This window comes from Tachysurus vachellii, chromosome 10, assembly GCF_030014155.1.
Source record: "Tachysurus vachellii isolate PV-2020 chromosome 10, HZAU_Pvac_v1, whole genome shotgun sequence".
In the NCBI taxonomy this organism is placed as follows: domain Eukaryota; kingdom Metazoa; phylum Chordata; class Actinopteri; order Siluriformes; family Bagridae; genus Tachysurus; species Tachysurus vachellii.
The window spans coordinates 16,756,191-16,826,094 of record NC_083469.1 but is presented as its reverse complement, the minus strand read 5'-3'; the positions used below and the strand labels follow the sequence as shown (position 1 = coordinate 16,826,094).

Here is a 69,904-nt window from a genome sequence, read left to right as displayed (position 1 = left end):
AGATCAGGTGTCTGCTCTTTTCATTAAAAAAAAATCCCAACTTTGATCCAACTAACCAGGACCCAGGTGACTGAGCAAATCTGTAAAAGCCTTATACAGCTGACTGAGAAAGCAGTCACACATATCATTTAATGGCATCCAGCAACATTATCGTTTGAATGGGTATAACCACACCTTCTTGGCATATCTTATATATACAACATGTTTATAATCCTTTAACCCACCTATCTGATCTCACCACTTGCATCATTCTAATTTCTTTATGAACAGCTGAAATAAAATTCAGCACCCAGCAATTCCTTATATACTCTGTGGATAATGCTAGGGATTCCCACAATTCAATACAAACTAAGACATAAGTTGATACATATTAATAATGACTCTTATTCTGAATTATTCTGTAATGTAATATGTATGACAGGCCCAGTGGGACATAACTGAGTGACTGAATAAATTACCTATATTTTATAACAAATATTTAAAAGAGTGTTCAATATATTTCAAAATGTAAACACAGCAATGCTGTTGCTTTTCTTTTCGACTGTTAAGAGGAGTTGAGAGAATCTAGTTTTATTGTAAATGGCCTATTGCTCAATTACTCAGTGACAATCTGTAAACAATGCTACATTAATGCTGCATTGTGTTGAGCTGATTTGTAAGTATGTGACTTGTGTGTTTGTGTGTGTCAATGTGTGTGTGTGTGGTTGGGTGTCACAGCAGTGAAGATGAAGATGTGAAGTGAAGTGAAGTGAAGATGATTGTGGTTTTCTTGGAATGTTAGATCGACAGGATTTGGGGAACTGAAAGCCAGTCGGCTTGAAACGGTCTGTGAATGTGTGGTCGCTTTTTAAAAAACATTTAATCTGCTGAGATGGTTTGATTTTTGGGTGTGTGTAAATGAGTGTGTAAAGGAGTATGTGCATGTGCAGGCATGGATGTGTGTGTGTGTGTGTGTGTGTGTGTGTGTGTGTGTGTGTGTGTGGGTGGGTGGGTGGGTGAGTGGATGGGTGGGTGGGTTATATAAATGAATATGGTAGCTGATCGTTCCAGAGGGGAGCAGCAATCATTCCCCTGATATGGTGAAAAAGTGCAGCACTGCAAAAATGCATTCCAACCCAGAACGAGAGAGCAGCTCCACTTCCACGACTATCAGGTTCTCCTGCACGCCTGTGGCTTTGGCCCATCACAGTTCTGATGGTGGAGAAAGAGAGAGCTGAAATATATGGATGTTTAGTTCTGATGTGGGCAAAGCAATATGTCCTGTTTATAGATGAATGCCTTTCTTAAGACAGAGATAAAAGAAAGTTGATGAGGTAAAAATCCAGCTCTGGAGAAGAACATGCAGTTCTTTTATGGCAGCCTTTTTCTCTTGGTCTTTGTACATGCCTGGAAACTAGCAGCAAATTAAACCAGTATTTACTCTCCGGTATAGGACATTTATTAATTAAACCAGTCAATTCTGTTGACTGTGAATCTAAATGATCTCAGTTGAGTCTAGATTAGGCTATGTACATGAAGTGAGCAATTTCTAGTGTGGGGAAAAGTGCAAACATTGCAGAATACAGTATGCATGTAAATATGGTTCTGCTCTTCTTACATCCATTGTCTGTAGACAGTCCAGATCAAATCTGTCTTTGCGCTGTTTGTGTGTGTGTGTGTGTGTGTGTGGTGGGGGGGAACAGAGAATGTGTAGAAAGCAGTGCAGCAGCCAAAGGGGATTTTGTGACTACTAATGAGCTGAGGAAATGAATGTGTTCAATAGACCCTTTAAAGCATCTAACTCTGCATTAGAATTAGTCGCTAAAGAGGAGACATATATTGCTTTAATATGTAGTACTTCATATAGTCATATTAAATCATGCACCCCAATTTCACAACCAGTGGAATCTATTTAATGGACAGTGGTGTCCATGGGTAACGGATTGTCTGGTGGAGGTTCGGCCTCCTCCTGGCCTTGTCTTTGGCTGAAAGATGAAATTCTTTGTGTGAGGCCTTCAGTTGCCAAGCGAGAGTGAGAGACTGGGCAAAGCAGTGGGAGATGTGTATGGGTTAGAGGGAACCAGAAGGGGGCTTTCTTTGCCTCTCTTTTCTCCTCTCAATCTTTTTTCTCTCTTTTTGTGGCCTCTCTTTGGCCCTTTTATTCTGCCCTGTGAATGAAAAGATAATATTGATTTGTGTCACTCTGGCTTATTATTCTCCGAAAGGCTGGGCGCACTGATGCCAAAGCCGATATGAAGCGTAGCCTATTTACTTATTAACTTAACTTTCGATGTGTGTGCATTTTTATGAGAGGGAGATAGATAGAAAGAGAGAGAGATAGATAGAGATAGAGAGAGGGAGAGAGAGAGAGAGAGAGAGAGAGAGAGCATATGTGTGTGTGTGTGTGTGTGTGTGTGTGTGTGTGTGTGTGTGTGTGTCTGTTGTGTCTTTTGGCCTTCTTGCTGACCCAGAGACAAACAGAGTGGTTTGTCAGGGAACGGCTTTGCAGGAGCTGTAGCAGCTGTTGTGCTGGACTTCTCTCACTTCCCTTTACCAGACAAACTGCCTCCACACTTCTTCTTTCCCTTCTTCTTTTTACACACTGTCAGAGGGATGAAGACTTGTTTTGAACAGTGTCTGCTACAGTTTCACATCACATTATCTTATTAATCATGTCTTAGTCAGATGGGGGGGTTGTGTAATAATTATTTCACTGTTCATTTTTGGGTTTTGTGTACAGCTGAACAATGTATTTAGTGGCACACACACAGAAAGAGAGAGAGAGAGAGAGAGAGAGAGAGAGAGAGAGAGAGAGAGAGAGAGAGAGCTAAGGCACAGTTGTAGGGCAAAGTGAACAGTAATCATGTCAAGGCTGGGGGAATTTTTGCTGCTCCACTTCAACTTGTAAAACCACCTGCAATACTCCTACACACGGAGGCCTATTTTGGTCTGTGTGGGTGGTTAATGGAGGAGGAAATGACTATTTATGTGTGTACAGATAGAAGTGCTTTCATGTGCTCACATGTATGTATATTTTTTTCAAGAGAACTGTGTTAAACTGTGCTCTTGTTAGATTGCACTAAACCTGAAATTTCTATATATACTGCTGCAAGCACAGTGGTCTTATGTGCATTTTGGGACTCATCAGTAATTTCCCGAAGTTCTCTGTGCAATGAGTGTGTTTGTGTCTATGTGTGTATGTGTGCTTGTGTGTGTGTGTGTGTGTGTGTGTGTGTGTGTGTGTGTGTGTGTGTGTGTACAAACTCACATAATCTCTGTACAGTATTATGTACCACACCTGTTAGTATGTGTGTACCATGTAATCTAAACCTATGGTTCTGTCATGTAAAAACAGTATTTTCTCTCAGCCCATCTGTCTTGAGATAGGAGGGATGGTAGCTTGAGGTTGACACTATGCTGTATTCAATATAGCACTCTCTTTTTAGTGAAATCAGATAATGTTATTAATAACTTCTCCTACATTATTCTGCTCTTTTTTCAGTACTACTGGCTTTGTGAGCCTTTTCTTCTCCTGGGTCTCTCTTTTCAGTAAAGGTGATACACTATCCACTTCTCCTGGTAAAAATGTCAGACATTGTCTGCTTACCATTACTGCCATTGTCTGTGCTACCTTAGCCTCTGCAAGGGATCTGGGACAACTAACCTATTGTGATAGACAAGCATGAGATGTTTTCAGTCTGTTGCTGAGCTCTTCACAACACCTTTAGTCTGTTAGGAGATTGTGTTATGGGATGTTGCTCATTATTGACTGATTTTGGAAACTTTTCAGAGGCAGCCAAAGTAAAATGAAGTGTTAAGTAAACCTCACTCAGAGAAACACACATGTTCTGTGTTGGAGTATGATGAAAATGATTTTACAGATAGATCACACCTTTTTCTGGCCCTTTCATTTTTTTGCTTTTGGACATGTGGTCAGCATATGCATCATGGCCTGACTCTCAGATTGTGTGTCTCAGGAACATCTGACTAAGCTATTTACTTTTTGAAAAGGTTCCCCTATTGTTTCAGCCTTCAGACATATAAAACATTCCTTCATCTATTCGTTTGTTTGTTCATTTTTTTGCTCGTTCAATTATTCATGTGCTTAATACTGGCCATAGTCACAACAGATCTATATTCCAATTCACCTAAGGCCATAACCATGTTCAGACATTCCTTCACACCTACGGTAATTTAGTATTTGAAGAAACCAGTGGGAGGAAACTGGAAAACCCAGAGGAACCATGCAGACACAGGAATAATATGTGAAATTCCACACTGACAGTAAATCAAATGTTTTGTCGCACAAGTCTCCACCTCTCCTCTAACCCTAAGAAATGTTTTGTTTCTTTGTCATCCTAAAATGTGTTTATTTGATACATTTTGCAAATACTGAATATCATGGCATATGACTTTGCAAGCTACAAATATAACTACCTCTAATATCCATGTATATTCAAAGAATGTACTTCTCTACGTCTTCAAACTGAAATCTATTCGTGTATGTAAGTAGAAGTTCACGGCCAGTGCTTGTGATAATCACATGCATACTTACCTGGTTCCATGCACACAAATGCAAAGACCTTCTAACCCAAAACCCACAAAAGCACATATGATGCAGTGTTTGCCATAAATAATGTTGTCAAAGAGCTATCATACCATTTCCCCTTCCCCATTTCCCCAAATTCTTGCAAACTCATCTCTTATTCTGAATGACAAAGAATCTTGTGGTCCATGGAACCATGGCTATGTACTCTAAGTGTTCTCTTATACTCCACCACTACTGGCAGGAGTAGTACAAATGACATAGATTATGTATATCAAAATGTCATAAGGAACTGACCCACTTCCCAGACTCATGGGCCAGGTATTCAATGAGGACCATCACTCTCATGCTACTGGGAACTGATGTTAACCATGTAAAACTTGGAGGAAATGCAAACATGTAGCATGCCTGTAAGATAATCTTATTAAGAGGAGACACTCCTTGTATATTGGCATGTCACAGTAGGGGCAGGATTTTCTGACCTGCATATGAGCTTGGTAATGACATCGCCAACCTGCTCTCTGCTTAGCTTTTCCACTTTGACAGATGAGCAACTGGTTTGAGAAACAGATGGCCACCCTTTTGTGCAAGGACATATTTTGGGCACACACTGGGTACAACAAAACAAAACAATCTGCAGATCACGTCCATCGACCACAGCAAGGGCTATCCATTTGTTCACAAAATTAAATAATAAAACCCCAGATTAAGCCACAAATTCAACTATCTATCTTGCCTCCAATTTGTGGAAGGCAGACTTATGGTGAAGGCATGCAGTTCTCCCAGATTTTTTATTTTTATTTTTTTTTCATGTCACTGTCTAACAGGGAATGAGTTTAGTCAGTTGATGGGAACCAAGGCCCTGCTGGTCAACTCAGTGGCCTTGATGCTAAATTCTCTGTGGCCTCCTTACTTAATTCTGTGCAACGTTGAAAGCATTAGCAGAAGAAACGGCAAGTCATGGACTAGCTGAAAAGGACATTCATGGGATTGTCCACTTCTGACTGGAGAACCAGAATAAGCAATTAGTTGATTGTCATCAGTGCTCAGGCTCACCTGCAACCTACCAAACTTGTGTTAGGGACATCACCTCTGGGTGTATTGTCCTAGGTGTAAGCATTGTCTAGACAGTGTAACTGTTGAACCTTTGTACAGTTCCAGTCATGACTCGGTAATTCACCTGAGGAGCTTATGTGCAAGGCAAAAAGAGAAGCCTGACATTAAGCTTTCTTGATCATTAATGTATCTGACTGCCACACCTTTGTCTGAGTTGATAAGAATGTAAAGATGTCTCAGAAATTGAAAAAGTATTTTTGGAGCAGGTGAGTTATCTTCAATTCTAACTACTCACATAGTGCAACATATTCTTTGGGGCTATGTGAATGTCATTGAGAAAGAATAATAATTAACTCATTTGAACATTGCAATGATTGAAGCTAAAGATTAAGGAAAACTTCAATTTTGGTGATTACTACAGATTTCCTCAGTATTCTCTAGGGTAATGAAATGTAGAGGAAAAAAATACACTCACCACAGCAGGATAGAAGCAGGATTTAGATATTCATTGTCAATTTTGGAGAAATCAATGCCTGTAACTATGTCTGCAGTCACAAGCATATAGCTCTGTTGGGTGTACTTGTGTTCCAATATGTATAGCATGAGATAAAGAAAGAAGAAGATGGCTGTGTGGTAACTGTATTTAATGTAAATACTGTGTCCCACATCATTTCTTGACTGATCAATGTGAATCTCACCACCTCTAGTGTTTATGGAGGTGAAATAGAATCAATGAGCACTTCATTACAAACGTGTCAAACTATAGTCATGTCTTCTTTAAGACCCTTCATGGTTCTTGACACTGAGCTACTACAAGTCTGATTTGAGAGAGACAACGACTCTGTAGTATTATTATCTAAAGATTATATCAGTCATCAGAAACAAATTAAGAACACAGTGTGATGCACTGTCTAAGGATGAGGGATACACTGATTTTATAATGATTACAGGAAGATGCTAGTATCTTCTCTCCATACAGGGTGCCAAACAATCTATTTCTTCATTCATCTGATGATTTTTATTTCTACACATGTCACTATAGTGTACAGGTATGAGGTCTGTATTTGTGATATGAATTTAGTATATAGTATATTATGAAACAATACGGTTTTAATATGGTTCTATTGTTAGCATTAATTAAACCATAATACTATCATTGTATTACTGTGGTAAAGATAATCATAAATATTTTTTGGTTTTAATTGTGTTCGTTAAATGAGCTGACACAGTGACCATATTTGTAGTAAAACTGTGATACTATGTGACAAAACACTTGATTTCCCATACAAGTGCTTCCATCATCTCCCTACTCAGTCCTATAGCCGTTACATGGAGGTTGATGACACCGGTGAGGTAAACCTTTATCATAGTCAGACTACATGATGTGCAGAGCTCATAAAGCTCACCCCTCCTCCCCTTAAGCCACTTTTCCTTCTGTCTCTCTACCTAACTATAACCTGGCCTTCTAGCTTCCAACATCCCTTTGAATGGAAAATGTGCATCATCTTATCATACTTTCTCTCTCTCTCTCTCTCTCTCTCTCTCTCTCTCTCTCTCTCTCTCTTGCTCTCTCTCTCTCACCGTGATGCACTCCATTGTTATATCAAACCCCCAGCAAATCACACACATATGCACACATATAATGACAAAGAACTGTATGAATATGTCAGAACATGACATGATGATGAGAGGTGGCAGCATGGAATAGTCACAGTATTTTCATGGGTCATGCTAATGAGTAGCTCTTCCACTGAACCAAGTTTATAGGGCTGCTGCCAGCATCATTAAGAGTCGCACATAATTAGCCATTCCAGCCAAATCCTAAAGCTAAAACATCTGTGTTTGGTCCCCTTCCTCTCCTTTCCTCCAGTCCTACCATGCTCTCCAACATTACATTCACATCTTCTTACAGCCAGACTGTCATCATCAAACCCTAAACTCTTTAAAAGTTGGCTTGGCATCGGCACAAAGGAGCACAGAGAAGAGAGCTGACAGTGTAGTCATTCATACTGATTACACTAATCACACTTTACAAATAAGATAATATGAAGAAAATATAGTGTACTGTCATGTACACACGCAGATTAGATAAGGCTTTTCTGTCAACATGCCTCTCAACGTCTTTATTCTCTTACATTCTCTTCGCCTCTCAGTTGAGATTTGCTGGTGGGGGTGGTTTTGAGGACAATTATAAACCTTCAGAGACAATTCCTCATTGTCCTTCTCAAGGTCCCTAATTCACAGCATGTGACAGAGGGGAGGGTAATATGGGCATCCAGTTAACAGCCTGATAACACAACCACTCACAGCCTGGAGTTCAGTGTGAGGTTTCCATATTTTCCAACAACTTGGTTAATCTCTTAAAACTCTAGGATTAAATTTAAATTAAATTTAAATTAAATGTAAACTGTACATTCAGATGTTTCTTTCTTTCTTTCTTTCTTTCTTTCTTTCTTTCTTTCTTTCTTTCTTTCTTACTTTTTATTTAAACCTCCTCCTTGTTCTATCCTATGACACAGTATTTTGCTTGCTCACTCCTGACATTTGAGTAAACCATACAATTTGTGTCTTGAGACTGTAATAACATCTGTGTGACTAGTGACATCAGACATGAGTTAGTTTGTACCAATTTTTTAACTAACTCAAAACCACATGCAGTTTTTGCAAGCTCGTGTGTTATCTGATTCTGCACATCACATGCAACTGCCTTTGTTGATATACCCATTATGTGTCACTCTGAGTAGCTGTGTCATTCTCACATATACAGTATGTTCTGTCTCCTCAAATTGACTTATTTGCTACATGCATGGTTGCTATTAAGGTTTATTGTACTGTCTAATTCCAGTGTTGCTTCCTGAAGAAATCAACCTGAGTATTTCATTCCATGCTGAGAGTTGTTTGATGGATGCAGCTTGTCACAACTGTGCATTCAGGATGATTTAGGTCCCTGTTACTTGGGGGAAATATGAGGACCTGTGCAAACCGGTCAACAGCCAGGGCTGTGTTTTGTATGGGTGTGTCTTTCAATCGATCACCTGCCTTAATGAGTGAGCATGGAGAGAATGGATGGATAGATGGATAGAATGAACAAGAGAGCAGAATGCTTGGGCTCTCTGGGACAGCAATGTGCAGACAGCTGGACCAAGGGTTCGAGTTTCCCCACACTATGAGGCTGAAATTTCAGCCTTTCACATATCAAGGCCAATAAACAATTTGGCTATTCGTTTCCCGCCTTTTCATGTTTTTCTATTTTCATTTTCATGGTTTTGCCTTAATGACACATAATGTGCTTATGTAAATATATAAGGGTCAGAATAATGCACAACTGTGTAAACTGTCTTGTGAATTTAGTTTGATTTTTAGACATGAAAAAGCTGGTCTCAGAACTGTTCATTAAAGCTGTGAATGACATTCTTGACTGATTCCTCTGTTTTCTTTCTGATCTGGGATCAACCACCATATTTTCAGAAGGAAATGTTTTGGAAAGAGAGTGCTGCTGACAAAACACTTATGCACTCCTTGCTTAAAGGATAGAAAACAACAGGATGGAGAAAGGTCTTCAGGGTGACTAAGGAAAAGGTTCAGAGTTTTGAAGAATATAATATCCAGCACACAATGGGTACATTGACTCATATTCTGCCTTGCACAGTGGAAACAGACTCATTGTAAGGCATGTGCAAAATGTGCAACTGTTAACTTTGCTAGAAAAAAGCAGTGCACAGTTCTTACTCCTTCATCAGCCAGTGGTGCCACACTTCAATTTTAAAAATGGCTCTTTTAAATAACCAGATTTGACTTGCAACACTATACTGTATGTATGTGTGACCTTTGTAGCAATGCTGTCAACTCCTAACTGATACGATTCCCTTATTTCATATTAAATGTTTTTCTGAAAAAAAAAAACTACAAGAATTTGCCCTTAAATGCTGTTTTGTTAAAATGGCAGCATTTGTTAATGTTTAAACACTAACAAATACATGCTATAAAGCTATAAATAATAGAAAGCCTTGTATAATAGAAGAAATACTGTATATCTATTATTATCTATAATCTGTATAGATATATATCTGTATAATCTGTATATCTATTATCAAATCTATCTTATTTGATTTCTTTTTTCATGGGGGTGGTTTCATCCACCTTTGCATTAAACCTTTGTCATCTCATTCTCTTTGCCATATGTCTTGTTCTTCCCTTTCCCTGCATTTTCTTCTTTCTTTCATGTGATGAGTAGGGTTTATGAATTCTGTCCGGCCTCCCAGGGCTTCTGTGGCAGGCCTGAAACAGCTGAACAAACATAGAGCATTCTGGAGTGCTGTTAAGCACAGCATCACATAACTGATGGGTTTGTGGAGGGGGGTCAGCAGTGGGGGAGGTGAACAGCCAAGGAACCGTTCTACTGTGCTCCTTACATATAAGATATGGTTTATAGATTCCTTTGTTTTGTTTATCACTATGTTTGTTTGGAGAAGATGAATTTACTGTCTCTGTACTTTGCACTTCCGGTGTAAGGTGCAAACAATAGAAATAAACCTTCTGGGCCATGGCTGTGTTTGTGGAATTTTGAACTTCTGCTTGACTATTTCCTCATGGAACTTTCAGAATACATGTATACATAACTGCAACATAGTTTAACATGCTCAGTGTCAGTGCTCTGCTTTCTTTGTTAGCTAGATATCAAGCTAACACTGTTGAAAAAGCCTGTAGTTTAGATTTGGATTAAGCAACCTTACAAATAGCATTTCGTTCCAAATTGTATTATGGCTGCAGAGCTGGTGGCCATCAGTATGATAGTATAAAATGCACAGTAGACCGCTGGAGGCTTGACAGCTCTTTAACGATTTGCAGGCGGTGTGATTCTGCTATTCTTTAAACCCCTCCCAAACCCAACTCACAAATGGCCAGAACATTCCTCACACATCTGGCCCTCTAATACACACTCTCTCTCTCTCTCTCTCTCTCTCTCTCTCTCTCTCTCTCTCTCTCTCTCTCTCTGTGTCTCTTAAATGTTCTGATTCTCCTCTGCAATAATTACCCACAAGCCCAAGTGTTCTCATATTCCCTTTACTCTTTACAAGCAACAGAGCACTTTCCAAAAAGTACAATGCTTATAAGCACAGACATGATGAAAACCCTGAAAGGTAGACACAGAATGCTGTCAAATACATGGCTGATTCATTTGTCCCTCTTATTATTGCCCATTTATAACACTGCAGTAATGCCCTTGAAATTCAAATAGAAGGTGTAGCAACAAAAAGCAAAAGAATCGTGAGTTCTGCATAACCGTGTAAGTGCCAGGGAACTTCATTTTCATGTGAAAGTCTGTTTAAGGAAGTCTGGGTCTCATGGGTCTTTTCAGTTTTCAGGTGGTGGAAGGTTAAATGAGGGTCGGACACATGGTGTGTGAGCCTACATGTGTACGTATGTTTGTGTAGAGAGGTAGTTGTAGGGTGAAGTACGTAAGGCACATGTCTGAACGTCGGCAATAGTCTTAAACAGGAAGTGAGAGCGCAGGGGCAGGCAGGAAGTACCTTTGTTGGTGTTCTCTGTCAGGAAGCAGCATTGTTGAAAGTGCTGTGCTGTGTATTTTTTTCTTTAATGCAACCTCCAGTTTGGTCTGTAATCTAACACCTCTTTCCTCCCTGACTCCCCAGGCACCCCGCCAGCTATTTGTCTTAAATCTCTAGTGTCATAGCCGATAAAGCTTGTTTCTCACACTCCACTAACAATTGGCAGGACATCTGAGTGTCTTCTTTGTAAAAGTTTGTTTGAAGTTGTATGGACCAGTACACTGCTTTCATGCAGTCACTGATAAAGGCTGTATCCCAGTCTGTATCCTCTTTTCCCTTCCCACTGTGTCCCAGGATGTTTTGAAAAGAGGGAGATTGACTCTAATGGATTCCAAACACCACAAAGGTTTATTAGGATGCAGTGTTGTAAATTAATAGGGATGTGTGTGTGTGTGTGTGTGTGTGTGTGTGTGTGTGTGTGTGTGTGTGTGTGTGTGTGTGTGTGTGTGTGTGTCTGGAAAGAGGAACAAGGTATGTAGGGTGTGGGGATGGTGTTGTAAGATGTGTTTTTTTTTTATAGATGAACAATCATATTAACCTTTTTTACCTGCTGTATGAAGATGGTTGAAATAAGGTGACAGGAATAAAGGCTGTTCTAATGAAAATTAATGTATCTATATTGTTCACTGTTTAAATCGTTTAAATCATAAACCGAAAATATATATTATATAAAAAATTGAGGTGATCAGCAGAATTTAGGAATCATTGTAGATGAACAGTACCAGCTAGTGTTATTAAAGACCAGCTACAATAGTTGGTAGATGTACCAGGACGAATTGTACTCTTCTATTGTTACAGAGTAGTAGATCGATTTAATTGACTTAATTGACAAATGTTACCTTGACATCAATATAGCTATAGACCACCTGGACTGAAAACACCATGTGTAGAGTTATGAGGTGAAGAAAGCTACCCCTTACCTGAGGCAATCTAAGATAATCTAACATAGGGGACAGATGATGAGAACCAATGTAAGACAGAGTTCTTGTTGCCTAAATCAGAAATAATGGAAATAAACATCTGCTACATCTGGACATGTGATAATCTTCACCGAGTGCCACTGGAGTGGTTTCATTGAAAAATATACTAGCTGATATACAAGAGATTCTTTTCGTGTTTATATTTTCCAAAATTGCCACATTTAGGGTTCAGGATAGAAATGAGACCAAAGAGACTTTGCTGGGCTTCAGGGAAGGATAATTTGAAGATGTGAAGTTTACTTTTCAATGAAATCTATCAGGAATTTCTTTATGAATTTGCATATTGAATCTAAAACCTGATTGTTTCTGTAGACAAATTGTTGGAGGGTTTAATATTCAGTTTAATATTCAGTTTGACACAGGGCCCTAAGAATAATGTTTTTTATTTTTTTTGGTTCTGCAGGGTTAAAAAGAGGATCAAACTAAATTGGTAGTAAACATGTAAAGGGTCTTTTTGTCCTCTAGATCAGTGATCTCTCCCCCAAGAACATAACACAAATAATACTAGATTCTTATCTAAAACTGTACAAAGTTAACCATCAGTTAACACTATCAGTATTTAGTAGTGATGAATTATCTCTAAATTTTTTCACTGACAAAATATTGTGAAACTGAAAATATTAGACTATTAATTTAAACCACATACCATGTAGATGATACATAACCACATCAGATCAGTGACTGGAATACTTTATACACTTTAAGAGACCAAAATTATTTACTTAATTTCCTCATCAGAATCATTAACCTGTGATCCCTAACCTACATGTTTAGATTTACAGCATTTGGCATTTGCCCTTATCCAGAGCAACTTTTTTTTTATCTCATACAACTGAGCAAGGTTTAGGGCCTTTCTCAGGGGCCCAGCAGTGGCAAATTGGTGGTTCTGGGATTCAAACTCACTTTCCAATCAATAGTCCAAATCTTTAGTCACAGAGCTACCACTTCCATGTTCTTAAAATCAATATTATATGATGCAATCAAACTCTATTACAAGTAATCAGTTCTTCCCTGAGCACCGGGATATGGATCTAAATCCTTTGAACTAGCAGTTATCAAACCCCTCATTTAAAAATCCTCAATCCATGTTAGATGTCCAATTACAGACCAATATCAAATGTCCCAATTATCACCAAAATCAAAGAAAAGTATAAATACCTACATAAAAATAATTCATTAAAGCAGTCATTATTATCAGTCACAAAATAGCCCTGTCACAGCACAGAGGCAGCACTGGTTAAAGTGGTAAATTTCCTATTACTGGCCTCTGATCAGGGTTGTGTCTCTTTACTTGACCTTGGTGCAGCTTTTATACCATTGACCATATTATTCTCATTGATAGACTAGACAGTGCTTGAATTTAGGGAATGCCCCTCTTCAGACTCAGGTCTAGTTTGACTGATCATTATCTGTATACAATTATTTGTAAACATGATTCTGCAAAGCCAGATGAGAGACACCAACTTAGTAAAGTTGATGAATGTATAAAGGAAGTTAGACGCTGGATGCTGAGTGACATCAGAATAACTGATAAGATATACTTCTACTAGGACCACTAGGCAGCTAAAAGTAAGCTTTCTAGTTACATATTATCTATAGACGGCCTTTGTGTTACATCATGTGCAGCAATGAAAGACCTTGGTGTGATCATTGACTCAATATATCACTACATGATGAAAAAAAACAGCTCATACTTTTGTCTCTCCCTTTAGGTTATGCTTTCATATCTATTTTTGCCAGAGTCCCTACTTGCACTCCTTTAAAGGGCAAGAGCACACCTAATAAACTGTTTCTCTCTCTCTCTCTCTCTCTCTCTCTCTCTCTCTCTCTCTCTCTCTCTCTCTCTCTGTTGAGTTACACATGCTTCTCTCAAGTTACCAGTAATCCTGACTCCTTCTGCTCACCAGACCTGCCTGCTCCATTGATCCATGAAGATGCCCCACTTTTGCTTTGAGAATTTGGCATCTGAACATCATTTGCTTACTTCACATGTATAGCCTAAGATACCCATGAGTTTTCTGTGGATGGTACCACACAGACACCCTAAAATGACTGTGTGCTCTTTCTTAGATAGCCTATAGACTTTGATTTCAAACCATATAACAGTTTACGGTCTCAACCATTGAACAGTTGTAATAGCTTTAGTTTGATATGATATACGTAAAGTTCTTATCAACACAATTCTGAGGGAGCTTCACCTTGCCACCATTGGCTCTGGCTTGCTTAATATAAGAATATGTAAAGTTTTAAGTGAAATCTTATATCAGGATTTATGTAAAGTTGCTTTATAACAATGTCTATTGGTAAAAATGCTATATACAGAATATATAGAATTGAAGATCTTGAACATTGAAATAAAATGGAAGGCAATTTATGATAGCTATTGGAAGAGAACAAGTCAAAAATGCATTGTTAATGGTTAAAAAAAATAATGTGTAACCTTCTTGGAGGTCAAGACATGAGGTCCAGGAATAGACAAGCAGGTTGGTTCTAAAAAGTGTCTAATGCTGGTATATGAGAATAAGGATTTTAATAAAGATGCGAAAAGGTAAGTGTTTTACTGAGTCATCTTGTAGTGCAGAGAGAAGAAAAATACAAGAAAAGCATTTATGTTTATGATGATGATACTATAAGGTTGTGATTTTAATATTTTCAAGGATTTTATTATCTGGAAAAAGAGAAAGACATGGGAGATGATGAACAATAATGTAAAATGTAAAAGATTTTAGATGCACTAACAGGATGGAAAAATAACAAATAATAAGTGACTCAGTAAGCCACCATAATCCACCAGAACAGCTTTAATGCTTCTTGTCACATGTTATAAAAGTGTCTCTAGACCTGTTCTGAAGTGAGCAACATTCTTCAAGTTATATCCCTTCTACTAGTGTTTTGAAGTTGTTGGAGAATGCGGTTTAGCATGTTAGGCCAAAATGTCTACTTGGATTCACATTTGGTGACTTTAAAAGCTGTATCATATGCCTTACATATTTTTTTACTCACTAATCCATTCAGTAAGCTTTTGTACCATGAGGAGGTGAACACTGTCATCCTGGAAGAGACCACTCCAATCATGATTAAAAATATTCCTTCATAGGTTTGATATGCAGTGCCTCTTTTCTCTTAAAGGGACAAATCAACCCAAAACTACGCCAGGAAAATGTCAGAGCCAACAATTTTCTATTTTCTATTTTCTATTTGTCACCCATCTGCATGTTCCCCTAACACTGGCCTGAGACTGTATGTGTGCGAGAATAAGTAGATTTCAGAGGCTTCTGTATAGTGTGTGATAAGGCCAGGAAGTGGAAAAACAGCCTGGTAGCAGTAACGAAGTTTTAACCAGCTGAATGGCAATCCCCCACTTGAAATGACAACAAAAACTATCAAATGTTGAAAGTGAAAGATACTTCCTGTTTTATTTTTGGTGATGCTATTTTTGGTGTACTCATCTAAGTAGACGGTAATACTGCCGGAGTCTTGAAGTCGATTTGGAGAGGCAAATAACAGTACACTGAGTATCCTGCAAGCAAACGCCTAAGAAGGTAATTGATTAATGGATGCCATCTAAGAGATTTAACATGCAGTTTGCTATTGATTGGAGTGGCTCTGATCTCCCTGTACTGGTTGTCCAGAAATGTAATTGGTTACCTAGTTACTTAAGTAAATTGTACTTAAATATGTACTCAAATGCTTAATAACTATGTAATACCTACTGGCATGAGTTGGGAGGTGGGAAGAAACTGGAAAACCCAGAGGAAACCTATGCAGAAGGAAAACTTTTCACACAGAAAATTCCACTCAAACAGGATCTGACCACAGGATCGAATCAGGACCATGGTGCTGTGAGAAATCAACCAGTGCCCACTTTCTATTTCAAAACAAAATATGAATCAACACAATATAGTCTTACGTTGTAAAAAATGCACATATATACATGAACATAGAGAGGGGCATAGTGGTTAGTAGCTTAGTGGTTAGGACAATTATGATTGTTCTTACAATTAGGATACATAAATAATAATATGAAAAACAAAATTTGAGATTGTTGGTTTGTCCAAATTTCCATTCTTAACTGAAAATAAAAATCTCATAATAAAGGAAACATTTAGGAAATCAAAAGGAAATCAAACTGTGATTGAATTTATCAGTTTTATGTGTGAGTGTGTGTGGTGAATGGCCCTTCATTCGCTAGGCATGAGTGGCTCTATTTGGATATTCTCTTCACAAAGCCTTCCTTTGATGTGCTGCTGCTTCCTGCCTCTTAACAGGGCCGCTGTATTAAATTGAGTTTGCCTCCTGCTGAATGAATTAGGCTTTAATAGTGTTATTGATCAGGGAGCCTACAGCTCACACAATGCTGCCACCCAGCACCAGACCGGCAACTCAACTTAAGAAAAAGCATAATTTTACCGACACATTATGCAGACCTGGAGCTTTATAAAGGTATGCTGTTAAAAAACTTCTAATGCAGGGAATTTCAGGAGATACGAGAGAAAACATATAGAATGCCTGCTCATATAGCCCACTCTGTGCATGTGCATGAGTGTGCCGATACATGGGTTTGAATCAGTGAATTTCTGTTTCTGATTGTGTGTCATGTTGGTCAGGGTAACAACTGGGTCAGGAGGCAGAGTGCTACAGTAATCATTAGATAATTGGCTGCAGAATTTAGGCACTGAAACTTAGCAGACTGGCAAAGAAATAAAGGCATACAGGCCAAAATCTGTGTTAACAATCTGCTAACTCATGGGTAAGATATGGTTGTGGGTCATGGGGTCAGAAGAGGGTCCTGGATGGAAGAAATAAATCTAAATCTGAGTATCTCAGCTCTACATTTCTTCATTCCTATTATTTACTCAATTAAACACCCTCACTTGGTCCCATCTATAGACCACCCTCTATAGACCAATCTGAAATTATTTCCAGGTGAAATGGCTATCCCTCTCAAATGTGTAGACACACACATATGGCTTTACATAGTGCTTGTGTTCTTGGACATATACATACAAGGATGGTATGATTACACATTACTTACCATATTACAAAAAAAGGAGTGATGAAGAGAAGGCCACACTGGTTGGGGGTAGAGTAAAAGGATTCTATTCCTTTCCTTTCATTACACATCAATATTCCAAAACACTTGTGGTTTTTGCTTTCCTTCTCTTTTTCTATGACTCCCACTGAAACTGTCATGGGTTTGGCTTGAGAGTCACCACTGTTTAAAGCTCCAGCCTCATGGTGCCACAGAGGAATGTTTATTTATCCAACATCCTGTCTCTTATCCGGTCATATTATACAGCCAACTGTATGAATTAAACATTGGACTCCAACGCCATTGTTAGTGAACCATTCCAAAGCAGACTCTTTGATTTCATAGTATTCAATATTGACACATTGCTTTGTGTCTTTCCTTGAGTGACTGTGTGCAATGTCATTTAAGTAAATAGTAACTGCTAAAAGACAAGAGCGTTAAACAGGAAAAGTGGATGTTGGGGAACTCTAGCATTTGTGCTGCCTTGTTTTTTTTTGATGTCAGTTATTTGTTTTACTCTTGTTACTTACTTGTAAATTAGAGGTGAACTAATCCTCCACCCTCTTTCCTCCTTAAGCTCTTTCCTCTTAGACTGTTACAAAGATTTTAGTAAATAAGGTCACTGAGACATGGTTTATTGTAATGCATGTGTTTCTGATAATGTTTTAGAAGACCTAGACTAATATATAATGGAAAACCTGTTTTAAAGTTTTAGTCATTAATTTCAACAAACAGAGACACAGCTCATGATCTTTGGCGATGTCAGAAGATTTTAGGCAAGCACTGTATAGTCTGGCTGTGGATTAGCTGGATCTGTGTCATACCAGTTTATCACTTGCTCTACACCAGAATATATTATTTTGTCTATAGAGATATAAATAGCTTAGTTTAGGCCTTGAGGCATGATATCTTCTTGGAAAAATCAGGCCAGGTAATCTTTAAATCTACAATTTGACTCTTCATACAAAACACAGCCCATGTACAATTGAAATTAGGCAATGATCTGACCACTTCCAGTGTGTTGGGAATGTCCCATAAATGTTTAACTGAAATCTGTTCAGACATTAGAGAAAACAGACCCAGGTCAAGACAAACATACTTTGAATGCCATGTTGGATTCTAATCATACATGAAAATGAAGATTATGCTAGAAGAGTGATAAGCGATGGAACATGTTTAATCACTCAGATTTATCTTACTTTCTTTCCTTTTTTCTTTCATTGCAGTCTAATGGTCTATTTAGAGAAGAAAAACAGAACGGAAAAAAAATGAAGAAAAAGATTGAGGACATTTAGTTGAGAATGTAAATGTCAGCAAGCCAATATACACACTTGTGAGGAGTTTTGGCTGCCATGACAAAGAGGAACTATAGCAACCTAAAACATGTGGCTCTGCTCTTCACACATCAGCTTTGTCACAAGAGGGGAGAAGGAAAGAGGAACACACAACCAACAGATCTGATCACACGTTTGATCACTGGGTGTGTTGATTAAACACAGTGTTCGCAGTGGTGAAAACTAATGTCCTCTTTGGGTAAGGAAGCGTGAAATCCAGGCAAGTGCACCCTGATCCCCAAATCCCTATTGTCACAATAAACAAAAAACTAGAGGAACTTTGTGTGAATGTATTTGCAGTGCAGCGTGGGTTAATGCACAATGTTATGCCTGACTTTAAAGGGATTTTCCTAGATATGAGAGCCTTTGTCTAGGGAAGCTTCTGAACTTTTTTAATTCAATATTTTCAGGTTAGTATTTTTGAGTACAGTTCTGATCCGGTAAAAAAAAAAAATTGTGTAGTCCAGTTTACCCAAGCTTACAACACACTCAACACCTCTGGAGTTCACCATGGGCCTGGTTTTTATTAATGTTACATAGCAACCAGGAAACCTTAAAGTATAATTTTGGACTCTATTGCATACCGTTTAGTTTGACATTTAAAATGCTGAGGTCAGCTTAAATCAGATTTTACTTTTAATGCAGATTTTGGTCTGATTTATTGCATTGGCATAGGGTGTAGATTTGTATGTAGATGATTTTTTTACCTTACATTATTCATGAACAACAAAATACATCAAAACTTTTTATACAACACCCTGTATACTGACACTAACTTTACTGGATCCTTTCAGTTTTAAACCTTCCTTTATCTGCCTTTTCTAACATTGACTGAGAAGAGGCTTCTGCTTACTGTAACCCCTTAATCTCTTGATCTCCTGCTCCTACAGCTCTTACATCTCTCACATTCACCACACAGAGACAGAGAGAAGTGAGAGGAATGCAGAGTCAAACCTCAGAGTACCACACTTAGCCATTCAGTGAGCAACGGTTACTGCTGATTGTTGTGCTCTGTGCTGGGGGCTGGGACAAGGGTGTGAGAGCTAGGACATGGAGTTCAGTGAAGAGCTGGGTGGGGTGGGGTGGGGTGGTGAAGGGGTCTGAATGGTAACCCCAGGGCACACAGGGAGAGCAAGGGGGACAATAGAAGTCCTGTTTGAAGTAAGAGTGGTCAGAAGGAGACTGCGGCTGTGGGGACAGGAAACCAGGGGAGCCTATGGGAATGCAGATCACTTGGCTGAATTAAACTGGCAGGCTGGGCTTTGATGTGAGTGGAGGGGGACTCTCATATGGTCCAACTTTCACCAAATCTACAACAGCATCACCCACCCCCTTCCACAGACTGCTGTGCGCTCACTTCCAACTGACAAAATCCGTTCAACTGACACTGAATTTTGTGAGGTGAAGAGAGACACACACTAATACTAACGATGGGGAGCCCATTTTAAAAAAATATGCTATTTTTAAGCAGATGTAGATTTTAATGTCTCGATTAAAGGACCCCTTGCTGTCCTGCCATTCATTTATGTGTGTGTGTGTGTGTGTGTGTGTGTGCACACTACAGAGAGGCAGTGATTAGGCTGTAGGCCAAGTGCTTCTCTGTCTTGTATACAAATGGGAAGGACTAAAGAGGACTGTGCTTAAAATTCAACTTGCACACCAGCATGTACCACCTAAAAACTCTACATGCCTTTCATCCTCTGTCTCCATCCCTGCAGTCTCTAAGACCACACTCTGAAAGAAGGAATACATTCGTAAGGAGGAACAAGAGGGTTTAGAAAGTGCTGAGTGGAGGAATTAAAAAGAGAGATAAAAAGAAGTGAGAGTGCAAACTGGGGATTGGACGAAGTGAAGCACTAATTACATTTCTTACTGTCTTTCTGAAAACGGCCTTGGTTCTCTCTATGAGGGGGATCCATTCTAATGAATAACATTTTGTGGCTTTCTTTCTTTGTGTCTTTCATTTTCTCCTCTTTTTCTTATATCCTTTCACTCTGTAATGTCTCAGTAGGGTGGTCTGTGCAGCTCAGTCCTGTTTCCCTGAGCTGAACTATGTTGTGAGCTATAGATTTAAAGTTTAAATACAGATCATGCAGTTATCTGTACAGTAATGTACAAGTGGAAGAAATATGAGACATTTAACATTTACATTATAGCATAAAGAAGAAACATAAATAAATCTACATTTCTCAGATCACTAAAAGCAGTGAGAAAACAATGGAGAATCGAGTAATGTAATTGCTCTTACATAAATTTGTAAACAGTTAAAGGCTAATGAAATGAAGGGGTATGTACAGTTCAGTTGTGAGAAGTTTCCTCTGGATTGTATACTCTGATGATGACGACTTCCAGATACTTTTATGTTGGCTTTGATATGGCCAGAGGTGACTGGCCTACCCATCCTCCCCTGCTTCTCTCTCCCTCCCAAACACTTGCTCTGCAAGTCAAGCCATGTTAGGATACTGCTCTGCCAAATTCTATTTGCCAACTAAGATAGTGAGGCATGTTTGTGATGTTTTAAAGCCCTCTACTTGTAGGACAATGGTGTAGTGTGTGACCTTTGGTAAGGAAGAGAAGTCATCCTGCTACAACTATATTATACAACAATTATAACTAGAAACCTACACTCTTGTTATTATACCAGATTGAAGCCCTTATTTATTAATACTGAATGGTCATAAAGATAATATTTAAAAGGAAATTTTTAAAGCATTACTATGGCACTTTCAATACAAAGTTGTAATAACAGAGTCAGTATAATTATCTCTAATGAGCACTGAACTCCTACAACATGAATGTGCACACTCAATCAATGCAAAATACCAAGGTGACATCATGTATCTGTGGGGCAGTAGTAGCTCTGTACTGATTGCAAGGTTCTGAGTTCAAATCTCAGCATTGCCGCTGATTGCCGCTGTTGAGTCCTCGAGCAAGACCCTCTCTTAATTGTAAGTTTCTTTGGATAAAAGCATCAGACAAATGAGACAAAAGAAACATTTATCGCCTCCTAATTATTTTTTCAATTTTAGGATTGTTTGAATAGATATTCCCAGAATTCTTGTGGTGAATACAACATTTCATAAACTTTAGACCAGATAAAAGACTGAACTAAAAGAAGTGTTTCTTAGTTAAAAAAAAACTCTCTGTGTTTCTGCTCTAAGTAAATATACATGTATGGACAAGTGGTATAACAACATTATTCCCCTTAATATGAAGTAAGTCACATGGGGAAGTAACTATTTTGAGAGAAAACATATCATCACAAAGAAGCAGGAAAGGTTCAGACCAACTGGAGCATTAGAGATACAACAAAAAAAAGAGTCATGGGAGAGAGATAGAGATAGAGAGAGAGAGAGAGAGAGAGAGAGAGAGAGAGAGAGAGAGAGAGAGAGAGAGAGAGAGATAAAGGGAGAGAGAGAAAGAGAGAGAGAGAGAGAGAGAGAGAGAGAAAGGGAGAGAGAGAGAGAGAGAGAGAGAGAGATAAAGGGAGAGAGAGAAAGAGAGAGAGAGAGAGAGAGAAAGGGAGAGAGAGAGAGAGAGAGAGAGAGAGAGAGAGATGGGTAGGAGAGGGTTAAGTGTGTTTCTTGGAGAAGTCTAAATGAGACGAGTCTTGTAATCTCAGTGCAGGAATGCAGTTAGTGCACACTGCTGAACACTCCCTAAGCCCTGGCTCCAATCCACTCTCTCAGCACTTCACACAAAGGCCTCTTTGTTCTGCCTGCTCTTGAAAAGCAATGCTCCGTCACTCCCTCTCCTTTTCTCCTTCTCTCTCTCTTTTTTCCCTCTCTGTTTTGCTGCCTCTCTTTCCTTTCTTCCTGCCGTGCACTTCAGCACACTACTTACACTAGAGTTCACCTCATTTTTTATCTTTGTGTACTTTGTCTTATGTACTTGCTATCTCTCTGTCTGCCTCCCTTTTCCTTCATTCTGTCTGTTTACTTTTATTTATTTCTCTTATCCTCCCTTTCGCTCAATATGCCCTACACCACATTTTATTACATTCATCACATTAATTTAGGACTTTGCTGTTCACTGGCTTTAGATGATTTCTTTTTTAGTCCATCTTTTCTGCTCCTCTTTCTCAGAATCTGGCATTGTTTATTTGTCATAGCAAGAGTTATTGCCAAGAACTCAGTCCCAATATATCCTCCAGATCCACAACTGAAACCAGAAGAGAAAAATTCTCAACATGTCTCCCCTCACCAACAGCTAATTTAGGATAACCACATATTTAGTAAGATAAAATGGGGATGGGGTTATGTGGGGTTTGGGGATGGGGTTATTTGCCCTTCTGCACTATTTTATGTTCATACATTATGCTTATGCTAAGATCACTGAATCTATCCACTAAAAGTGTACCTGTACATACCCGTATTTCTTACCTTTCCATTGTGAAACCAACAGTAATATTTTAGCGCAAATGTGCTTCGGTAACCTGAGACATCACTGTGCCTCATAGACCAAAGGCATGAAATCCTGTCACATCTTATTGAAGCTGTCACAAGCAGGCAGAAGGTTAGACACAAAACCATAATCTGTAATGCTGCCAGCCTCCAGCATTCCCACAAATGACTGTTTCACACCTAGGTTTCACTGTGCAGTGCAGCCATATAGTTACAAACCTTTGGAAGCTTGCCACAAGCTAAGACTCAGACACTGTGATGAGTGCAAATCACAACGAGCCTCCAGAGTACCATCAGCCTTGTCATGCAAACCTTCAAAAACGTTGTGACATTTCTGTATTAGAACAAACTACCATGCCTCATTTATATTTATATAATGAGACATTATTCATTAAATAGAAATACTAAGCATTTGCTCTGGAAGCCAATGGATTGATCATTGATGGGCTAGTAGATGGAGAGACACATGATACACAGGTCCACATGGATATTTCTGGTACATAAAGTCACATTCTCACAAACAGAGGGCAAAGATCGTGGTAAAACTTTAAACTCAGCACAGTCATGTTGCTTTTTTATGAATTTACACTGCTGTGGCATTCAAAACATGCCTATTTGATCAGAGAGAGAAAAAGAGAAATAGAGAGAATTAAGATTCCTATTTTCTATTTACTTCATCTCTATTTGCTCACTGTGTCCATATAGATTTTCTCTGGGTTCTCCAGTTTCCTCCCATTTCCCATTCCTCCAGTAAAGCCGTAGGTGTTAAAGACTCTTTGTGTTCATTTTGCTGTACAATGGTGTATGTGTCCCATCCAGGGTGTTTTTCTACCTCACAGTCTGTATATAAGGCTTTGGATCCACCACAAGCCTGAACAAGGATAAAGAGCTTACCTTAGCTGAATGAATAAATCTACATCTGTGTGGATTTGCAATCTGAACCAGTTCCAACTGTAATGCTCAAAAACTCACCACAGTACAATATCTGGAAACCCCATTTAAAAAATCAAATCTTCCCATGCTTTCTTCCCTCCCACATCAGTATAAAGTTTTGAATATTTTAACTGGGATTCTTGCATGTAGGTGTTGGTGTGTATTGGTGGTTAAACCACAGCATGCCAGGAAATATGTGGGTTGATTTATAATCATTAAAATGTTATGACCTGCTTTCTGTGGAGTTCAGCCTCTTTAGGCTCATGCTGTAATATTATGGAAGGCTGTTTTAAGTAAGGTGGAGGGTGGGTGAATATCTGAACGGTGTGATCTCTTAATTCTTGGTCAGCATGACTTTAGCTAGCAAAGCTGATTTTGCAAGATTCTTCTTTTTTACATTATTGTTTTAACCTAAATACAAAAATCTCCTACATATTAAAGTACTGCGGCCTACACACATTATGTAACATGGTCTGTGCCGTAACCTGGTCTGTGCCTTTATGCCATTATTATGACATGAGTCACACAGGCATTAGTGAATATTATGTAATTAGATAAAAAAGTTGGTCGCTTCTGTGTCACCCTTTTGATAAACAAGTGAATGCATGAAAGCAAAATTTGCAACATGCAATATGTAAATTAGTAAAACCAAAGATTTCTGTCTTTCTGCAACATATACATTTGAAGTTAGCACTTATTTTTTCCCTCAAAATGAGAAAATGAAGATTTGATAGAGGACACTAACCCAAACCTTGGACTAGGTGGATAGGACCATGTTTATATTAGTAAGATTTGTGACAAATCAAGTTTTTGCATGCTCTGCATGTGGTTAAGGAACTTTTGTTCTGATCTGTCTCTCTCCTTGCCACTGGGTGATAGCTGTTAAAATTGACCTTGGTAAGACTGAGTAATTTCATATGAGGAAAAGCAGTGAGGATTCTTTAAAGCTCTTTCTCCAAATTAGTGGCTTCTTCACGCTTTAAAAAATGTGATCTATAAATATGTACAGTATTTTAATATATTAATGCATATAAATTGTACATATAACTGTAGTCTCATCATTGTATGAGATTGACTCTGTGCATGTGTGTGGGTGTGTGTGTGTGTGTGTGTGTGTGTGTGTGTGTGTGTGTGTGTGTTCGATGAGGGACTCCTCTTTTGGGCAGTCAGAAAGCAGGCCTACAATGGAATGCATTGTTCCAGCCCATAATCAGAGCGGACATGGAACTTGGCTGGGAGGATCGTCCCTGCAGCCCTGGACACAGCTGCCGTGACTCGAGTTTATAGTCCCTGCATTCTGCTTTCATCAGCAGCCTTCTCTCCGTCTCTCTCAATGTCTTTCCCATTCAGACCTAGTTTTTCCCTCCTCGTGCTGCTCTGTGGTGTAGTGTCCAAGAGATGAACCACACAAGACAACATTTAATGGATTCTCCAACTTTTTTGTGTATGTTCATGGTTTCCTCTTTCCATAAACAGATACAGTGTGGCAAGCAAAGAGGGATGTTAATACAACACATTTGGCACCATAATCATAAGTTTCGTACTGAGAATGGAAATACTTGATAAAAGGAAAACTTCAACTCCACTGTTCTCTTTCCAACCAGCCATCTGCCTTATAATGTCTACCACTGTCTTATAATGTCTAAAGCTGCCACTTGCTCAGTGGAAAATGCAGTGACCTCCACTAGAGAAGTAAGAGGTTTATTGGTTGATCCAGTTCGCAGTCTCACGATGGTGTGGCAGTGTTTATAATAATATAAATCCTAGGTGAGCTGTAAGGCCTACAGTTTAAATAAAGACACAAGTAAGATCCAACAGTCAAGTAAGTTTCTAAACATAGAGCCATGCAGGGAGTGCCACACCTTCACATTCACTAATATACACAGATGATTAAAAAAAATTGGCTCTGGTGTGATTTTCCCTCTGCTCATGTTTAACTCCCCGCCCTCTAAGCTTGCATGTCAGAGCCCTGTCAAGTGGCCTGTCAGCAATGTGTTAAAGAATACTTCTCACCTCTCGGCTTTTCCAATCAGATGGAGTATTGGTAGTGTGTATGTTGGCTGCGTACTTTGCAGGCTGTGGTTCTGCAGGGTGCTGTGTAGCAGCAGGAGGGGGAGTTTATGTATGTAAGGGACATTATGTAAGGCTTCAGTCAGGTCTCTCTGGAACCTTTTAGCAGTGCACTAAGCAAATTGTGTGGGTCCATAGGTCAGGTGTTCAAACTCAGATTGAGTCCCATATGTTGTGCATTTCTCGTGTACCTCTGCTGTTCCTGTGTAATTGGCAGGTAATGTTTCAGCCCCTGCCCAATCTTCTCTTGCTATTCTTTGCTCTAGATTAATGACATAGCCATTGGTGGCTGCAGACCTGGCAGTATGCCAGAGAGGGGCCAACCACAGATACATTATATACTGCCAGCTTTCACCAAGGTGTGCATTTCAAGACAACCCTCCTCCATTTTATATGGCATGTTTATCTCCTACTAACTCAAGGCTAGATGGGACATTGTTTTCTCTTTTTTTTTTACTCCAGTTAGATCTCTGTAACTGTTCCAAGGAGGCCAGGTTTGCCATTATCAGTGTAAATCAGAGCAGCAAATTTGTTACCAATACCAACTGCTTTAGAAAAATTCCATCAATCAAAGAACTATCTTCAATCACAATAAACAGGGTAAGAGGTAAGAACTATCACACAACTGAAACCCTATCCAATCTGTGTCCTATTGAAAACAGTTGCTAATATTTGAATTGGAAAGTAGCATGCTGTGTTTTTTCTATGATGTTTTTCCACCGGGCATAACAAGTCTGCCAAATATTATACACCATGGTTTCTTATTTTGAGCCTGGTGTGTTAAATCTTTATCTTGAAGTGGAAATGCCAACTATAGTAATGTTTGATTGCATGGAAATGGGGAAGAGTGGTTCTGTTCCTCTAATGGTGAGTGACTTTAAATTACGTGAAGTTTCATATTTAGCTCATTCTGACACACTCTGTCTATCAATTCTTACCCAGTGTGACTAAGAACCAACAGTAAGGCATAATTTTCCTGAGAAATGATAATGTCATAGGCCTGATCTTTATTTGAAGAGAGAGAGAGCTGAGTATAGCAAAAGTGTTTTGTTAATACAGTCTATCTCTCGTCTATTTCCTCACTTTTTTGCCATCCACTGGGGGTTGGGAACTACAGTAATGATTATTATAACATGATTTTTCTGTTTCAGCCTGGGGTGGCTGGCTAGACAGTTCAGTCCTCTCAGCACAGGCACGAGAAGTGTGGCCAGCTAGGAGAACGTTTCTGAGCCGATACTCAAGTAAACTCAAATCCCATATACCCATCCAAATGACCCATGCTGTTCAACTGCAAATTCTCTTCTAAGACCATATCTCATTATAACTTTCTATTGTAGTCATGCCCCATATGGATTGTGGAATCCTGTGCATATGAATATATTGACACACTTTGACTAGATTACCAAATTTAGTGTAAGATACTGAGACAGGTTATATATATCATGGTGTGAGAATGCAGCTCTTAGATTATTGATCAAATTTAGGAATTAGTGTTTTTGCTTAATAAATTGTACTTCTTAGAGTTACAATAATATCTAATAATATATAATACAATAATATCTTTTTTGTAGTACACATGACTTGAAACTTGAAACACATGTGCAAGCACCAGAGGATCCAGAAACATATACACACACATCCCTTTGGAGGATCGGTTAGTCTGTGATTTATAGAGGTCTCTGACTTTCATTGTATAACTCTTCCGCTAGGTTCCTCGTGCTGTTGTGTTTGGTATGCATTGCCTGACCTGCTTTCTGTAAGAATAGTCCACTTCATCCTGGACACATTGTTCTACTACTAAGGCTGAGACATATCAAGGCATTGTATTTCCTTGTAATGATGACTGTCTTATTTTTAGATGACTGCCTCATTTTACAGGAGTAGATCATATTTGCATTTTTAAATTTATTTTCTTATTAATTTCATATGTATACAAGAATTTGAGTGGTTATATGTTCCAGAGTTTTTTCATTAGGGCCAAAATAACATTTCTTGCTTGTAGATAAGTTCTACCTTGAGACTGCAGAACCCTTTCTACAAGTTTAGCACATATCAGATGAGGTGAGCCTCTGTTGTGTGCACATGCATGTTTGTATATCAGGCTTAGCTTACTGGGTCAGAGGGTCAGGGTTATGTGTTGGTTTGTTATTTGCCAAGTTCTAAAAGGGTTACCTCACACCTCCTAACCTCTGTTGAGTAACCAGTTATTCTAAGATTGCCCCTTCAGCATTTCTACTTCCAGGTGCTTATTGTGGTCTAATTCTCACTGTGAGAAAATACACCTTTTATCAAGGCTTCCACATCCTCTGATATTTCTCAACTGTGCTGTTTCAGTTGACTTTTAGCACCACGCTTCAGTCACTTTCAAAGTGAGGTGTTTGTCTTTATGTGTGTACTGTAGATGTTATTATGCCATGTCTGAGCAGGTTAGAAAGCCCTGGGGACAGGGGGATGGCAGGAGCAAGCCTGACTGGTTTCAGGCCTAATCTTGATGGAACATGGCCTCAGAGAAATTTTATAAACACTCTCTGTGGAGCTGTTCCCACCCATGTAGCTACCCCATGGTTTTTATACACTGGGTGACAACTCTGTTGCCTGTGGAACAGTTTCTGTCCACAGGCTTTGTTTATGAGTGGGTATGATTTTGTGTGTGCATGTAATTTGAACAGTTCCATAGTACATCTGTGCTTCCACAGACACCATATCACTTGACATGACAGGATGTGATCAGCTTTTAATATTATGAAATCTGTTCCTCAAGCATTAAATGCCATGGACATTTCAGGTCTCCTTTGACTGTTGATGTTCGTTATATCTGGATTTGCTCTAATACCTGGTATGTCTGCTGTTTTCTCAGTTATGCAAATACACCACCATTCTCGACAGACAGGCGAGTCATTTTAAACCGGTCCTAAGATAAGGCTGATATTTGTCTTTCAGCCTTTTGTGACTGTGATTATACCTGTTATCTGAGGTTTCTGTGAGTAATTAGGTTATCAAAGAATGGCCTTTCTTAGTACTCACTCAAGCTTCCACTATGGGTAATAACAGTGGAATATGTTGTGTGGCTTTGCTTGTGTGTGCATGTGTGAGGAAAAAAAAGTGGGGATTATGGCAATAAGCCCTATTTACCTTTGGCATTTACTTATGGTTTACACTGAAGATAAGCAGTTCACTGGCCTACAGGGAGAGAGTCTGACATGTTGAGGCCTGAAAAAGAAGAGACTGTAGTGTTGCTTCACTGATGACAGGAAACAGATGCACTCTGAAACAAACAGGGAAGAAACACGAATTCTGAAACATGCATTTGAAAAGGTTCTAACAAAACAAAAATCGAAATTTCATACTGCTGCCTATGGAATGTGCTGATAGAGCCAGACAGAATCCATATTCTTGCTGTATTACATTAGTTACAGCCTCAGTGCACACTTGCCAAATGGTGTCTAGTGAAAGTATTTAGCTTGCAAATTGCTTGTCTCAAAAATGCCTAAATATGTCTCATTTCTATTTGTCACAGAGCAGTGTGATTATCAGCAAAAAAGAATCAAGGGCAGGTGTTGTCTTGACAACGGTGTGGTTTTTCATGTGGCTCTAACCAGGTCTGTTGGAGGTGTGATGCAGGAAGCACATGAAAGTTATAGGTGGTTTTGTGCTCTAGTATGTTTGTATATGTGCATGTCTATCAAAGTCCCTCAAATGTCAAAGCCAATGCTGCAGCAAATACAGACAAGATATTTAACTCATCAGTTTGCCAAGAGCATTGTGTCCTCTTCTGACTTGTGTTTGTGCGTCATTTTGAGAGTCAGACTTTCATATAAACAGTCCTCTAGTAACTAGTCCAAAGTTCTTAGAATGAAAAGGCCAATTCTCATGATTGAAATTTTGCTTTTTATTCAAAAGATGAATTTGAGGTGTGTTTTTCTTTAGATGTGTTTTGAATAAAAAAAGAGTTAAGCACCTTTTGTTTGAACACTCCCATTTATCATGTGATAATAAATATTGGAACACATGACTGTCAGGTGTTTCTTGTTGCCCTGGTGTGTCCTGTTAGACTGATTGCTTAAACAATTAATAGCTCTAAATGTCTAATATTGTTTTGATCCCTGAATACAAAGGTGGAGAAAGAAAAAAAGAAAAAACTAAGAGCTCGTAGGTTAAGCAAAGTGGTTGTAGTGTCATCCTTGCTTCTTGAACTGGCTCACAAATCTTTATTAATTATGTAACTAATGAAGGAAACAGCAAAATGATTCAGAAGTTTACAGAAACATTCTGTTTGCCAACTTAGAAGTGACCAAAAACACACTGCCAAGTACAGCAAAGGACTTCATCAGCAAGGTTTTAGACTGGCCAAGTCAATCACCAGAGCTTAACTCAACTGAGCAGAATTCCATGTCCTGAGAGGAGACTGAAGAAAGAAGCCAAGATAAACTATGACTGAGGATGTCGTTCAAGTCTAGAAAAGAAGAATGAACCAGTTTGGTGATGTCAGTGGGTCATTAACTTGATGCAATTATTGCAGTCATGGGATATGCTATTAAACATGAAGTGTTATTTACTTTATGACTATACATTCCTATACTTTTGTACACCTAAAAATTGGGTGGTCTACAAATGTGCCTTGTTCTAAATTGTTTAACACATCTAGCTGTGGGGGGCACATCTAGTGGGGGGCACGGTGGCTTAGTGGTTAGCACGTTCGCCTCACACCTCCAGGGTCGGGGTTCGATTCCCGCCTCCACCTTGTGTGTGTGAAGTTTGCATGTTCTCCCCGTGCCTCAGGGGTTTCCTCCGGGTACTCCGGTTTCCTCCCGCGGTCCAAAGACATGCATGGTAGGTTGATTGGCATCTCTGGAAAAATTGTCCCTAGTGTGTGATTGTGTGAGTGAATGTGAGTGTGTGTGCCCTGTGATGGGTTGGCAGTCCGTCCAGGGTGTATCCTGCCTTGATGCCCGATGACGCCTGAGATAGGCACAGGCTCCCCGTGACCCGAGGTAGTTCGGATAAGCGGTAGAAGACGAACGAACATCTAGCTGTAAATATCAGGAAAAGAAAGCTGAAATTCTACCGTCTCATGTTCGTTTTTTGATCTCAAACCCAAAAGTCTTCAGTGAATAACAAACAAAACAATTGGCCTTTGTGTTCCAATACTCATAGAGGGGATTGTAGATATGTTGTAGGCTTTGACACTACTGAAACTCTGTCTGGTTATAGCAGAGACTACTCCAAGAACAAAGCAGAGCTGCAACGTTCTCAATGTAAAAACAAGCCGCCATTTCCTAAACCACAAAAGAATAATGTGATGGGGAAACTGCCAGAAAGTTGTTATGAATGACGGAGAGAAGAGTGTGATGTTACATGGCAGCATATCGGAGGTACACAATACTGAAGGATGTTCACAGCCCTGTGAAAGAATTTATTGATTACTAATGTAGCTAACATATATATTCTGTCAATACCAAGAATTCTGAAACAAATTATACTAATTATATTTAGAACATTCTTATATTAGTACATATCCTTGCTACAATATACTGTGTATAGAAATAAAAAAACTCCATCACCATCAGCATTTTATTTTGTAATGTAAAACCTTTTGGTTAATGTGTGCCAACAATATTTTGTTTTTGACATAGTTTTATCTAATTGATCAATAAAAAAGGTCTTGATGCGATATGGACAATAATAGTTCATATGATGTGATCCAGAACTATTTACTTTTACAGCACTGTGGTTTTCAATTGATCCCTAATTCCTTTCAGTCTTCCATGAATTCAATCAGATATGTTCAATGTTTTTTAAATAAAAGTTCCATTATTCTCTGGTTCTGATCGGAAAAATGCTGTTCCAAAACATAATATCCACATTATAATACTCATAGTACCTCTCATTCTCAGGTTTTCCCCTTAGCATTGTTCATGCACACACAGGTGTGTGTATACACACATAATAGGGGAAAGAACAGAATAAGCAAATTTACTCTGTTTACTTTTATTCTTTCTCAAACAGAGAAGTCTAATGCTCCCTGATAGAGGAATTACAAAGTCTACCAACTGTAGGAGTGTTGCACAATCCAGCTGCATAGCGGAACAAAGAAGGTGCAGACAACTGACAGCTGTGCCTGGAGTTACAACTGCTGATACAGTAATTAACGTACAAATGTGTGCTCCGTATCTAATTTCCATTTTGCAGGTGATGGAAACCTATGCACCATGTTTTGGGGAGTCTGTATGTATGTGTGTAGGCCTATATAAAGAAATACGCACATACACACCTCCATCTTCAGAATAAAGCCACATCCTGCAGAACTTTTGTAATGTGTGCAGAGCAATGTGACTTCAACCTACAGCATGCACCTCATAAACAGGAAACAGCTCTCTGTTTCATATCACGCATCGGGCAAGTGAGAGAGTACATAGTCCGGAAAGTGTGGTGACTGATATCTATTCCATTACTTCTCACCTTTGAGAAAACTACACAGTGCCACACATCATCTGTACGACAGCCTTTTTTTTTAAAGCTTGTGTTTATAATACGAATATATGCATGAAACCACTATATCATTTCATAGTTAAGCTTAAAAAAGAGATTATACAGTATATAAGCCTCCATGAACAGATCTGTGACACGAACAGTTGTAAATGACTCGTGTGTGGGTATGTAAACAGGAATTTTCCATCAACCTGACAGAATTACACAACACCAGACCACAAGTTAACACCTTAAATAATTCAAAATGACCTCATATGATCATTCAATGGCCATGATGATTCACTAGCACTCTGGTTTATTTACAGTATCTGGTGGTTATGGAACACGTCCAGAGTTCAGAGTATGTCCTCTTAGTCCCAATACATCGGGTGTTCAGAGTAATCTAGGGACACCGATTTCCCACCAGTCCCTTTGTGTATTCAAGCACACTCAGATGAAGTTTGATCTGGAGAAGATCAATACCCCACCAATCCAGACTACCAATAACAAGGTTTCTCTGAGGAACTCCCTCATCCCTCAATAACATTACATAGTGTTTGGAAGTTACAATTATTAAAACAGTTTCAATATTGTGGCTGATCTATTATCATTTTCCACATACAGTACTTGAACATAAACACCACTCCACACTCAGAATTTTCTGAAAAATATGGGGTTTATTGGTTTTAACTGCAAATCAGTCATTACAAAAAAAAAAAAAAAGCAATCATCTTTATATAAACTCACAGAAATTACTGTAGTGAACAGCAAACGCCGTTTAAAATACATTCAACAGTTTAGGCTAGATACTTTCTTTGTGTCTATCCTGTTAACCAATCTTCAACAACTGAGGAATAACTACTCAAAACGTAGCTTCTGTGTCATTATTCAAGGCAATGAGCATAAGCTCTATGGAATGTATAAAAAGAGGCACTTTACATTTGGGTTGGAATAAGTATTAAAATAGATCCAATCATTGAACAAGAAAAAAAAAAAGGGATGCCTATTCTCCAACCCATTTGGTCACAGTTATTGCCTGCAATTCGTCTAATTAACACATGTAACTGGAGGAACTGCTTTTAACACTGAAGTTTTGTAACCTGCATTGATATCACACCACAATCAGCTTCACTGAACACAACGCAACATTAAAATGCACTTCAGGATGGTAGCTAGAATGTAAGATGCTTTAAGGCCATCATCTTGAATCAAACTATCTCTGGTAACAATTTTCCAGGATATCTAGTGCTCATAATATACAATTTAATATTACTGATACTGTATCTTTCATTACCACTTCTGGCACTAAGGGGAAAATGCTACTTGCAAGGATTAAACTTGCCCAAAAAAAAAATTAAAAATAATAATTAAAAAAAAAAAAAACTTGGGGGGTGGGGGTGGGGACAAGAGACAACAAAAATAAGATGAATGCACTGTCACACTTAAAGTACAGATCAAAGAAACATTAGACCTAATGGTTTTGCAGTCCAACATTTGGGAAGAATGAATGAAAAAATCTACAATAAATAATCAAAACACAGAGGAGCTTTTTTTGTTTTTGCTTTAAATTAAGTTTCATTTTTATCAAAGTGTAGTTGCAAACAAGTCATTGTAGTACAATATATTAAACTGTGGAAAAAAAAGAAAAAGTTGACAAGTCTTCACAATCTTAAGATTAATACAGAAGATCATAATTTAACATAAAAGAAAATATATTCTATCGTTTCATTAAGATAAATACAAACAAAATTAACAAAAAAAATGCATATGATCACCAATAAATATGTCTGATAAGTTAAATAAGCAGTGACAAGCAAAACCTTCTGTCTTGAAAGTTTTCTTTTTCCAAACAATAATAATATAAACATAACAATGACAAAGTCGAATGAGAGGAAAAAAAAAAAAGATGGAAAGATATTATGAAATTACCAAGTGCTCCTTTGAGCAGATTTTATGGAAAAGCAAGTTAGCTTGAAGATCTAATATGAAGTTGCAGGAAGTTCAGCTGCACCTTGGGAATGTTGGAATTCCCCTTCACTGATAGGAAGGTGAGTAAAAAGTCAGTGTTTAAGATTATAAATCACCAGTTAGGCCAATCCTTCACAAAAAACACCAAGTGACCAGCCACAGTGAGGGTGGGGGGGCTGTAGCAGTGTGGCAGTGAAGTTGTTCGTTTGTAAATGAAGGCGTCCAATCTTACAGCTTGTGCTAGTTTTTTAGGACCAAGCTGGAGCACATGATAAAAACAGAATGTGCCAAATACTCTAACTCCCAGTTTCAATTTCATAAGTTCATCCCCCAAACTGACACAGTCTGCCATCTAAGGGATTAAAGGATGCTCAAAAGCAAGAGCTACTATACTAGGTCGCAAAAAACTAATGAAAAGTGAGCAATAGTCCTTTACCTCAACATTTAAACCCCAATCACTTTTTTCTTCTTGATGTTAGCCTGCATCAGGCAGCTGAGAAGGATTTAAGCATGACTTAAGCAAACCCATTTAGATAGTTAGAAGTGTCCTTGAGTGGTACTTTGTGGGGGGAGGATCCTCAGAGCAGAACTTTTCCCTGAACACACCAGCTGTGGCTCAACTTGGCATTACTGAGGCAGTCGGACCTCGCATAACAGTCTCTTACCATTCACCAATCCACTTCCTGCTCTAGCTGTTTTGGCACAGTCACATGTCATGGCAAGGCACTGGAGATAAGGCCAAGGTAGGATGCACGTTTTGGGCCAAAGAGAATTTAGGGAAAGGTTTTGCTTGTTGTGGTTAAATGAAGATTCAAATAAGAGTTCCCTTAATTGACTGCACCTTTTCAAAGCCTAAGTGATACAAGGGAAGTTTACTGCCCCTAGAAGGCTGAAGAGTAGACAGGCGATAAAGGGCAAGTTCACCCTTCATGCTCTCTGCCCACTGCTGAGTTCAAATAGAGGATCTGCAGCTTATTAACCTTAATCATCTGAGATGGACAGCCTGCTGAAGATGGGCAGTCGGCGGGTGGTATCAAGGATGGGTGATTCTGAGCCACTCAGGCTCCCTCCTGAGCTGCTCTGGTACCCCTCCTGATCAGACAGTGAGTCTGGCTGGCTGGACGGAGACTCAAAGAGGTGGGGAGACTCAGACATGGGTCTAAAGGAGTAAGGGGTGTTGGATGGAGAAGATGGTGCATGAATATTGTGATCAGCACCAGATCCACTGCTCAAGCTGGGGCAGAAGAGATTGGCCAGCTCCTGGCTGGAGTAAGTGAAGGGATTGCTGCTGGGCCACTCAGGCAGCTCATCTGGGGAGAACATGGGTGGAGGTGTGACAGAAGTGGGGCTGTCTCTTAGGCCTCCAGAGCTGGGAAACCCTGCAAAACTGTAGCTGTGCTGGAGCCGTGGCCTATCCAGCTTGTTAGAAGGAGAGAGTGGGGATGGGGCAGCTGGAGGTCCACGGCGCTCTTCTGCATTATGGATAAAATGGCAGCGTGGCCCATATGGGCAAAAGCCAATGGTGTGGAAGGTGCGGCAGAGTTCCGTCTTGTACTTAGGGTGGCGGTTAAGACTGCGGAGCTCATGGATGCCATGGGCAAACTGGCACTTGTCACCATACTTGCATGCACCATTCTCCTCAAATGGCCTGCACAGCTCTGTTTTGTAGCGGCTTGAGTTCACCTGATTGCTTCCAGTGCCACTGGAGCTCATGCACTTCATCAGCCGGTCCCCGGTCTCTGAGAAAGACCGATCACGAAGTCGGTTCTCCTTGTTGCTGCTGCCCATCCCAGGGCCGACCAACGCCGAATCTGCCTTCCCATTGCTCAGGAACTGGTTCTGGTTGAGCTTGCTGCTGGGCAAAGTGACCGAGTGCCGTCGTTGGTAAACCCCACCAATGGTTGGTGTCCCCACAGCCTTCCTGTCCAGCAGGCTCCCAGTGGGGTTGGAGATGGTCAGATTCGCACCAGTGCAAGGCACAGGCATGGAATGTGAAGCACCAAGTATGTTGTTATTGTAATTCAGCATTTTGTTGTTCTGGAAATCAAAGTGAAACAGGTTTGGTCAGTATATGACTTCATTAATGCAACCTGTAGAAACAGATTGTGGATCACAATTAAATCAAAATTTAAGCATTTTAGTCTGGTAGTGTTAGGCAAGACAAACAGTGCAAAGCTTGTGTTTGTGTGTTGCTGCCAATCCATTAGACTCCTTTTAATTTAAACATTTCATGAGCTAATAAGCCTATATAGTAAAGCCAGTTTGGTTAGCTGCCACTACAAGTATGCACTTCTCTTTAAATATATGAAACACATGGAAATGGAGCGTAAAGAGCAGGCCGACATTGCAGAACAACAAACATTGTTCTGCAGTGGAAACTAACAAATTCACACAGGGGTATTTTTATGTACATCACCTACAAACAAATTTACAAAGTCCATGGGGTCTCGGATTTCTTCTTCAGTTAAAACTCTCTACTCTTGTCGGTAGAAACAAACGTAAACTTCTCTTGGTATGCAAAATAAACGAAACTTTTTGTAGAAATGAACATCCTTGAGGAGGGAAAAACTACACTAGCTGAAAAAAAAGAAGCAGGCACTGTGTGGAACAGCTGCTTCCTAGCCAACAGTCTACTTTGTTAAAGATATGCAAATTCACTGCAGTGGCTAAAAAAAAAAAAAAAAGACTGATTCATGTGTCTACTCGTGTAGAACTACTCAACACTGCATGGATGTAGACCGAAGGTTGATCTAAGCAGGTTAAGAAGCTAGTCAGACAGATAGCAACTTGTTCCACACAGACCAACTAGTTTATATAGTTAAGTGCAGTGTGCACAGTTTGGGCGGCTTTTCTAAAATGTCTGCCATTTCTGAGCTTAAACATGAGCACACAAATGAGCGTTTGGTTATTTTACAAGCATTAAACAAAACTCGTTTGATTTGTGTTGAGAGATTTTGAGAGAAAAGCTGAACTGTTAACGTTAAGGTCTGTCCACATGCTGTTTAGTATTCAGTTGTATTTCTAGATAGTTTTTCCACTAAAGGCGTGGCGTGGAGTGGGTTTGCGTTGAGTTGAAAACTTAATAACGTTTGTTGTCTAACAAAATGTCGAAAAAAATATGAACTAAATTGGGCCCAACACACGCGCGCGCGCGCACACACACACACACACACACACTAATCCCTGCCTAATGATTTTGCTTCAGCTAACAAATAACCACTTCTTCGACTTTCCCTCCAAAACACACACACAAAAAAAAAAACCAAAAACAGATCACTGTTTATGAGCCGGATTTTAAGGTTGTTGTTAATAAGTTTGTTTTTTTTTTGCTCGGGTTAAGTAACACATTCCACAGCACCAACTAATGGAACTGAGCTAATGTTTAACAACCATAAACTTTTTCGTACCTTGTTGTTGATAACTTCGCTGTAATCGAACAGAGGCGACACCACAGACGTGGTCATTTTCGGAGAGAAAGGAAGAAATAAATAAACCCTGTGAAACTAAAGGGCTCTTTGCGGTGTGTTACAGCTGGATTCTCGACGTGTGAACTTTCCTTTGCCCTTAAAGAGAACCCCCTCTACCCAGCTTATGTTGCGAAGCGTTCACTTTATAAAACCACGCAGGAGGAGCTACAGGCGCGTCAAGACCCAAGGGCGTTTCTTTTCTCCGTGTCTTCCTCTGGTGAATCAGATTTTCCCCTCCCCTTATAACACAGACCTGCAGAGAGCACAGGCCTACTTTCACAAGTTATTTCATGATCCCGTGCACGCATGCACACATACACACATGCACACATGCGTGCATGCTACAGCTGGTCATTTTTTAATAATGCTAGGACTTGCATGCATGCATGCATGTATGTATGTATGCATGCTTGGATAAACTTAATAAAGTCACAACTTAGTTTGCGTAATACATGACGTGAGGGAAAGTGGGCAGAAATGCTGCTAAGTACATTTGTTGTGTTTTTTTTTTTCTTTTTTTTTTCTTTTTTTTGTTTGGATGTTTTGTATCCGTGTGTGTTTACTTCTCGCTGTTTTGTCAAGTGAGCAACAAGTGAGCAACAGGTAGCTCAACCTTCTCATTCATTGGAAAAATCCTGCTTGACTTATATTATTGATTCACAGGATAACATCTAGGGTCAAAAATGGATTTGTTTGCTCACTTAGACTAACAACACATCTTTTGCTCTGTAATATTAAAAAAATTCTCAGACTACACTTAGATTCCTATATTAAAAATCTGTATTCTGCAGAATTTTAGGTCTAAATGGTTCTACATGGAAAGGAAAAACCTCTGTTTTAAGATTCTACAAAGAAGCTTTAGAGATTTTAATGCACCTTTTTGGGTGGCAGCTTCTCTAAGAGTTAACGAAAATGCTTATAGATTATAATATATTGTTTACACCTTTTTAAATACTACATTTATTTCCATCACACAACAGCTAAAAAACCCAATATGAAAATAAGGTCTGGATTTTAGATTGATCCATAGAAATGTACTTTTGTTATAGATTATAGAATGTGGTTTCAAACCTTCACTTATGGTTGTGGACATATTTTATTAGTTTTTGTTTTGGAAGCTTGGATCCCTTGATTGTACTTATTGGATTTGAATTGAAAAGAGATTATTTATGAGGATTATTCTTTCAGGATGGTTGGATTTCTTTGCCTGAAAAAAAAAATTCTAATCCACCGGGATGCCACCAAAGTCCTGATATCCAGTCTGCTTTTAGATAACAGAAAGAACTATGAAATCCTTTTGTGTGTGTGTGTGTGTGTGTGTGTGTGTGTGTGTGTGTGTGCTACCAGAGTGTAATTCTATCCAAATCTATTGTAGCCAACCAAAGTCTTCCTACTCCTGTTCCCCGACTGGGCAGCTGCTTGACATGCATATGGGCAGTGTCATTCACTGGCTGATTGGTGGAGGACGAAAGGAAAAAGTAGAGCTGGGGAGAAGAAAAGAAGTTGTTTACAAAAAAAAGTTAGTAGGAGGAAAGAGATAAGGAGGAAGATTTACTGAGTACATTTATTACCACATTTCAGGGTTTGTGTGTGTGTGTGTGTGTGTGTGTGTGTGTGTGTGTGTGTGTGTGTGTGTGTGGGAGGGTGTGGGTGTGGTAGGGGTAGGAGTGGGGGTTATGGGTGTTGAAGCATTCCCTTCTTTAATCCACTGCTTGGCTTGAGGTGGAAGTCCTCAGATTGGGTTTTTGTGTGGATAGATGATGGATAAAGTGTTGATAAAACTAAAAGGCATTTTACCTGAAAAACCTTCAAGGTATTAGCCAGGTATTTTATATGCATTCGATTTGCTTTTCATCCAGTCATAATGTTTAGAAAGTGTGAACAGAAAGGTGTGATTTTTTTTCCACATAAAAGAAGTCTTACATGTTTTCCACTTAGAAGAATCTCCCCTACACGAGACTGTAGTCCCATGTAATAGCTGCACTTCAGCCAGACCTCACCTTCCTGATGAATTTAATAATATTTAAAATCTCTACAGGAAATGTGAATTACTGTGGGTGCCCTCAAATCTTTCAAGATTTCAACTGTAGATGATGCATAAGGATTCACTGATTATTAGTCATTAGATCACTTTTTTTAATTATTTCATTATTAAAAAAACAAAACAATTTTGTAGCCATAAACAATTTTGTCATTAATATGTGAATTTTGACAAGCTGAGAGTCAGTGTGGATTTAGAATAATACTGAGTGTAGGTTTTTATACATATTTTTTAGACAGTCCTGCAGTGTAGCACACTTAACTGTAGAGGGAGTTTGCAATTTCACCAATACCATCATGACTACCACACACCATGCTGTCTAGATTTTAGTTGCAGCACATGTAACTATGAATTAAATGGATTTTAGGATTGTCCAATTCTTATGTTTAAACACAAACCTGAAAATTTGTAATAAAGTAGAATCCATGTAAGAAATGTTCTTTCACACTATAAGATAGTGTTGCATTATTGTTTAAATAAAATCATGCTTTTTGTCGATCATGTACAATATTTGTCCCGTGATTTCAGTTGCTCCATTTGTTTCGTGCCACTCAAGCCAAGTTTTTCAGAGGAAATAAAATTTTAAATGAGAAGAAATTAATTGACCATATAAACTTGGCCACAACATTGTTAGTGGTGCACCACCCGTCTTTAGTCATTCTGTTCCCATGAAATGCTTCTGAGAGGCCAGTGTTTGTCTACTGTCCCTTTTTATACATGAATTTTAGATGAACCATGATTGTTTTGGACAAGCCAGGGCCTTTCTGTCACACTAAAAAGTGTGATTTCTTTTGCCAGCTGTTTTGCATGGATGTTCTTACTGGTGTGTACAGTTTGATTTAAGCAAACCACACTTTTCTCTTACTTGGATGATGATTTCTATCTTAATTTCTATGCTATTTCAATTTTGTTCCATTCCTCTTAAATGATCACAGACACACTGACCACTGCAGCTGACTATAAATCTAAAGTATGGCAATGACCCCTAAATCCCAAGAGAGGAAAAAATGATCAAAGTTCAATAACAACAGGAAATAAAGAGAGCGATGAATGGGACAATTGAAATAAAAATTGCTGACTAGAGTGTCTATCCATAGAGATGAGCATGTGAAATGTCAGGTCAGTTTCCTTCTTGACCAGGTTTCCTGCCCTACACACCAAGAGGAAGGGTGGAATGAGCCGTCTTTATACGTAGAAGGTCATGGTTGGCACAAATCGCACTCGCAATCTGTCATTATTCACATATACAGAATTAGAACTGCACAATGAACAAGATATACAGATGACAAATTATAGGACAATTAAAGGTGGCTCTTTTATTCTGTGGGTTTTTAAAAGTCATAGTTTGGAACTATTTGTCCCATTAAAGTGATATATATATATATATATATATATATATATATATATATATATATATATATATATATATATATATATATATAAATAAATCAATACAAGTCTAGCTGGTCACCTTAATCTTATACTGATATATTTCTGTCTTAATAGAGATTATTTCTTCTAGGAAGACAGTGGAGATTTTTGGGCCAATGTTTGACCAGCACTAAACACCACCATCATCAAAACACATTTTGAAGAAATATCTTTTGGAAGAATGGTGTTATGGTCTTTGTGTCTCCACTCCAGGTCCAGAGACCTGTAGTATATTTGCCAGGGCACATTGAAGCTGCTCTGCTGGCTCCTGGTGGACCAGAATGTGACTTAAAGACATTCTATAGTTTTTTCCTTAAACCTGTCACCAATCTGTAATATCGCATTGCAGTTGCTTTGAATTCAGTGATTCTGAGAGCTTCCCAAGGGTTGGCGTCCCTGTGACCTAACCCAGAAACAGGTGTCATGGCTGGGTTGCAGACACCACTGAAATGAGATATTAATGAACCGTTCACTCAGCACTTGCAAAATCGATGAACATTGAGAATGACAAACAGCGTGGGAACATCGTAAGCCTTTCTCTCGATGAGAACTGACCTCAGTCCATCTGTCTCCATTCTGCAGCCAACCATCCCCTCTGGACCTTACCTGTGTGGCTTTCACAGGACTAGAATTACTCAGCCCATGTGTGCAGAGCTGGACAATAAATAAGGCTCAGGACATGTGTCAGTCTGGGAGATGATCAGTCAATATGATATTTATTATTATTATTTTTTTTACATTTATCTAATTAGAGCTATTTAAGAGTTAATGTTTTTCCAGGTAAGAAAAGTTGCCTTAAATTGTATTCTCAGACCTTAAAATCTCTCTCTTGTCTCAACTTGTGGCTTATTGAGCCTGAGACCCTTTTTTAGTTTCTCTCTTGACTTTATTTATGAGCTATACTCTGGTCATTTCTGTTGACAATCTACTCAGCAGTTCTCTATTCAGTCTAAACCTGTACTTCTGATACATGTTTGTACATTTTTCCTATATATGCAATAAGTTCTTGTCGTTTTAGATGCAGATGTATTTTACAGTAATCAGTAAACTAAATTATTCCGCAGTATTTATGTTAGTACTGATAATGAAAGTTACAGGTGTCTCCAAACTCTCAAAAAAAACCCATACCTCATCATGTTCTAATGCAAACCTTGGAATTTAATCTGTCTCTGTTCCTGCCCTGTCGTAATGCTCTTAGTCATTTCTCGTATTAATGATTAGGATGGGAAAGAGAAGCCCACTGTGCAATGCTAAAGGTATTTGGGTTGAGGTTGTGCAACCGCAAGGCTGTAAGTTGCTCATTTCTCTGTTTTTATTCTGAGATCAAGCAAGACAGAGGATTTAAACAGACTTTCATGTGCTCTGCCAGAAAAGCTCAGTGTTTGACCTTTGATTTTGATTTCACAAATGGTTTCAATCATACGCTTAGAAACTGCCTTTCACTTCTCACAATCCATGTATGAAGTCTAATGCTCGTTAAATATTGTTTGGTAAAAGAGTTGTCTGTTCTCACTGTTTTCTTTCTTTTAAGAATCTGACACTTAATCTTTTAAATACAAGGCTGAAATGAACAGAATCTACTTAAAGATAGCAGGGTGATCAGGACAAACATGCTTTTAAATTTCCTCTCACCTACTTTTTTTTTCTCCTTGTGAGACAGAGTAGATGTGAGTCATAGCCAAAAGTGATATTTCTGTGGCTTTTTCAGGAATGTTTTTCATACAGCCATTCTCACAGCTTATTCAGTTGCTTTTCAAGGTAGCAGAGAAGTAGGGAACATATTGATGAAAGAGGAATTCTACCTAAATCTTTAAGGCAAGAAATTGTTATGTGCTGTTATGTATTGTTTTATCCATAGGACATGCCAAATTTTGTTTATGGAAAAAGGCTCTATTATCAGATGTGAAGGAGAAACGTCTGACTCTGCTTTGGGGCCGAGATGCAGCTGTGTAGAGTCCTCAGGGTTTCATAATGGAACTAATCATCTCATTTGCTTGCGTTGTTCCCCCGAGTTTCTGCAGTTGACTAAGTCGTGCCAAATCCAAGTGTAGACCAGTGTTCTCACTACCCTGTTCTGCATTTAAACTCTATACTGTGCTCCAGGCTGAGAATAAAGCATATTGACTATCATATAGCCATCTCTGTTTGTCAGAAGGTATGCTTCGCTCGATTTTCTTCCCTATTTATGTTTCAGAATAATGCATGTGTATGAATATGGCAAAGAGAAGGAGAGTGAGTGTGAGAGAGGGAGCAAGCCAACAGGAAACTGGAATCAATTAAGCCCTCCACCCTGTGTGTCCACTGTGGATACTGCTGGCATACCCATGCACATATACAAGCCCCTAACCTCAGGCTCTCCAAGCCAACCCCATTTCTCAAACGCTAGTCTCTCATAGCTTCCCACACTGTTTTGTCAGCTCTTTCAATGTCCCAACATTATGTCTCTATTGTGTGACCATGGTGTATGGAAACTCTTTTGGTGCATGTTTAATAGTGCTGGTTTGCATTTTGTTTGCCTTGTGTGCTTATACGCTATTTGAAATCCAGTAAAATAAGATGGCTTTCCCAGAATCAATGCTTTATGAGACCTCATTCCCCCATTCCAGGACTTTTTAATCAAACCTTGGCCACTACTGGCACTTTTCCCAGTTACATCCACTATCTGTTTAGATATCTCTCCTTCCGCACTGTTACATGAGCGATATACCATGCCAGCGATCCTGGTGGATTAAATATCGCCTTGCAGAGGATCCAACAATAGTCTCAGGCCTGGCAAATGCTTGATGTCTTACTTATTTCTCATTGACATTTCTGGCCTTGCGCTTGACCACCATCCATGCTGTTCAGTCCTCCAACAAATGTGAGTTGAAAATAATGAAAAAATGGACAGAATGGTTTCCAGATGAAAAACATAACTGTCAGAGTAGCAAAAGTCTATTAATACATTTAATATGTGACCCCAACAAAACAGCCTTCCTGAAATTAAAACAATCAAGGATAAGTGTGCGTGTATTTATCTTAAAGTGCTGTTTCAATAAAAGGAGAGATCAGAATGAGGTCAGGTCAACACTTCCCAACAGTGTGGATACATTAATAAACTCTTCAAATGCTATATTTATCAGCAGATTAACAAATAAAAAATGTTTTTGTGCTCAGGAAGATATACATTGTCCATGTTTGTGTAATGTTTTGTATTAATATAGCACAAAGATGTATTTTGTACTCCTATAGCACAGGCATATTAGGCATTTTAACTGCTCTGTTTATTTTGCATGTGATTTATGGCTGTCAACTGGTAAAGACATGGGTGTTAAAAGTGACAGTGTAGGATGGAATCATATTTCCTGAGTGGGAGTGACTGCTGGGTCCTATACTGTAAACGTAGACGTTCACTGTATTGTAGACGTTTACTGTGGGCATATAGTTCCATTCTTAAAATGAGTAATGATTACAGTGAATGGGGTTTTTTCTGTGTTCTTTCAAAGGATAGTTAAATTGTGACCTTTAGAGTTGACATGGGAAGGCTTGGTGGGTTTTAGTCAATGTTCAACTCCTACACTGGCGTGCAGACTCTACTAAAGTAACAGAACAGTGGAAATTCTGTTTTGAAATTCTTCAAAATTTTACCCTATTTTTATCGTTAATGTGGTTTGTGGGTGTTTGTGTGTATGTGTGTGTAATCAGTTGGTTAATGCCCATTAAATTTAATTCCATTTCTAGCAGAGCTGTGGCAGAGTAACAAAGATCAAATATTCTCAAACCAAACATGTTATGAAAGTAGTTTGAGAAAGTTTTGTTTCCTCTCTAAAATCTTCTTCACATGTGTTGTGGCATTTCTAGTGTTATATATATATATATATATATGTATATATATATATATATATATATATATATATATATATATATATATATATATATATATATATATATACATATATATATATATATATATATATATATATGTATATATATATATACATATATATATATACATATATATATATATATATATATATATATATATACACATTATATACATACATATATGCTTTAATACAATAATGAACCTCTTACCTCTCTGTGATTCTCTGCGAGAAGCCTAGGTGTCATAATGCTGGCATGGAACAAACAGAGCGCAAAAGCTAGACAGGTGTAAAAACATTGACCTTTTCTATTTTGTTGTGCTGTTGTTAAGTATAATTGTCTTGACAAGCTCTCTCTCATGTTATTTAGCTGAGGACACATTTGCGGTTTACAGTTAAGCAGTTTTGACTATAGAGGGAAGAGAGGGAGAGAAAGCCATGCTAGAATAATTAGAGCTAAACGAAGACTGGGTTTATGTTTGTAAACGTCAGGGACATTATTTAGCAGGGATGAAATGGAATCATGCTATGTCACCCCGGAAACGTCTTAGCTTCGACAAGCCAAGACTCCCAGCACCCTGCACTTCCAGTTTAATGGAGTGATTGATGAAAATGTTCCTGCTTGTTTATGAATTTTGACACAAGGCATCTGCTGGATTGTGATAGGCCATCAGGGTTAGAGTTTTACATTTTTATCTTCCGAACCCGAAGATTTTTCAAGTGAGTGAGCACTGATAAGGCAACAGGAAAAGCCTCGTTAAACTAATTTGGAATCAAGATTTTTTTTTTTTTGCTTTCAGAAGAGCTTTGGCCTTGAACTCCTCATTAAAGAAGCCGTATTTAAAAGGGAACACATTTCATTGCTCTGTTTCATTAGCGCTATTCCCTCTGCCTGCCCACGAGCTCAATTATGCAATCCCACAAATATAAATCATCGTCTTTCTCAATATCCCATCTGTGGAAGACAGATCCAAGACAACATTCTTGTTGTGAACGGAAATGAGCAAGAAAGCTCCAGTGTACACCTAAACTAAAACCTAAGCTGAATCAGACATCTCATTGTACATTTAAAACCAAGATTTTAAAGGGTAATATAATAACAAGCTGCACTAAGATAAGCGTGTTTAGCTGAAGGGACTATTTCTCTTGCTTCATTTTCTTTTTTGGCTCTAAGTGCAACAGTACAGGAAACATCTGGAAGTGGATCAGCAGTTGTCTGCTGGGAGAGTCTGGATGACAGCGAGTTTAGGTTTTGCCTCTAGACTGCTCTATGTACAGGGAAGTGCATGGATTCTGTCGAGGTCTCGTAAGAGACCCTGCACAAACAAATACACTTATGAAGCAAAACAGCCACAAGAATGAGATCCTTGAAGCAGCTTGTAATTGCCATATGATAGTTTTTTTTATGTGGTATAAATATGGCTGCAGTGCAAAGTGAAATATGTTGGCCATAGACAGAGCATGAGGTTAGGTTTTATTCTATGGGTTAAGAGGACCGCAGATGTTTACTGTTTCTGTGGTGATTATGGGTTGAAAAAGCAAATGTTTTGTTCTCTCTGTTCTCACACACTATGGCCCTGAACTACTAAAGGTTTTCTTGTGTAAAACACGTGCAAACTTGACAACAGTTACAAAAAATGTGCTAGCAGATTTAATGTGTCTCTTTCAAATTATTAAAATATGATGTTTTTGCATGATTGTTTCAATAAATGTATTTGCATGTTTTACCAGTTTTATCTAAAGGTATGGCATACAGACGGATACAAACAGATTCTTTTATCACCCATAGGGTGGTTAACGAAATGTGTCTTTTCTGTGTCCAGAAATTACGTACTTACATATAATTAAGTTACATACTGACATACTGATAATATTTACATACTGACTGTCTGTTTACCTCAGATGAAGAAAAAATCAAGACATTATTTTTTTAATAATGAGAAGATAAATTGCTCTAGTCAAACTAATCATAACGGTTGAACCGGATTACGTCAGGATTAGCACAGGATTATGTCTCCCATCAGCCACTGCACACCACTTGATCATGACACTCATGTCACATGGCTCCTTAGCCCTTGATTCACTTCTATGCTAATTGGCGCTAGTATTTTAGTCACGTCTTATCCAGCACTTTGTTTTCTGTTATTGATATTTTTGTACCTTATTCATGTAATATTCATGTTGACCTGCTGCACTACTCTCATTTTGTTATTCTCAGAAACCAATCCACTGTTTGTTTACACTCTCACAGACTCACATTCTCTGGCTCATGACTATCACTATGTAGCCAGACCTCTTGTTTCATGTCTAAAGTTTGGATACTACAACATTTGACATATCTGAGCATTTAATATAACTGTGTATACATTTCCAGCCAGTTCCAACCTGACAAACATGACATAGCCCTGTCTGTAAATTACTTTTACAAGGTGATTTACAGCAGCTCAGGAACCTTATATTATACATTGTGTTCTTCTCTCAACAAACATGTTTCAAAATTCATCAAATACACTGTAGACAACGCTAACAGTCCAATGCCACTGTGAAACTTATTTTGTGTATTTTTTTATGTATTTCAAAGCCCTTATTTGTTGTAACAAATTTCTGAATGCTCAATAGAGTAAACACAAAATATTTTACATGTTGTACATGATCTGCTCTTCCTTTGTATGTTCTGTAATTCACACAATAATTCTTAGTATGTCAGACATAACTTTTTGTAATTCACACAATAATTCTTAGTATGTCAAACATAACTTTTTGTGTACATACAAATTAACAGGTTATTTAGGATCTTGGTAAATCAGGGCCTAAGTTTCTGCCACACACACATGCAGTTCTCTCCATTTCACTTGTAAACATCCATAAACCCTTCACACTTTGAGTCACATGGATTAGGAACCCTGCAAATCCCCATCTCCCCCCTAACATGTGCATTCATGCATCCCACAAATATCTCCCTCACTCTGACACACAGTTAGATACCCACCAGCTCGCTTGCTTGCCCAGCAACTACAACCTGGTTTCTACTCAGCTCTCAAACATATAGTTGTTTCTCCTTTTTTTGGAAACAAAACTTAATCTCTTCCTCTGTAGAGAAAAACTCCCTAAAGTAACAAGTGAGACAATCAGTAAGAGGAAGTCCAGGTTAAGGTGATATTAAGAAAGAAAGACGAGAGAGAGAGAGAGAGAGAGAGAGGAGAGAGAGAGAGAGAGAGAGAGAGAGAGAGGGGAGAAAGAGAGAGAAGTGAGTTAGGAGGAGGAGAATGCCATTAGGGAGAAAGTGTGTAGTCATGCTGAAGGAATGCTAGAGGGGAGATAGCTGGCGTGACTGCCGCCATTTTTCACAGCTTTAATCAGAGACACCTGTCAGTGTGCGAGGCGGAGGAGTGGAGTGGGATAGCATAGAAGGGTCAGAAGTGGAGATGTGGGTCCTGCTGTGCTTGGTAGAGCTGGAGTCCACATAAGGTTTATTTATTTTTCTTGAGCAGAGGGATAGGGTAGAGAGAAAGAGAGAGAGAAAAAGAGAGAACAGAGCCAGGCAGAGCTCTCTAAAGGGGCAGGGTGAGCCTTCCATCCTTCCTTCCTGCTGCCTCTGTGCTGCTGGCCTGCATTCATCAGGATATATGGCCATCTCCTCATCACAGTGTAATTGCACTAGTCATGGTGTAATCTCATACTCATCTAAAATCACAGCCATTTATGTTTACTATACTACTTTATAGCTCCCAAACACAGTTACACCATCAAAGTGTGGTCAAAGTGCTTTATTTTTAGTGGCAGCGTTTATTATCTTGTTTGTATCGCCACATATTCCATTGTTTCCGAGTGTATTAGAGCTCTAAATATATCATACACACCCAATGAACTCACTTCTCCTTGCATTTTCTGAATTTGACCGCATCTTTTATGTCTCATATTAGAATCTGGTGATGTCACCGTGCTCCTTTGTCAGCATAAGGATGCATTTATTTATGCTCTTCTGGATACATAATAGAAACCCGAGGAAGGGAAGCATCACCACAGAGAGTTGTATAAACATCGGCACAGGAAGACTGGCTCAGTTTAAACAGGACAAACATTTATGCAATAGAGTGAAGGTGAAATAAGCAAGTTTCTAGTTTGTTTACGTCCACTGAAAGTGTATTGTGGAATGGGTTTGGTCTGCCATGGCAACTTTTAATGAGCTTACTAATGTTTTTTCATTTGTTCCAACCAAAACTTCCTTCCTTCATGGAGTTTGCAAAGTGTTTCACAGCACATTTATTTACATTTATTTATTTGGCAAGCACTTGTATTTATACAAAATAGCCCAAGCATACTACTAAGCAATTGAGAGGCAAAGGCCTTTCACAAGCATCTAGCAGTCTGCAGGCATGAGAACTAAACTCACCAGTTAGTAGCATAGACCTTTAAGCACAGGGCCAGAACTACAGCTAAAGTAAGCTCTGATAAAAATACTGATGTCAGGTGCTGATTCACTCAGCGACGGCTGGAAGGCGTGGGCCTGGACAGGGATCAGACACTTGGCTCGGAACCCATTTTCCATATCATATTCTTCTTGAAAGAACCATACGCAATAGATAAAATGCAGATGATGAAGGGTCCTGAAATAAAGTAAGCCATTGATAAATCAATGAAATGTAAACAAAGTTTTACTCAGAAATAAAAGGAATGCAGTATAGCAACTATTTCCAGTGTGTACTAATTAATGATTAGCAAACATTAAACAAATAGGTTACCACCGGACTGTTTGCCTAGACTTTTTCTGTTATTCTTCTTCAACTGAAATAGAATTAATCAATTAAATTCCTAGTACACATTGGAGGGTGCTGACTCACATTTCTCTGCATATTGGATTGTAAAGCAATGTCACTGTATTTATTTGTGTCTGTTTGATACTACAAATATTTGTTTCTGCATTTGAATGAATAACAGAAGTGGGTGTGGCCTAAACCAGACCAGGCAGTAACTAAGGATAAACAAATGGATGTTTATTTGAATTATTTATTAAATAAATGAATGTTGTAAATAAAAGTATGATTTTTTTTTGTTGTGTTATGTGAGATTCCATTCCACATAATTCCAACTTTACTCTAAACCAGGAGATACCATGTGAATCTTTCAGGCAAATAAAATAACAAAAATGCAGCTCTTATTCATATAACATTTTGATTCAGAGCAATGTATTTTGCATTTTGTTACACTTTTACTACACTCCTTTACTAAGTCTTATTGTGGTTACTGAATAATTCATATTAGTTACCAAATACTACGCTGAATAATAAGTCTTCAAGGAGTTGATGTAAACATAGCACTGTTTTGGAGGCTGTGCCGACACATTCTGATGTTTTCGGTGTTTACCAAGACCACAGCAAGTGTGCTTGACGAAAGTGTATGTGTTTGTGTTCTATTTTAGTCTTGAAGAACTCCCCTATCTGGGTTTGCATTTCCTATGCACATGATCTTATCTGATGGTTGATGTTGGTTAGTGTACTTCCTCAATCGACATCCCCCAGATGTTTGGATACGTGGCTTGGTATGGATTTTCATGTGTTTAAAAAATAGACCTGTCCTTTGTCCTCACATATGCTCTGCTATCAGTGTTTGAGTGCAGGCTGACACTACCGTGACCTCTTTTCTGTTCTCCATAGACCAAAGCTCAGAACCACTGTGGCCCAATCCTTCTGGGATTATTTATCAGCCCTATTGCTAAACACACTCTGTGGCTTTTGTCACATTCTAAGAGCCAATGCAAATGAATCAGTGAAATTTACTACATTTCAGAAATGTTTTCTTTAATTCCAAGACATGGGGTGATTAGCAGATTTGCTTATCATAAATATTTAATCAAATGAAGAGTTATCATGTGGAGACATTTCTCAAAGAGCTAGGGGGCTTTCTTGGTACTTTCCGGGACACTTGGTTCAGTCACTGTGAGTCAACTGGTTGTTTAGAGAGTTCAACAGTCAACTTTAATGTTTCACAATGCCTACTTGTCTCTGATGGCTCTCTCTCTCTCACTCTCTCTCTCTCTCTCTCTCTCTCTCTCTCTCTCTCTCTCTCTCTCTCTCTCTCTCTCTAGCAAATCACAAGCACAGGTCATCTGGCTGCTTTATTAATTCAATATTTTGTATATGTAATGTGTAACTTTTGAACTAAAGCCTTGTGGTACGCCATATGCGAGTGACACCTTCTACTTTACTTCCTTTGGTCTGAGCAGACAATTTGTCATATCAGGAAGTGAAGTCATTTCCTACCTCAGGGATGAATGTTGCCACAGATTAAAAACATTCTCAGTTGTTACATTTTTTTTGTATATTATTAGTTGCGAAAAGATTCACTGAAATCAGGACTGTGGTGTGACCGAAAATCATTGAACGTTGTACTGTTCATATAACATTGAATGATGTATTGTTTTCATAGGTTTTTACTGTTTGATTTTGTTTTACTGCACTTTATTCATCAGAATGACTTAATAATTAACCCAGAGTTGTACACCAATGGTGAATTTACATAGTGATGATTAACTTATTGAGGCTAAAGTCTCCTGTTCAGCAAAACACCATTAAAAATGGAAAATATATTTCAGACAGATGAGACAAAAATACTAAAAATACAGTAAACTAGCTATCTAAAAGTGACCTAAACTGAGTAAATGGTAAAAAAAAAAACATGTTTAAGAATCATTTGACATCAGTAATGAGGTAACTGAAACTTGCCAATGACGTGATCATCTATGCTGATGTTTACTTCTAAAGGTTAGAAAAGACGTTAGAAAAGGTTAGAAATGGTAAGCTATCTTGGTGACTTAGTATTTTAAAAAGAAAACATTTTTGTTGCCTCAGCAGTAATAAAACACTATACATTGTGGTATGAAACCTTCACGCAACTTCACTTCTGAAATAGCAATGCTAATATAAATTGTGCACCTAATCAGAAATGCAACTTTGGGTAGAAATGAGGACAAAACAAAAGAGGCAAAGTACAGTGCTTTCCTATTGTCTTTAAGCAAACACAGTATGACTCAGATATTATTTGTGCTGAGTGTGTTGATGTGCTCAGACTGAGACATGACAGACTCTGTACAGTAATCCTGTAGAAAGGGACAAACTGTTCCATTTGACACAGTGCTTGTTAGTAAATGCTGTTTTAGTTTTTTGACAGGTCTTTATGATGCAGTTTTCTCCTGGAGACCTGAGAAACCTGTTCTTCTTTAGTGACTGAATGACATCAGTCTACATCAGATCCTTGAGCTTTTAGATAAGAGTTTTTCTTTTTAAATGTCATCCATCAGTAATCTTTCTGTCTGATGTTGGGGTTTTAGGCTAACTAAATTCATGACTTTTTAGTATTCTTTTAAATGCAAATGTATCTTAGAATTAGTTTAGTGGAATATATCTATATATATATATATAAAGAGAGAGAGAGAGCAAAAGTGGTTAAAACAGGATAAAAAAACTCAAAACATCCTGCCCTATTTCAAAAATCTTTTTAAGTCTGAGTGGAACATGCAGAGGTGTTAAGAGCATTATTTTCACTGCACATACATGTGCATACATTTGCAACCCACAGAAAGCACATGCATTTAACCCTTTTCAAACCCACACTGGAATCTCCGTCTCACTTTAATAATACATAAACACCTACAGTACTAACTACCACTCTGTTTACAGGAAGTGGTTTCTCAATAATTCTACTGAACATTTACTGAACCTTTACTATTTCATCCAGGAAATGCTACCAGAAAATTCTGTATGTATGCCTGCTTTAACTTTCCACCCTGGAGCAACGTGTTCAATCCAACCAGTTATCAGAACATGCTCTCTGTGTGCATGGAGACTGAGGCTAGTCTGTTGTTTTGCAAAATATTGTGTTAATGGTGGGCTGTAATGTCCTTTGTCTTGTCTTGTTTGGTCTTGTAGTTTTTATTACTAACTCACAGAATCAGGTGGTAGGTTTTGGGGCAAACCACTAACACTCTTCCCGATGTTGGCCTAGTAAACATAGCACTCTCTGGTCCCTTGTGTTTGTTCACAAGGGTGATTACGGGAAAGGCCAGGATAAGTGGGTTTAAATAGAGCCAGAGTGGCTTCCTATGGGAATGGGTTAATGATATAAAGGGCCTAAAAACAAACCCTAGGAAACAAGCAGTACTTTTACAAAACTTACTCAAGCTGCAAGCTGCTTTTATGTCATCAATGTTGTTTGAATCACTTATTTTAAGCTCTTCATGATGGAAAATTGTGTGTTACGCAAGTGTTAGTATATGTGTTAGTACTGCAAGTGTTTTAATGTTGGAACAGGAGACATGTCCAGGTGTGCTCATAGGTATGTGTGTATAGGCAGCCTAGTGTTCAGAAGGGGGGAGGAGGTTAAATTGGTTTGGCTCAAACTGTAATGCAAATGCTAATAAAGTAAGCGGCCAAATTACCAAAGCTAAAATAATTTCCTGTAGTGATGCTTAAAATCAGCTATTTCTGCCTCGCCTTGTTTGTTTTGGTGGGGGGGTAGACAGGGGTCTGTGGACACATAATCCTCCCCTAAAAAAGTGACTTATTTATGAATTCCAGCCCTGGGACCCCCTCCCTTCTCCCCCTCCAGGCCTCAAGAGAGCGCACAAGCCTGCCAGAAGTCATTGGCTGATGTTTACAGGACTGGTTTGGCTATTTCCCATGGTGCCCTGTGATATCTTATTTATATAAGGCCTGATATGGGAGAGATGAAGGGTTTATTTTGGGATATTCCCCATAGATGGATTTGATTCCTGCAACTGGAGCAATTTCCTAAATACGTGCCACCATAAAGGTTCTGGAGTGTGCTTGTGGTCAATGGCCAGAGTTTAGATCTTCACACATTTAGCAGATATGCTTTCATTCTCTTTTAGAAACACAGCTGTAAGATCATTGGTAAATGTACAACCATGCATTTGAACCCATATACTGTTAAGCAAAGGAAAGAGTCTAGCAGACTTTTGTCAACAAATCATGTTATCTGATGTACATCAGTAGATGGGATACTTTTGGTTTCTAAAGCTGAACCAAGTGCACATGCCAGAGAACATCTGAACATTTCTTGCAATAAAATACAATATCTAATTTTGGATGTTGTTTCCTAAGTATTTGAGTGCTGAAGCAGAAATAAACAAAAACAGAACATATTTTCAGCATTAAAGCAGCCATCTGGCTTTTATAACACCTTGCGTCATGGTGCGTGGCTCTTACTGCCACTCCCAGCCCTCCCCCACCTAATAGTCTGCTGCTCTTTCATTTTACTGGGTTCTCTCATGGCATGTAATCCATGACAGACCCATAGTGGGAAGTATGTTCTGGCTAAAAAGATCAGTGAACTAATGAGCACAGTGTTACCGTGGAGAGAATTATGGGAAAGATCTATGTGCTTCCTGGCTACGTCAACACTCAAGCCCAGATGTGCACTGGCACAGAGGTGTGAGTCTGTTATAATGCTATAATGTGTGTTTAAGCTTGTCTTGCTCATTGAGAAACTTTAAAAGCCCCATCTCCTATTCCTTTGAGCTGTTACTTCCAAGTTAGGAAGTGGAGGAGGTTAAAGTGGCATCTCCCCAGCAATGACATCTGCTTTTTAGGCCTCTGTTAGCTTGTGTTTCTCATCCAGCAAATTTATGAGGCCTGGATGGAGTCATTATGATTGGCCTGAAAACAGCACTTTTCCCAAACGCATTGGGCAGCACAACTCCAACTATTTCAAACTGAAATGGATCTCAGCTGAACTGTTTACTCAACCTTCCCTTGGGCCTGCGCTCATTCAGCTGGGTTACAGTGTATTTATGTACCGGAATGAGGTGAAATATCCAAATCTATGTCATTTCATGTCAGAACAGTCTGCTTGTATAATCCTTGAATGTAAAGAACAATACTGTGTGATTTCTTTTCTTCTTATGTTGAAGATTCCATTCAAAAATTCCTTTATTTACTCTGTGGTTTAGTGATTAAATACATTCAGAAGTTTCTCATCTCTATACCACCACTGCTCTCTCTGTCCGCAATCTCCAGCAGCTTCATATACAGATCCGAAAAAGTAGTGAGTTATAAATTTAAAACACAGATGAAACTCCTGTAACATTGTCTTGTGTTTAGGTTTGGCTTCATTAATCCAAGAGAAGCCTGCTATGAAAAGTAATCAAAGTTGACTCGATTACTGAGGAAATGTAATCTGGTACTGATTACAAATTACACAACTAAAGATTTAATTACATTTCATCAGATGTGTTTTCTTTTAGTCTTATTTCTTTTAGTACTCATTGGTTCATATGTCTTATGCAGACGTGGCCTATTAAAAGAGGAACACATCATGTACTTCTCATTTTATTACTAAGACCCTTGACATGCAAAGTCTTTCAATACCAAACACACACACACACACACACACACACACACACACACACATTATATTCTCAAAAACCAAATCTCACCTTTCCAAAACAAAATTCTAAACAACACTTTCATTTCTATACTCTTTCATTTCTATAATCACTTTGGAGTCCACTCTTATTATAATTCCCTAACACATCCAAATAGAGTTTTATATGTAGCAAAACAAAGACACGGGATGTGTATATTCCATCATATTATGACCAAGCCAAACGCTACTAAGAGTTTCTTGACATTTTTGTATCTTACAACAAAGAATGAGAAAAGGGAAGCTAACATGCTGATTACTAAAGCGATTATAATGCAAGCACACAGAGACAGGCATTACGGTGTAGAAAAGTGTAATATTTTTATGGATTATACTGGATTATACTGCCATCCCAGTGAACCTCCAAACAGGAGGACTGTACATTAATATACACGTGAAAAAAAAATCACAATGAAAACACTGGAGAATCACAATGAAAACACTTTTACACTGGAGATGCTTAGAGGAAAGAGAGGAAATGAAAAAAGAGAGAATAGATATTAGAGTTAGAGAAAGAGCTACAAACTTTGGGGGGGAAAAAGTCTGTCAAGAAGGCAAATAAATAAAATGCTTGCTATATTAGTTGACTTGTATGTCTGATGTACTTTTAAAAGTAGGTGAAATGCCAGTGGTTTATTTTTCAGTTTGCATTTATGTTGAAGAAATTCATTCATTCATTCATTCATTTTTTCATATGAATGGTTCTTTTGGGTGCCCTTTAGTAATTATAAAAGTACAAAGTAAATAAATGCCATTATAAAAGTACAAGGCAAATAAATTCATCAGTAAAGCCAGATTTGCATTGTATCTGTAATTGCTGAGGTGATGCTAGAATACATTTTACTCCTATGACCTCAATTAATGAGTACAGTGTGGAAAAACAGGTTCAAGTCAATGTGTGAGATCAGATTTCTGTCTGTACTCGTACTTTCTAGACTTGTTCTTGTATGTGTATCTATGATTTTTCTCCAAGTGCTCCAGTTTCTTCTCACCATCTAAAAATATGATTGTATGTGGATTAGCTAAGATAAATTACATTTAGATAATAAAGTAAATAACTGTGTTGTATATGTAAAGTAAATGTATGTCTACAGTGTCCTTTGATGGCCTGGGATCATCCCAACTCTGGCTGCAGGTACTCAGCTCACTACAGTTGCAGCTGGTGCTTTTTGAGTACAGGTTTCTTATTGAGCATATGTGTGTTGTGTTTTATCTAATTCTATCTAATTTAATTTTATCTAATAATAATATTGTGTTCATCTGGCCACTGCATCTCCTCATAAGAGAAGAAAGTGAGTAACTAATAGTGTTCAAAAACATTTCCAAAATCAAGATGACAAATTTATTGAATGGCATTGTTGCACTAAAAAGCATTTCTAGATGCTAACTAGATAGCTAAATTTCACTTATAAAGTAGTGACAAACAAGTTTCAAAACTAACATGCCAATTGTGTAAAACTGTTGGACAAGACTACTGACCAATCCTGAAGCTCTGAGCATGACACCATTACGTTTATGATGTAATTATATCATTTTCATTGTCTTTCCAGTGATTGGCAGTTGATTATTCAGAGGTTCAGCCCTTTTGAGAGATTTCTCAATCATCAAGAAAAACACGCACTATAAAATAAAGCTTGACTTTTTGATTTTAATCCATTCTTTCATACACCCACTGACTCCCAGTGAAGCACTGTGCCCCAGGTTGGGATCAAGAAAACCTGCTGTCAATCTCTGCTCCCATTTGAATCTGTCGTGGGATCCCAGTGAAGCCACGTGTTGGCTGAATTCTGCTGACAATGTGCCTCTGGGCTTCAAAACAGATCTTGGCACTTGCCTTACTGTCTAATCAAAGTAGTTTGTATTACATAAAAGAAGAGCATGCTATTACAGTGAGATTTTTAGGCATGCTAAAATATTGAACTTCACTAAACGTGCTGAAAAATACAGATGCATTTGTAAACATTTCATTGCTGCATTTTAAACAAATTTTAAAGCAGGCTAGGCTTCCCACCTAGTCATAAAGTAATTGGCTGTCAATCGCAGAGTACAGATTACGGACTGTTACAACCAAACAAGGAGCCAACAGGTGACACAAGAACATTGTGAGCTTCTCGATTTACAAGAGCGTCTCATAAGAGAGAGAGAGCAGATGAATCCCTTTTCATATGATCTTTAGCTTCAGGCTTCAGAGTTCAATACAAGTACTGCAGTGGTTTCAACAGCGGCTGAGCTCAATAAGTCTTTTTGTATGACATAGTAACTCTTGTTAAAAAAGTATCCTTGTTCTGTTGAAATTTAATTTAGATCACATTTTATTATCGTTTTTTTTTTTTTTTTCTTGAACCCAACATGTGTGCGATTTGGAAGAAATTTCTATAACATTTTCCCCTGAGGCTGATGACGCATCATGCAGTTAAAGTGCTCTCTGAATTACACTTACAATTGCATTCTTGGCCTTTCACTAAATTTGACTTTATTTCTGTATGACTCAGATTAGCATGAATGGTTCTATGTAACCCAAGATAACAATGAAACTTTAAATTAAAATTTTATGTACTTTTTAAAAACCTTTTACTTTTGATTCAATCAAAAACCTTACTTTTTGCTACTTGAATGTTTATACTATTTGTAAAATGTTTAACCAAGAACATGACACTTCTATTAAAAAATTTATTGAGTTATATACAGTATATTGAGATTTTAGCTGTACAGTAATTAATAATCATTTACTGACATTTATTTAAGCAAATGATTTGTAATGAGTCAATAGTATGATAACTTTTGGAGCACTTGTTGAATTTATATTTGTTTAAATCATTTACTGTATCTAGCGCAATTACAACTGTAAAGAAAGTAAAATACGGTTGAAATTGCACCTTGAGTGAACATGAAATTTAAAATGAAAACCATTGCATTATCAAAGACCTATTTACTCATTTTTCTCTTAATTCTAGTGCAGCTCATATTTCTTTAATAGGTTCCAGTATCTAAACTTGCATTGTTATAAAAACCCAGGTCTCAGAGTACAAATTTCAGAAGCTTCTTTAGCTTTCTACACAATGCTAGACTTTACTCTAGCTGATAATTAACTCAGGTTTTAGGTTTCTAAAGCTTACTCTACTGGTTTAGTATTACATTTAGAGTTACTTCCACAAATCACAAATCCAAAATAATTGTGTCTGGCTAAATAAATGAAAAAAAAAAATAAAATAAAATAAAAAATATATATATATATATATATATATATATATATATATATATATATATATGGAAGCTTCATTGTATAATCATGTTTCTTGGAAAATAAATGTCTAAAATTTCAAGATCTGCACCCTGTTCTTTCATTCCCTCTTAGCCACACTGCACATGATCACTTCTGTGATATTGTGCAACTTCCTCTGATTGAGAAAGTAGAACAGTTACCAAAAAAGGGACTTATTTAGGTCCCTAATTAGGAACTAATTTAGGTACTTTTTTCCTGAAGCAGCGGAAATTTTTAAAACAATCAGTCACTTTATGTAATTTAACTAATGTTTAGGGGTGTTGGGTTAAAGTTTAGGGTTATATGAATTACATGTGTTGGGGTTTGGGGTAATAAAAAAAAATTTGGGCAGGGGTAATAGTATTGTTGGGGTATGTTTATTGTTTCAGTGATTTATTAGTGTTATCAAAGTTTTTCTATACTTTGTATAATCTAACATAATGATTTGTCAGGTTTATTAACCAAGCAAAACAACCTTATGTTAGTTTATGAAACAGAATAGAATAAATGGGAAGAAAAGGGAAACTTAAGAAAAAGGGAGAAATATCAAAGGAAATTAAAGGAAATAATTTTTATAAATTAATTCATATTTATTCAGTCAGTTTGTTAAAGTATTTTAAAAGCCTGCTGTTTCCACTGAAGTTATAGAAAGTAATTCTTGGCTGAAAAGGGACCACATATATACAGTATGTACATATTGCAAACATATGGTCTCAATGGTCAGCCAATCAAATCTTATTATACACATCAGAGCATAACTAATCTGACAGCTTGATGAAAACTATGTCCTTACTGTCTGAAAGGATATCACTGACACTGACACATAACCACAGATGTTACATGTCATCAGTTACAATTGTAGTTTCAGCTTATCAAATCCCTTTATTGTTTATTTTTAGTGTTGTTTTATCTCCTCTCCTTTCTTTTCAATTCATTTCCTCTCCTTTCCTTTCCTTTCCTTTCCTTTCCTTTCCTTTCCTTTCCTTTCCTTTCCTTTCCTTTCCTTTCCTTTCCTTTCCATTCCGTTCCTTTCCTTTCCTTTCCTTTCCTTTCCTTTCCTTTCTTTTCCTTTCCTTTCCTTCTCTTCTCTTCCCTTCTCTTCTTTATTTATTCCAGCTGCTTAAGTTGTATTCCTCAGAGCAGTGTAAAATTCCAGCAGTGAGGAGGGTTTTTTGGCTCTACACTTGCTTATATCATATCCAAATGTTTCTTCAGTGGTCCTCCTCCCACTCCTGTCCTCTCTTTCTGATTCCCTGAGTATGTATATTTATTTAATTTGTGGTAAAAATAAAAGTATGTGTGTGTGTGTGTGTGTGTGTGTGTGTGTGTGTGTGTGTGAGAGAGAGAGAGAGATAGCGAGAGAGAGAGAGAGACTGAGGGGGTGTAGGTCTGTGGGGGAGTGAAGCCTGTAGGGGTTCCTGTGAGGTCATAGGCATCATACTGCAAATTGAGGAAGTGAGTATATATTTATCTCAATTCAGAATTGGCTTAAAACTCAAATTTCAATTCACTCTCTTAGATTTTCTTTTCTTTTTCCCCCATACATTTTGAAGACAAAGTGACCAGAAACTGAAGAGTAAATATACAGATTTTTCTATTTCTAATGATTTGAATGATGAGTAAATTTTATCACTAGGACAGATTCATGAGATTTAGTGATGATTTAGAAACTAGCAACTAGCAGATATCCAGTTTGTTCCATAACATTTACATTTGTATATCTCACAAGACCATCTGAATCAATGTCTGTCTAGGGGAAGTGCAGAAGTGCCACAACTATATACACATACACACACTGGCTGTTGAGAGTGTTTCGAAACCAAGTTCCTGACCCTTGAGTTTGGATATTGCAAGGGAGTTGGTGATGACAGTGTTTGCTCTGTAAAGTCAAAGGTCAGGCTAGGGAGGGGTCAGTCAGATGCAGGGTGCTGATGGATAGTCTACAAACTTGTATGTGTGTGTGTGTGTGTGCATGTGTGTGCGTGCATGTGTTGTTTGGATCTAGTCTCCTGTCTCATTTTTTTCTCTTTTCTATGTTCTAAACAGGAACCTGTTCTGCTTCAGGAATAGCCATGTGCAATGATAAATATCTGTTACTTGACACACTGATAAACAATGTTTACTTTTTCTTTGACCCCTCTCTCTCTCTCTCTCTCTCTCTCTCTCTCTCTCTCTCTCTCTCTCAAAGACACACACAGACACACACAAACACCACACATGCTTGAGCTGTTAGAATCTTACTATTGTCTGTTGTGTGACTGTCAAGTGTATGACTGAACGAGGTTTACATATTCAGCACATATTCACATATTCAAAGGTGTCATAACCCCATTTGCAGCAATGAGACAATAGATATGTTCTGTAAAGCTGCTTTGAGACAATGTCCATTGTAAAAAGCGCTATACAAATAAACTTGAATTTAATTGAATAGATAAGAAATAAAGTAATAAAGAGTAATAAACTACTTACCACCAGAGTGAGGGAGAGAGAGAAAGTGATCATTTATAGGATAAAACTTTATTTATATTATGTAACAGTAAGACAAAGAGTAAAGTCAAGCTTTTAATACCAAAGTAAGCATGTTATACACACTTTCTGAGTCAGCATTTACTTTCTGATAGGTTTTAGGACTACTAGTGAAAAGGCTACAGTAGACTACTGTGGTGGTTTATCATGGAGAAGAAGCATACACTGCCAACTGCAGTTACCTCTGTGTACTGCATCCTTCTGTTCATTTTGTTTATTGATGCACTTTACCACGAAGTTACATTTTGTAAATGAATAACCAGATTAACACACAATAAACTAGACTTGTCCAATTCCAGCACAAACATAAGCACACAGACATGCTAATGCCCTCTAGGTTTAAGAAAATATAAAAACTTCATTCAGATATTGTGAATACTAATAATATGTGATTTGAATTTACTGATATGCCGGTATTTAAGTTTTGTGACAGTTGAGATGGAACATAGGTTTATCAGTTGTTCTGGCATACAAATGGAGTAATTTGTGTTGTGTGGGTCAGTGGCGGTTACATAAGGTTGATAGATGACTGATCGGTAGATAGCATATCAGGATGTGCTGAGCACAGAGGGATTGTTGGAGAGAGGTGTGGATATGTGCCAGGTTTTAGGGCTATTGTAATTGAGTAAAGATGATAAGAGGGTCAAGTGGAGATAACTAACCTCAAATATAAGCCCAATGGTTTGGATAGATTATCTGTGCGAATTAGACAGGAACTGAAAAGAAATTTATATATACTTTTATGGGTCTGTGCTGTACTATAAATGAAATTTTTTCTGTGTTGTTACAATATTTTATACAGACTCATGTCTCAAATTTATTATTTTGTTATTAGGTTTATACTTCATTTGATGGAGCTTGCTCTTCTATTCACATCTTGGAACGCTCACACTAGTCTCTTTAGTACTGACAGACAGTACTGTGTCTTTTCTCCAGAACAGGACAGGTGTCCACATTGGAGGTGCCAGGACAACTCCAGGCCTGGCTCCACTGCCATCCCACTTAGGGTCAGAGGTTAATGGAGGCGAATTGAGCCTCCCTCCCCTGGATCTCTGAGTGGATTTGGTAAACAGTGGTGCTGTCACAGCAGATTAATAATGAGACAGGAGCACTGCACAGGGGGCTAATGGCCTCTTAGCCAGCCATGAAAATACTTACCACCATAGAGAGAAAAAAGATAAAGACAGAAAGAAAGAAAGAAAGAAAGAAAGAAAGAAAGAAAGAAAGAAAGAAAGAAAGAAAGAGACATAGGTTATTATTACGTTATTATATAAAATAACTATAATTATATAACATCCAGTCGGTGCTGATATATATATATATATATATATATATATATATATATATATATATATATATATATATATATATATATATATACAGTGAGAATATTAGAATATGGATGTGTGGATATATATATATATATACATACTGTACACATCCACACATCCATATTCTCAAACAGTGAGAGCTGTCAGTTGACCAGTAGGAGGTCAAACTTTCTGCTTTCTTCTTGTTCTTTTACCAGCATTCATTGTAGTGCACAATAGGAATGAGACTTTGATCTTTGGGGGCACAACAGAAACACCCCCATCTGAAGCTCACCCTTTTTAAGCCTTGACCTACCTCCCCACAATTCTCATTCAAAGGGCAGTGGTGGAAATTAGGAAATTAAGAAAGCAGGATGGTGATAGTTATATAACATTTTAAGGCTCTCAATGAGATTAGGACAAGAGGGACAAGGTGGTTAGAAGTTCTTGAAGACCAAGAGTGAAGTGACAGGTAATATTACAGTATGATATTAATGTTTTGGCCTAGAAAAGATATCAGCACTGTTTTTAGTTATGTACAGTCTCAAGTCTGCAACTCTGGGATTCCCAGGCTATAGTTTGGCTCTCACCACTGTATTAGGCTCCCCTCTACATCGTTTTTTCTCCTCCTCCTCCTCTCTAGGTTTTTTAGGCTTCCAGCTGCCCTCACTTTCTTCTCCAATAGGCCAACGCTCCAGTGAGCCTCTATAAAGGCCATGCCAAATCTGCATTGTCTCTCCCGCTTGGCTCTCTGCCAGTACCTCGCCTGCTTTTCGAAAACTCGTCCAACTCAAACTCCCAATCTTTTCTGCTCTCCTTTCTTTTCTTTCCTTCTTTTTATCTTCTCTTTTCATTTCAGCTCCTTTCTCTCACTGGCTTTGCTTTTATTCTCCCTCTACACCATGGAGCTGGTGAATATTTATTGATGCTGCTGTAGAATACCATTGTCTAAATGAATGGCTGGAGTACAGGAGAGGAGGGACTGACAGAATGCTGCTCTCACTCAATGAACAATATGTTTCCCTTGATTAACAGAGAATACACACATACACATACACACACAAAGAATTAGTTACTAATTCAGGTTTCTAGTCTATGCTTGTCACAGTCTACCCCTCCTCCAATTTTTAAGTCTCTCTCTCTCTCTCTCTCTCTCTCTCTCTCTCTCTCTCTCTCTCTTGCGTTTTCTTGGGTGTGTTGTAATGTATGCACATGGCCCATGGCTGTTCAGGGCAGCTCTGTGGAGTGCACTGAGCGTAAATGAATTTGTCCTTATGTGAACATCCCTATTCACCCCTTTGCAGCACAATGGTTTGATCCCCTCAGGCCTCTCAAGTCAGTCACACCATCCTCCCACAATCAGGGAGGAATGATAGCAGTGCCCTCCATGACATTCCCTTCACACCTGAAGTAAACACAGGTGACACATGACAAATGGGCCTTTGGTATCAGGTGTCGTAAGGGAGGGAAATTTATAAAGTAACAGACAAAGACAAGCAGACACAAAAAACCCATATCTAGCATTACGGCTCAGGAGACTTCCCCCATTACTGAGCACAAGAGTTGAGCACAAGAGTTGAGTCTAACCACAAGAACAAACATGTTTCGCTCCCAAATCCCTCCCCTTATATCCATGGAGCTGGACTAGTGTTCTCATGCTCTGTCCTGTTTTCATGAACACAGTTCATCAGGACGACCTGCTCTGATTAAAGCCAGACGGCAGGACACAGCACAAGGCCCTCTCTCATGGCGCCTGACTCTTTGTCCCTTTCCTCCCTCTCCCTTATGAAGCCTGGCTAGAGACCTTCACTGGGCAGGAAGTTGTGGGTTAACTGCACAGCCAGGTCAAAACAGACATTCAGTTGTGTGTCATCTACTCTCTGCTTGTGGTCATGTTTTAGGGGTGACTTCTTGTTAGAGCTAGAGAGAAAGGAGGTTATATGACTGCAAACATCTTCTTCAAGTGCCTGTGAATGGCCTTCATGGCTATTGTGTCATCTGTGGACGCTTTGCACTCAGGTTTGGTCTGTTTACAGAAACTCTGGGGCTTAAGAGAGGTCAAATGTTGTTACGCCCACTCTGCCTTCTGAGTTTAAGAACTCCATTAATTATGCTGTGGTGTGTTTCCTGTCTGCCAACAGCTGGGTGACCAGTCAGCTTTGACCTCCTCATCATAGCTAATGTTGTCATCCATATGGGGATCAATAGACCCAACATGTTAAATTAAAACAAAGTCTTCCTATTTTTCTTCGCTGTTTTTTCTTCTCTTCATTCTCTTGCTTTGTTTCAGTGTCCCTTAGTCCCTAGTGTAGAGCAGCACATCCCGTTGGAAGCACAGAGTGGAACTGTTTCACTCTGTCGCACTGATTTTCCCTGCAATAGACCCTCTGTTTTTAATAGCAGTCAAGCCCAGTTTTGTTACTTAGTGAAAAAGTTGATGGTAGGACTAAGGAGCACAAAAGCGGCAAGGCCCTAGGCCAAACATCACCTAACCCCACCCTGTAGAGCTCTCAAAGGAGACGTAACTAGAGACCCAAACTGTAGCACACGTTGTAAAACACACACACACATGCCAGAGATATGTGGTGTGTACCGTTCTCAGAATTCTAAGGAACAGATTTTTATTCTACATTTTTTAAAAGACACAGCATAAACTTTATGTTTATGGTTGGTTTATTCTGCCACTCACAATACCTATACTGTAAGTCCCCAGTTAAGAACTAAGGTCCTCACTAGGTTTCACACATGTCAAATGACAAAGCACCTCTTCAGATTCACATTCTTTGGCAATCATGAGGTTAACCTCTCTGCTCATTCTCACTGTGTGTCAAAATTTGGTCATTAGCTGTGGGCTATATAGTGAGATGCACTGGGGATTGTAGCATTGCTGGTCAGTTGTCTGAAGTAAGTAAATGACGAGTTGTCAGAGGGGATTGGCCAGGGCCCATTGGGCACAGTGAGAGGTTGACGAGGGTCAGATGGGCCAGGGGCAGGGTTAACAACTGACCCAAAACTAGAGTTTGCTTTCCTGTGAATGGCTGGTCTTTAATGTGTGCCACTGATTACTGTGCCCCCTGCTGTTCTGGCACAGAGATCCGGTGTGTGTGTGTCTCTGTAGCTCTTTGTGGGTTTTACTGATGCGCACTGAATAGGCCATTTTGTGACAATGAAGGGGAACACAGCAGCAAATCAAATAATGATTGACCTGACTATATCAAAGGGCCACTTTAGTCTGGGTTAAACTGGGACACATAACTTCTTTGTCTCAGGCTGTCAAATCTTCTTTCATTAGGACTGATGCCCGAAGCTTAATCATTCAGCAGCAACAAATGTCTTAACTCAACAAACAGGGATTCAGTAATTTCTTTATATTGTTTTGTTATTACTGCAATATGCTGATCTGAAATGTTCTTTACAATTGTGATTACATATTAACTTATTTTCTGTGTAAACAAGGTGCCTGGCTTGCTGGAGTTAGTTTAGAGTTCAGAGGTTTTTTAGGAAGCTAGTCAGAAAATTTATTATAGGATGATATAACACACATTAGAACATTTCAGCTCAGAACATTTTGTGATTTTTTTTTATGGTGTATTGATCAACTACTGGAGTGGATTTTATTTTATACTTGATAGATGTTATGAGTTAGGATTAGGACAGTAATGCTGGTTTAACCAAATAAACTTAACTAAGTTAACCAAATATTATTATGTTTATTGGAACACACCAACTCATTCGTTTTGGTTTAGATTCGTTAGATTTAGAGAGGTCCTCTTTACTACCTAATATTATTCACTTGCACATGTTTCATTTGTTATAAAGTGCTCAGAGGTTTTTCATTCATCAATTAATTTTTCTTTCAACACTATTACCTAACCATATTAATCTACATTGGAGTTTGATCAAACATAATGACTTTTTACTATAATGACACATGACGTTTTTATAATCCAGACACTAAGAACGACTCTATTGTTCTGTTTATTTGCTTTTTAGATTAGATTAGAACTGAAAAAAATGAAAAGTGTTGAATAGTGTGGTAAACATGACTGATTATACTTGTTGGTCTAATAATGGGGGCAGTTTGGATTTTTTCAGATTTTCTTTTCTGTAAGAGGCATATGAAGGACAAACACAGCCTATAAATATCTCACCATAAAGCAATGGCCACATCTCTCAGCCCTATTATGCTTGTAACAAATACTAGATAAATACATTCACATGGTGCTGGAAGATGAGAAACAGCAAGAACGATTTGGGATATCCCCAAGGGTTAGGTAAAGAACACAGACAGAATTTGCGGTGGAACAGTGAGTCACACATACAGCCAATGTGATTGCGCAATTTTGAAGAAAAAAATAATAAATCACTAAGCTGTTTGACTGCTTTTTTTTTTTCAAACACTGCTCTTCTATCGTTCTGGAATTCAACACCTTTATGCCAGTAAAATGCAGAACATTGTGAAATGTTTATTATTATAAAATTGTGAAATACTAAATCTAGCAATGTTCCATGGCTAGTCTTTAAATATTAGTGAGCCTTTTATTTAGTGTCTGTAGAAGCTTATTAGTTTAATATATTTGATAGCCACAGAACTGTAAGCTAGCAAATATATTACTCACCAATACACCACGTGAGCATGATTTAAACACAGGGCGATGGTAGCTAGGGCATTGTCATGATTCAAAACATTAACTACTGATACTGACACGTAGACAGCTACAGCATTTGTAAACAAAAACGTGACTAAAACTCACTTGGCAGCATAGCAGGGCACAAGAACAATGAGCAACTCATACAAAAATTGCTGCACTGAAATAACAATTGCTGAGGGACCTCTGTCTGTGTGTGTGTGTGTGTGTGTGTGTGTGTGTGTGTGTGTGTGTTTTACAGATACATTTCTCTGCTATTGAGTTAGACTGTGTAAGAGAAGAAAGATTACAATCTGTTGTCACAGTGAATCCAGGCTTCAAACTAAAGCTGGTTCTTATTTCTGGACTATTATAACAGCTGCTCCAGCTGCGATCACCACGGATGCACTCAACTCTCTTCCTTCCTGAGATGGACACCTTCAGCGTCTGCCCACTAGGGTTGTCACCTTTAACCCTGAGGTCAGTTGCTCAGAGGACTCTGTTAGTACTGTTTTGTTTCTGGCTCCACTGTCTCAGAGTCTCCAGGCTTCATTCATTGCTGTCAGTATCAGTGATTTGTCCGAGATGAACTGATTAGCAAGCCTTGGCTTTTGTTCTGTATAAGACTATGGCCAGAGGGTTATCTGGTTGTATGATCTCATGAGTGAATGAAATCATGACCATGCTTTGATTGTGTGTGTGTGTTATTACAAGCTGCAGGTAATATACACCCTCAGCCACTCCCCATAGAAAGCCTGTGTGTTTGAGCCTTGCTAATTAAAATGTGGAGTTTAGGAGGGATTGAGCATTAACAATAGGACATAGCTGAACTAATAAGCAATGTCTTGTGATCTTGGACTGAAACCATTTCCTTTAGGATAGTATTATTTTACACAAACATCGCCCATCACCCCATTTCACCTCCATACACATAATGAGAACATAGTTTAAGAGTAATCCTAAATATTTAATATATAATGACTCTAATTCTGAAGCATAAATTATGGTCATTCACAGAAGCACAAGAATTTACTATTTAATACATTTCCCTGTACTGAGCAGAAATTTGCACGAAACCTAATATGGAAGTCTTAAGGCATTAATGTAATTCTGTGTATTAATGTTTATATCCTTTAGAAAAACTTTAGATCGTGTTATATCAATAGTGTTATATGTTGCTTTCAGCAGATTTAGAGGAAAAGTTCATTCAAGTTTCTTGCACTGTTGTGAAGATTTATTGGTAGATTCTAAAGCTTTCTAATGTTTATTTTAAGCGACATTAATAAGTTTAGAAACATATTGTTACCTGTACAAAATATCTCTAAAACTGGAAAAGTTGCACGTGTTTAATTTATAAAGAACTTTGACTGAAGCTTTCAGTGTCTACAAAATAGATCTTTTGCTGAAATTGCTTCAAATACCAAAGACCACAGTTTGGTGGTGTTTATAAATATGTTTACAACATGTTTTTAATTTCTATGTAAGGGAAATGTACTGAAATGTATAATTCTTTAATTAAACTGCCCTCTACCCAAATCAGCTCCTGGATGAAAGTCCATCCTAAATGAAATGTGATGTCACAAAAGTGAAACATAATATTATATTACAACATCAACTCCCAAACTTAACCACTGATATATAACACGTTACATGTAATGTCAACTTGTGTTAAAGTTATTTTCTTGACTGCACTCATGCATAACAGACTAAGGCTGTAACAGAAAGAGGTTTTTAATCTCTTTTGACAAAGTCAACGATGATGTCTGCAGCCGACAAAACATTTTTTCTTGGAATACAAGACTTAAAGAGATTTTTGTCTGATATCTGGAGTGTTACAAGCTGTTGTTTACTCCTTACTCTCTCTTTCTCAGGTCAGGGGCTGAGGTGAAAATGCTCATAATGTTCCAGTGTTGCATCTGTCTTCATTTTAACTGTCTAGAACATCCTTAACCCCTGGATCACCCAACAATTGATTATACACACAAACAATAACACACACACACACGTCATGAGAAAATTTATAGTCATTTTTTATTATTTATTCTAATAATTATATAATTTATGTTTATAGTAAGTATTGTTTTTGTCATTGAAAATTTTTCTTAAGTTTTGTATGGTTTGTTGTACTTGTTAGTTGGCTGTTGGTTTCAAGTCATACTTTAAACAGACCTCCTGGTTATCAATGTGGTTAATAAATTAGATTGCATCATGAATTTAATATTCAGGCAGAGTATTTGAAATTTTAGGAAGATGAGAATGTAATAAATTCATAATTAATAAGACCTGTGGGACTACCATACAAGTACAAGAAAAGAAGAAGAAGAAGAAGAAGAAGAAGAGAGAGAAAGAGAGAGAGAGAGAGAGAGAGAGAGAGAGAGAGAGAGAGAGAGAGAGAGAGAGAGAGAGAGAGAGAGAGCTCTGATCAGTGGTTTGGCTGAACTCAACATGAACCATGACAAATTTATTTTCTCCAGAGTCTTTCTCTCTCCCAGAGGGATCCAGATTTACATCTCTCTCTCTCTCTCTCTCTCTCTCTCTCTCTCTCTCTCTCTCTCTCTCTCTCTCACTCCCCCCCTCTCTATCTCCCTCTCTCTCTC

General features: G+C 38.3%; 1 protein-coding gene across 1 annotated transcript; it reads right to left on the bottom strand.

Moving 5' to 3' along the window:
• Positions 1 to 33,028: 33,028 nt before the first annotated feature.
• On the bottom strand, positions 33,029 to 37,944 carry zfp36l1a (zinc finger protein 36, C3H type-like 1a). The gene is made up of 2 exons (XM_060879962.1): positions 37,747 to 37,944; positions 33,029 to 36,376 (listed from the first exon to the last, which is right to left on the bottom strand). Exons 1-2 carry the CDS (start codon positions 37,801 to 37,803, stop codon positions 35,321 to 35,323), a joined length of 1,113 nt encoding a protein of 370 aa, XP_060735945.1. The 5' UTR covers positions 37,804 to 37,944; the 3' UTR covers positions 33,029 to 35,320.
• Positions 37,945 to 69,904: the final 31,960 nt, after the last annotated feature.

Coding starts and splice junctions, on each gene's coding strand:
- zfp36l1a (XM_060879962.1), bottom strand. CDS start 37,803: ATGACCACGTCTGTGGTGTCGCCTCTGTTCGATTACAGCGAAGTTATC. Junction 36,377..37,746: donor GCGAAGTTATCAACAACAAG/GTACGAAAAAGT, acceptor TTTGATTTCCAG/AACAACAAAATGCTGAATTA.